General features: G+C 35.1%; 2 protein-coding genes and 1 non-coding gene across 4 annotated transcripts; 2 read left to right on the plus strand and 1 right to left on the minus strand.

Moving 5' to 3' along the window:
* Positions 1-13,561: 13,561 nt before the first annotated feature.
* LOC141720544 (BTB/POZ domain-containing protein FBL11) lies at positions 13,562-36,861 on the plus strand. 2 transcript variants are annotated; one of them, XM_074523009.1, is made up of 19 exons: positions 13,562-13,814; positions 13,980-14,030; positions 14,164-14,284; positions 15,594-15,729; positions 15,929-15,978; positions 16,432-16,520; positions 16,604-16,694; positions 18,276-18,312; positions 18,414-18,565; positions 20,618-21,167; positions 27,322-27,603; positions 28,445-28,590; positions 29,256-29,594; positions 32,147-32,390; positions 33,271-33,326; positions 34,994-35,074; positions 35,700-35,744; positions 35,829-35,897; positions 36,439-36,861. In XM_074523009.1, exons 1-19 carry the CDS (start codon positions 13,636-13,638, stop codon positions 36,610-36,612), a joined length of 2,892 nt encoding a protein of 963 aa, XP_074379110.1. In that variant the 5' UTR covers positions 13,562-13,635; the 3' UTR covers positions 36,613-36,861. The 2 variants fall into 2 exon arrangements, with proteins under 2 accessions (XP_074379110.1, XP_074379112.1); XM_074523011.1 differs by lacking the exons at positions 13,562-13,814; positions 13,980-14,030; positions 14,164-14,284; positions 15,929-15,978 and having other exon boundaries at positions 15,592-15,729.
* A 14,308-nt stretch (positions 36,862-51,169) lies between these two features.
* Positions 51,170-51,276, plus strand: LOC141722612 (small nucleolar RNA R71). Its single transcript, XR_012575622.1, has one exon. It is a non-coding gene; the product is annotated as a small nucleolar RNA R71 (small nucleolar RNA).
* Positions 51,277-64,637: 13,361 nt separating this feature from the next.
* On the minus strand, positions 64,638-65,597 carry LOC141719272 (protein FAR1-RELATED SEQUENCE 5-like). The gene has a single exon (XM_074521649.1). It carries the CDS (start codon positions 65,595-65,597, stop codon positions 64,638-64,640), a length of 960 nt encoding a protein of 319 aa, XP_074377750.1.
* Between the last annotated feature and the right edge of the window lie 6,492 nt (positions 65,598-72,089).

Genomic DNA, 72,089 nt, shown 5'->3' on the forward strand with positions numbered 1-72,089 from the left:
TTCATTACCTTTTAGAGGTAAAGTCTGATATTACCAGGAGATGGTCAAATTTCATATTGAAGACCATCAGAGATAAAGCAAGAATTTCTGGTTCAAGAGTTACAGAATTCATTCCTAGTATTGTTGAAGATGATGGAAGTGAAATTCCAATGAAGAAGAATTTTGTTAAGCTTGAAGTGATTCTGAAAGGAAAATGTCTATGCTATAATGAAGATTCTTCTCATCCTAGGGTAATAAGACTGAATGATGGTTTAGAAAGAAACCATATCTCTGCTTTAAGGACTGCAATCTAACATATTGGAAGTCAGAATGAAGAGATAAAGCAAGTCAAGACTACATTATCTCAAGTCCTGAGGATTAAAGAAGAAAAGCTAATATCAAGCTTTGTCAAGAATCATTATGGATTCAGATTGACTCAGTGAGATTGGTAAAAGCTACAAAGACTGTAAGTTGTAGTTAGTTATCTAGTTAAACTCTTATTTGCATTTGTACTTAAGTGTTTTTTACATCATCAAATCTATTAACTTGTATATTTTGCATAATTTACAATTCGGGAGAGATTGTTAGATATATTTGAGATGTCATGTATAATATGATTCATGTTTAGTTTTTAAATCTTAACAAACAAGACATATCAGAACTTACTGAAATCAGGACTTACTGGTAATATCAGAACTTAAGGTCATATCAGAATTTAGTGCGGGACGACTTTCATATAAGGAAGGAAGATAATTTACAGTAGAAGATCGAGACTAAATAAAAGAAGATATGTATGGAAAGAGTTAGAAGACTGGAAGACTTGTAGAAGATATCTGATTGATATATTTTAGGAGACAGAATTGTATTTCATATCAATTAGAAGTTATCTTGTAACTGTGTACTATATAAACACAAACTTAGGGTTTACACTATATGTGTTATCATTATCGAGAAGATTATATATTGTAACCTAGCAGCTCTTAGTGATATTTGTTCATCACTGAGAGAGAACAACAGTTCTTATTCTAACAGAGTTTATTCAATATACTTGATCTTTGTTACATACTTGTGTTAAATCGATTTGATTGTATAAACACTACATTCAACCCCCTTCTACAGTGTTGTGTGACCTAACAGGTTCCAATCTAAATTGATATCTAAATTTATTCATTGTTGTGATAATCATATGATAAATGATTTATCAAGTGTTTCTGGATGGGATAAATTTGAGATGTTGTTTTGATTTATATATATGATTGATGTTGATATTTAGGTTGTTGTTAAATATCAAAAATGGTATTAATATATATGATTGATGTTGATTTCAGTATGGGATGTTATGAGCATCAAAGTTAGTATTGATATCTAATTTGATATGACAACAAAATGAGTATCAATATTATGAGTTCGATTTTGAATAAAGTTTATGATTCGGTCCATAATCATTGTTTCATGTTCTTGTTATTTATGATATTTTCGTAAACACTATTTTACGAGTTTTATTCTCGTCAAGATTCAAAGTATTGCTGAATCATTTCGCTCAAAAATATCAAAAGGATTTTGAATACAAATGAGGAACCAATTCTGGGATTCCTTAACTAAAACTTTTATGATTCATTAATTTCTGATTTAAATGTTTTGCTCCATTGCTGATATCGATTTTTATATCAAAAGACTATTTATATGACATACTTAACTTGTTGAGCATTTCTTTCGCTCATACTTGCCTGTTTTTAAATTTAACCTTCCAGTGAGGATTAACTTGCGTTGTTTAGCTGCGTAATTCGAGGAAGCAAAGAAGAAACTTTTGGAAGGTGATTGGTCCAGGGTTTACGGACTAGTGTAAGTTTTATTGTGTAAAGTTGTTTATATTATATTATTTTATTGTTGTGTATTATATATTTGGGCCTGGTATACTTCTTTTCGAAGTTATACTAGCAGGTTAAGTTTTTAGTTTGGGAATTTATTGAAAAGAGTTTTAAAATAAAGGAAATTTTTATTTATGGAATTCGGATATCTCATTTCTAGAACTGTAACCTTAAAAGATCTTGGGTTAGTTTGGGGTCATAAATGCTAAATATCTTCAGCTGGCATTTGTTTATTGATTAAACAGGTTATTTTGGATTGAGGTTTCATAGTGACGACTAAATCCCCTGACCCGGAATTTAGGGTGTTACAGGTTGGTATCAGAGTTGAGCTTATAGTGAACTGGAAACGAGAGTGTGTAGGAATGTGTATAGTTATGTAAGGATGCTTGAGCTCATATCGAGTTTCAGTTGGACTATTGGATATAGTACCAACTAGTAAGCTAAGATAGGCGCATTCGTTTGAGATGATTGTGTTGAGCTGGATAAAACTCCTGGCAGTTGCAAACTTCTCTTGTGGAATCTTCCGAGGCTACTACAATTCAACGACGACAAAGATTATCGATATCCTTGGAACATGAAGAAGTGTCTAGAATCGGATGACGAGTCAACAGAAGAGTTCAAATAGAAGATAAGTATTAAGACCTTGGCAATACCTTCTCTTTCTATAACTTCTTTTGACATCTCTCAAAAAGAGGTATCAGTTAGAGAATTTATTCTCTAACACCCGTTTTCAATCACGTAATATGCCAGAGGCTGTCATGAAGCCTATTTTCAGGTTTTGATAGCTCTATCAAGTTGCAATATTAAAATTTCCACCTTTCTTATATGGTGGATAGTTATTGGTGATACGACACCACATAGCCATTTTATGCCAGAATCTTGTTTTCTGGATTTCATTTTTCTCCAGAAAAATCAGCTCTAAAACCTTTTCAGTTTTGATCCAAGGATTGTATTAACACGTCATTTATTAGAAACCCTTGATTATTCATTTGATTTTGAATTCTTTTGATAATCTTTTATTCTGAATGAGATGAACAACCCTAACTATAGGGGATACAAGGTATACCTGTCTGTGTGATAGGAGTTGGATGGGACACCATCACTTGTGTGTGTTGTGACTACGAGAAGGTTAACAACCTTTAGTAGTGTCTTAATTTGGGCACGCAATACCAAGTTCATTTGATCATATTGATCTCTCAGTTATTCTTTCATTTCAACAATACTTTCTCAAAAATTCAGATTTTTGGTAACCATAATGGTAGGACACCCATTATGATATGAAATTCTTTTTTTCTTTAAAATCTCATGATTTTATTATATATACGAAGGTATGCCAATCAAGTTGGGCCGAGTTATCTTGGTCAAGTCAAAGTAAGGTTATGTGATGGGATTACCAATAGTAACAATGGATTGCAATGTGATTAAAATATCAGTGGCGTATAATGAAGTCAGTCTATTTCTTTATTTCTCTCTATATTTATCTCTATCCCCCTTTCTTTTTCTTTCTCTTTATCTTTCTCTCTATTTTTCTTTCTCTCAATCAGTAAAAGTGATTTCATTGAGAAATTGGTCAAATGATATGTGGATGGAAAAATGGTGAGGAGTGAAGCTCCCGTGATAATAATATTATACAAGGAATCCAAGTTTTTATTTAATATTTTCAGAAAGGTTGCTTATGCAAAAATGGGAAGCTGGCCAGAAGATCCCTAGTGCTCTCTTCTGTTAATTCCGAGGACGGAATCCTTATAAGGGGGATAGATTGTGATATACCGTATTTTTCAGAATTATTATTATTATTTGAATATGTTTATGTGATTTTCTGATTTGAAAGGAGTAAAATGGTGGATATTTTATTCCTATTTGACGAGTTCGTCTTATTAAATGGTAATGTGCTAATTGTTAAGTGTTGTATTGATCCTTGTTAATTTATGAAAATATATGCTTAAATGTATTATTTTCAAAAGTTTATTTGAAAGTCGATCATTTTATTGATATCGGTAAATTGAGTTCGTTTTGATTGAGTAGATATTCTGTTAGCTATGTGTCGTATGTAATATTAATTGTGTGACTCAGTGGTGATTGAGGATTATTTGTATTATAAATTACTGAGTCGTATCGTTTTATTTTTTATCTTTAAAAGTGATTTTATTGAGGATTTATTTTCATAAATATTGGAATTATCTCTAAAATTATTTTTATGGCTTTACAATATCAATAATTATTTATGGGAATTTATAAAATATCGAAAATAATATTTCATCAATTATTTATCCCTAAATGATTTTCTAATTGTATTTTAGTATAAATTCAGTATAAAATTCAAGAATGTTTCAAACATCATGAAACTCATATTTTCTTAAGTTTTGAATATTTCGAGAATTTTAAAATTATTTCAGAAATTTTTCGGGTTATATTTACCCGCACGTTTGTTCGTTAAATTGTAAAATACGAGTATGAAGCACAATTCAAAAATATTATAAAAAATATAAAAATTTTGTTTTATTAGTTTTTAAATATTCCAAGAGTTTTAGAAGTATTTTGGTAATTTGTCGAGTTAGTTTCACTTGCAAGTTTATTCTTTAAATCACGAAATGCGGGTCTGAGGTTATATTCAAAAATGTATTAAAAATTACAAAGTATATATTTTATTAGTATCGAATATTTGGGAAATTTTAAATTTATTTCGGTAGTTTTTTGATTTATTTCTACTCGCAAATAGTATCGTTACTATATTAAAATGTGAGTCAAAAATCAGTCTTAAGATATTAATTGTTGGACACGTTTCTCTTAACAAAAAGAAAAAAAAACAAAACAAAGCAAATCCTGAAACTACCCACCTAACCCCCCCCCCCCCACCACCTTAGCCTGGTAATACCCCCACCCCCTTATTCTTTTCCTCCACCATCTCTCCCCTCTTCCCTTTGTCTTTCTTCTGTATCTCTCTATCGTATATATTTTTATACTTTTAATTTTCAAAAATTCATATCTTACAAACCGTTTATCCAAATTCTAATTGCTATATATGAAAATGATCAGCTTTTTGATATCTACGCTTAGGTAAATATATTGAAAGGTTTTGAGAAAAAACTTTCAGGACATAGTTTATGTTTTAATATATTTTCGGGCATAAAAAAAGAGTTTGACGATGTTGAGTACTCCACATGGTGTTTCAGCGTGTATATGTCTATGGCTATTAATTTCAGATTTTTCTAGAGATATTTTCCGGACATCAGATTATCTCTTGTGGCGATCAGAATTTATATTGGGTAAGGATTTCGAGATTCCGCTTTTGTACTTGAGTATATTAAAGCATGTTACTGTTTATATATTTATTTCATAATTTTTAGAAGTTGTTGGTGAAGTCACTTTTGGTCTGAATTCTGGTTCAGGTGGTCGTGTTTTTTCATTTCCGAGCGTGTTTATACGTGCAAATATAAATTTTTTTGTGTTTTAAATTTATAAATTTTATTAGAGTATAGTTTGATTGTGTTGTTTGAGATTGATTTTGAGGGGTTCTCACCCCGGGAAAAGTCCGTTTTACAAAGATGTTATTTCAAATTTTTTTGTAAAATATCCAGTTCAATTACAAATTATTATCTTTTATTATTTTTGAAAATCATTATTTGATTTAATTATTTATAATTTTTTTTGATTAAATATTTATTCATTAATTGATTGATTAATTCATTTAATCAATTAATTTTAATTAAAATAATTAAATGAAACATAATTATTTATAATTAAGCCAAATAATATTCTAAAATTATTTTGAGTTTTTAAAAATATATAGAGGTATTAAATATTCAATTAATATTATTATTAATTGAATTATTCTTATCTTATTCGTAGAAAATAGACCGTTTGTCCGTTTAATACGAAACGAACGCGTCTAGACTCAGAAAAATATTCCGCTTTCATTAAAAAAACTTTTGAAACATAAATATTTTGTTTCTAAAGGTCTCTTATTTTACAAGTTAGTTTTGAGTCGTGTAATTATAAAAAAATCGTATTTTGGCTCGATTTCAATTTTAAACATACCGAGTCGAGTGTTGTGTCAATTTGAATTACGTGTTATATGAATTATGTAAGATACGTGGATTATGTGTGTACATGATATGTGAATTACGTGCGTATGTGGGTCAAGATCCTTGTGTTTGACTGTTTTCTTTATATGTGGGCTAACTTATGGGTAGATGATAGGGTTTTGACGTGTAATTCGTCGAGTAATTATTATGTAGACGATTATCTTTTAAATATAGATGGGGATTGTTCAAGTTGATCGGGACCAGGCATTAGAAAGAATGAAATGGAATGGTATTGGATATTCGGCTTCTAGCAATCGCAGGAGTATCATATGAGTGAATTGTCAAAATAAACCATGAGTTGTCAGAATTTAGGATGTCGATTGATTAGGCTCCTTTTCAATAAAAAGGTTTTAAGATTGGATGGTTACTGGTTACAGCGTAGGTGATTGAGACATCGGTCCAGCTGTAATATCTTTCAAGACGAATATATGCCTTTTCTGGCACCCTATAGGTACGGTATGGTTGCGGGATATCGGTGCCTATATTTACTGTATGGCTGCGGGATACTGGTGTTGTTTCATGACTGATCATCAGGAACAACATAAAGTATAATTGGTTCCGATCTAAATTGATATCTAAATTTCTTTATTGTTCAGATAATCATATGATAAATGATTTATCAAGTACTTCTGGTTGGGATAAATTTGAGATGCAGCTTTGATTTATATATATGATTGATGTTGATATTTAGGTTATTGTTAAATATTAAAAGTGGTATTAATATATATGATTGATGTTGACTTCAGTATGGGATATTGTGAGCATCAAAGTTAGTATTGATATCTAATTTAATATGACAACAAAATGAGTATCAATATCAAGAGTTTGATTTTGAATAAAGTTTATGATTAAGTCCATAATCACTATTTCATGTTATTGTTGTTTACGATATTTTCGTAAACACTGTTTTACGAGTTTTATTCTCGTCAAGATTCAAAGTATTGCTGAATCATTTCGCTCAAAAATATCTAAAGGGTTTTGAATACAAATGAGGAACCAATTCCGGGATTCCTTAACTAAAATTTTTCTGATTCAAAAATTTCTGATTTAAATGTTTTACTCCATTGTTGATGTCGGGTTTTATATCAAAAGACCATTTATATGACATACTTAACTTGCTAAGCATTTTTTCGCTTATACTTGTCTATTTTTAAATTTAACCTTCCATTGAGGATTAACTTGCGCCGTTTAGCCTCGTAATTCGAGGAAACAAAGAAGAAACTTTTGGAAGGTGGTTGGTCCAGGGTTTACAGATTAGTGTAAGTTTTATTGTGTAAAGTTATTTATATTATATTATTTTATAGTTGTGTATTATATATTCGGGCCTGGTATACTTCTTTCCGAAGTTATACTAGCAGGTTAAGTTTTGAGTTTGGGAATTTATCGAAAAGAGTTTTAAAAGAAAGGAAAATTTTATTTATGGAATTTGGATATCTTGTTTCTAGAACTGTAACCTTAAAAGATCTTGGATTAGTTTGAGGTCATAAATGTTAAATATCTTCTGCTGGCATTTGTTTATTGATTAAACAGGTTATTTTGGATTGAGGTTTCATAGTGACGACAAAATCACCTGACCCTGGATTTGGGGCCTTTACAGTTAGTGCACTGGTTGAGATCTTGTACCCCCTTGCAGGAGGTTAGGAGTTCGACCCCTTGCATGTGCATGTGTTATCAATTAGTAAAAAAAATCATGTAAATTATTTTGAATCAATTTCTTTTAAACTCTTAATATAGTTATTAAATTATTTTTGAATAATAAAATTTCATTTTAATATTTTATAACTAAAAAATTAATAAAAACTACACAAAGCACATATAAGTTTAATTATTTATAATAAAAAATTATTCTTTCATAATAAATTATATTTTAATATATAATTTTACGTGAGAATTATGTTCATATTGTAATTATTATTTTAAATGTTTATGATTTTCAAGATTATTAAAAAGTTAGACATGCAATGAGAGTATTATTTCAAGTAATGATGATTCATGTAAATTATTTAAAATCAACTTTCATGAAAATCTATTAAAATTGTACTAAGAGAATAAATTAGTAACAAAATGAAGAAAGTGAAATTTATTCGCTCAAATAAAATGAAGCAAGACTCGGTGCAATACACGTTTTTATGAAATATCTTTTTAGTATGAAATCGATTTTATGAATAACTTAAGCCAAATAAACCAAATAATCAATAGATTTTATAACTCGTATTTAACACTTTAGACACATTCATAAATATTAATTTTTGTTATCCCATAAAAATTTTGTCCAATACAAAATTTAATATTATAATTTACGTAACATATAACATGTAATTTTTAATTTACGATATCAACTAACACATAATTAATCTCGATAAATAATATAATAAAATACACATTTTTTAGGAAGAATTTGGTGTCGCGCTATGAATGATGCTCGTAATTATGAGAAAAAAGGTCATGAATGTCACTGTTTCGAGACAAATGATAATCATTGTCACTCTTGAAAAGATGGCCCCAAATATCACTTTATAGCCTAACTTCGGTTAACATTTTTGTATATTAGGAAAACACAAAATCGTCTTCCGTTTCTGGCAATAATTACTTTTTTTATTTAATTTATTACATCACTTTAAGTCGTGTTTGGAGACCCTAAATAACAATTGATTTTACGTTTTTAACAATAAAACACAACTTTAAAATATGTTTTCATTTAATTTTAAATAATATTTAATATTTTCATATATTTTTATTAGGTTTTAAAGACATTAAAATATTAAATTAATATTTTATAATTCAAGTGTGAACCTAATTCGATTTTTTTAATATTTCAGGATTCAACGATTCCCTATTTGGGTTTAGAATCGTTTAGAATACCAATAATTAAAAAATACAACAATTTAGGGTTTAAAATTTAGGGTCTCTAAAGCCTAAACCCTAATTTAAGCTAACCCTAATCCTAGAAACCAAAATTTATTGTAATAACATTTTTAATATTTTAGGGTTCAATTCATCAATTCACATTTTGGGTTTTAAAAATATTAAAAAAAATTATATATACGAATAAGTACGAACAAAACACCCCTAAAAGTACCATTTTAAACTTAAAACACAAAATTATATGATATTTTAAGTAAACATTTTTTTATAAAAAAAGTTCAAGATGCTAGTTGAACTAGTGTTTGTGTCAAAAACAACAATTTAAATGTCGTTTTGCCATTTTTTTTATAATTTTGGCTAAAAACGAAAGATTAAGTGGGTGAAATCCTTAAATAACTATATCTAAATAACCATTTGCCCAAAATACCACCAGAATTTTAAACTGTCCAAAATACCCACTACATACTTAGTGGCTGTTTACTTCATCAGTTTTCCAGAAATCTTTACTTAGAAAATAGAAAATTTTGAATACGTGTTCAACTTGCATATTTTCTAAAATCAAAACTAGAAAAATAGGATACACGGTTTTCTGATTTATAACTAGGAATGAGAAAACTGTCAAAAATAGTTTTTTATTGTTTTTTAATCTAAGAAAACATAAAACACCACGTTCTAACCCTAATATTTTAATCACAAGCCCTTCAACACGTTCTACCCTAATATACACACATTCACTACCTTTTTATTCACTGCCTTTTTATATAACATATACATAATATATTAGTATATTGCTTTTTTATGAATTATACATGAATATTATTAATAGTAATACAATTAATATTAATAATTTTAATACATTTGTTTTAAAATAATGATAAAACAAACTCACAAAATTTAAAAAATTTATATTAATGAGGTAATCACAAATAAATTGTTAACATAATAATACATAAAAGTTGATATATAATACAAATATTGAAAACTATATAAATATAATTAAATAATTTTAAAACAAGTTTTCATAATATAATTTTTGTTGACAATAACATTATTTACAATTGTTCATTTATTACATAAAAGAATTATATATTTTAAATTGAGAAGTGTTCATATATATTTTCTATATTTTTGTTTAAGTTAATTTGGAACATGTTGTCTCATTTTTCAATAGTTTTCTTAGAAATAGAAAAGTGAGAAAATTTTAGAAAATTGGAAAAAAGAAAACTGAAAAAATATTATTTTATTTTTTAAATAGTTTTGAACCCCGGATGGGGAATTGTTAAACTATAAAATATTAAAAATTATAAAATATGGCACATATATAAATAATAAAATTATAAAATAAATATTTAAATTTTCCATATATATATATGCAAATGATCAAATAAAAATTAAAATTAAAATAGAAACTATAAATTAAAAACTAATCTAAGTCTAGTAAATCAAATCTAAGAATCTCCAAGAGTAACATCTAAAACTGTTAGCTAATACATGATTAGCTAAAATTTTATTGAACCTGTAAGTATTTTTGCTTCAATGACATTAGCTATAATCATTAGCTATATTCATAATATTATTCTTTTTATTAATTTTAAATATATAAATAAAAAAGTTTAATGATTTCTTTTTTTTTTAAAAGGAGTTTAATTAATTATGTTTTATATTAGTAGAAATAAAATAATATTTTTAATAAAAATATTTTTATTATAATATTATAACATTTTTATATTTATATCAATATTTTAAAGTAAATATTATAAAATAAAAATGAGTAATTATTATGAACATTATTTACATATAAAATAAAATATATGACTAAAACATATATTAATATATTAGAATTTGTATAAATTTAGTTAACAATAAAATAACTTTATCACACTTAATATTATCTAACATTTTTTTATAAATAAAAATACAAGCAGTACATATATACATATAATGATTATGAAGATATATACATCATTTTTATATTATAATATTATATATTTAAACCTTAAACATGTTATAAAAAAATATAAATAATAAAATTTGAAATAAATTTTAGGCTAGAATAGGGTTAATATAAGCATGAGATGAAGTGGAGTATTATAGATGATGGCCGAACAATCAACAAATGTGGTGTGTGTGTCTTTCATTATCTAAACTAGCATAAATCCCGTGCGATGCACGGGTTTCCATTAATATTTTAAATTTTTATTTATCAAGTTATATTATATTTTTAAAATATTTATATAAATATGTAATGATTATAAATTTATAATAAAAATAATAGAATAACATGTGGTCGTAATTTAGTAGAATAAATAGACTATTTCTAGTAGTTTAACAATTTAGTAGTTTATAAGTTGTATTCGTAGTTTAGTAGGATAAGTATACTATATTTAGTCTTAGTTTAATAATTTAGTAGTTTATTAGATATATAACACTATTTATCTATTTTTGTAATAATCAAAATTAGGGAATTATTGTTGAACCAAACCGTTAAACCAAATTATCTCTATTACAGCTATTATAATATAGTATAGATTTATAAAGCCTTGCGCCTTGCGTTGGAGTGTTCAATTTTTACATGTTATGGCAACTCCAAGAGTGGCCTGAGTTTTTGGCCTAAATCTTGGCATAAATTTGGATCAAGACAACTCTCTATTCCAACAGTTCGGTCTAAATTTTGGTCCAAATTCATATATCAATATTTTATTCTTTCAACTATTAATATATTGTTATTTTAATGTGTTGATATTAATTTACATACCTATTAATTCAATTTGACGCATAATGAATAAGATCATCTTAATTTCAAACTTAATAAATTTTATTAAATTAGAAAAACATTACACTTAAACAAGAAAAGTGAAGAAAAATTAATATTATATATAATTAACTAAAAGAAAAACAACATATATTAAACTACTCCGAATTACTATATTGTTCCCATAAATGCTCGATTAATGCATCTCGAAAAGCAATATGAGTTTTTTTTAATGTCTTAATAATTTGAATTAAAACAATTCATGGTGTTTAATATATTTTTTGTTAAATAACTATTATTTATATAAGTGAAAATTAAAAAATATAATTAAAAACTACTTAATATATATAGAATAACATTCAATTAACAAATTAACGAATATATAAAACACAAAAATATAATATTTTATTATTAAAAAGATTTAGGCCGGTGAATAGTGTCGGTCTAAATTTAGGCCAGTACTATTCACTGGCCTAAATTGGAACGGGGCAATAGACCACTATTGGATAGATTTGGACCGAAATCCGTCCAAATTTAGGCCGATAGGCCATTCTTGGAGATGACCTTATAATACAGTGACACGTACATAGAATGTTGGAGATGCTCTAGTGGTCCCCTAAAATCATCACACCCAACTAATCTGCACCATCACACACACAATCTCAGCTTTTCCCCTTCGTTTTTAATTTGATTTTTCCCGTTAAACGGTATTTTTAAAAAAAATAATCCAACTTCACTGTATTTTTCTCCATTTCTCAACGATCGATTTGCATACCATATGTGTTATATTTCGAAGTAATTTTAAAATAAAATTATTTGGTTTCTAGTTTCCATTTTAAAATTGATTTTTATTAGAGTAACACATATATATATATATATTTATAATGCTCCAATAACGGTGGAGTAACTAGATACTTTACTGACAAAAGAGTGTCGTCACTGTCAATAGCGTATCATTGATACTTCAATAATAGTATCCGCGTGAATATGTAGGACACTTTATTTCAAAATAGATATTTTGGACAAAAAAATTTCTAAAAATAGGTATTTTGATATTTTTTCGGATGAGGTTCTGTTTTTCGCCCGAAACACAGTTTGAAATAGGGGTGAGCACAAAACCGCACAAACTGCAAAAACCACCTGTACCGTACTGCACCAATCCGCACCGCAAAATACGATTTTTAATTTTCGGGGTTGCGGTTTAAATTTTTAATAAACCGTACGGTACGGTGTGGGTTGTGATTTTAAATTTCTGAAATGCGATTCAAATCGCACCGTAATATATATATATATATATATATATATATATATATATATATATATATATATATATATAACAAACTTATATTTCATGATTCCATTTATTAAGTCTGATTTCATTTAACATACCGATGGTGCTTACTTAGTGATCATCTTATTTGTGCAAGACGAATCAAACTTATATTTCATGATTCCATTTATTAAGTCTGATTCCATTTAACATACCCGTGGTGCTTACTTAGTGATCATCTTATTTGTGCAAGACGAATTGTTGCATAGTTATCATCCTATTTGTGTTTATTCACAAATAATGAGACACAGGGTACAAAGCCAACTATTTAACTATTTAATAGTGAACTCATTTAATTCCCGAGGCAAGCTTCTATGTTAAATTTTACGGTGTGTAATTTCTAATTTGTATTATTGAAAAATATTGGCGACTCTGTTATGATATTTAGAAAATTTAATTTAATTTAAGTTTTGTATTTATTTAAATTTTTCGAAATTGTAAAGTATAAACCGCAGGGAACCGTACCACATCGCATCGTATTTTTGTGGTGTGATTTATGCGGTTTTTGAGACTACACGGTGCGGATGCGGTTTGGAAATTTGATCAAAGCACAAGTGCGGTTGAAGGAAAAAACCGCACCACCCACCGAGCGCTCAACTTTGGTTTAAAATATTGTTTTTAAATTTTGTTTTTTTTTAAAATAGTGATACTCTCCTTTCCCGAACCGGTGAACACCTTAATTATGATCGATACTCATAATTAAAGGGTACAATTTTTGAGTGAGAAAGTCCAACAAACTGACTGGGGAGTCTGCTCATGGCATTGAGATCGAGTTCAGAGGATGAATGGGTACTTCTCAAATGCATCCATCCGGAAATTCATGCTGTTCATTCCGACGACGACGATATCATCCTATCAACGGCTGAGATTCACTCCTGGAACTTTCCCTCACTTCATTCTCGCCTATTCATCACAATCAAAGCTCATCGGAACAGGCAACTCTCCTACAATCCATTAGTTCTCAGCTATTAGTGCCTAAATATATAGTTGTACGCATTCCAGAAATTCTCTGATGAGCTAGAATCGAACCTAAAACTAAGACAGACTTCCTTCAATTAGCTTTAATTATAATTTTCTAATATTTTTTTGTATGCATTCAGGCTAATTGCATCATCTACTTATTTTCGCGGATCATTATGTGGAAGCTTTCGGTAAACAATTTTTTAAGACTTCGCTTTTCAATTTACATTTTATTTATTTATTTGTTTAGTAAATTCTAGAAGTTGGTAGAGTTTGTAGGCAGTGATTTTTTGTGATTCTATGTTTATGTGTTTTATTCTGCAGAGACTCGAGTTTTGATTGCTTATCGATCCAATGGAACCTGCAATTTCTATTAAATCTATTCCAGTTTATATATGGTTATACTGTGGAGATTACGTCTGATACTTTTCTAATGTTGTTTGAGGTAAGAACACCAATATGTCTTACTTAAAGCTAAGAGCATCTCCAACTTCTCTTTACATTTTCTCTAAAATAAAATAATATAACGAATCTTAACTATTTAAGACACTCACAAATGTTTGATCTCCAAGAGCATCCTTATCCTGGCATCGTAAATCAGTTTTTACTATTAAACGTACTTCGAAATATTTAGATAAAGAAATCTGATATTAGTTCAACATTGAGAAAAAGAGATCTATACTAATAAAAGTAAAGGAGTGGAGAGAGAGTCTTAAACTTGAGGAGGATGTAAGTGCACGGCTCTTTCTATCAGCTCTTTATGTAGAATTTATTAATAAACCAACTCCACTATCACAAAAAGTGGTGCAAGAATTGGTGGGCATGAATTTTTTATTAATAAAATATAAGTTAAGAGCTACTCCCCCGTCCCTCCCAATTGTTATCGTTTTCTAAGAGAGTGTCTGACACGCATTATAAGATGAATAGAAAATATAGTTCTATAACTTTTTAATTTTTTTTTTTCTGAATAAAAGTTTAAACATTCTATTTTTATTCAGAAAAAGAAAATTTTAGAAAAAAGTTATACAACTATACTTTATATTAATCTTAAAATGCGTGCCGGACACTCTCTCAGAAACGATGACTGAGGGAGTACTAGTTTTCGAGGAGATAGAAGAGGCTTTTAAAGTTTAAAAGACCTCTAAGTGTCTCTTGGAGTTTTAAAGGCTCTTAAGTTATCTTTTTTTAAATAAATTATTCATTTCCCTCTTGCACTTGCACTTATTTGAATTTAAATCTTTGTCATATTGGAGTTAAAATATGAATAAAATGTATATAAAAATACAGAGCAATCATAGAGAGCATTGTTGGAATTAGCACATTAATGAATGTAATAATTACAAGAAGCTTAATTGTTAAAATATTTTTAAGAGTAAACCAGAAGACTCTTGGAGATGCTCTAATATCAGTTTTTATTTGTGGATGTAAACATTAATTGTAATTCGTAAAGCTGGATCATACTATGATAAGGTCGTACAGGAAACTGAAAGAGTCAAGTGAAGAGTAATACTGCAACACCTTGTTGTTATTCGTAAAGTAAATTAGTTGTACTTGTTATTTTATGTATAGGTTTGAGCCCTGTAGATGTGTTTCATCGTTCTTCAATCCTGTTGAGAAGAATGACAATAAAACATATATAGTTGTAGTCCATTAACAGAATGAAAACAGAAAAATAGATTTTCTTATTAGATCACATTGTTCGTTTAAGGTAGTTAATTAACGAGTTGTGGAAATGTTTTGTGGTTTTCTATCAGGGTGCCTTGTATTTTGGAGTTGACGGGCTTCTCCTGAATTGTAAGACGTGGCTTACTGAAGTTACTTCAGTCAAGGAGTTCCCTTCTCTGCAACTAAACAGTTTGATTGATATATGGAAGTTTTGTTCTGAGCAAGGTGACAATATCATATATTTGTGGAGACTCTCTCGATATTAGGAACGGGAGATTGTTAATTTGTTTCTAATGTATGGTATTACCACATAACAGAACACACACCCACACCCACACCCACACCCGTGTGTGTGCACACACACATATGTCAAATGTGAAATTCGTTTTTTTATAGCTGACAGTGAGATCTTTAATTATTGCAGCAAATGATTCTTTTCCAAAACTGTGCACGAACTATCTTGCGAAGAACTTTGTATGTGCCTAGCCATTATGAATTAATTATTTGCACAGATAATCTGATAGTTGGGTCTAAATGGATGCCATAGATCGCTATAGATAACTTACATGGGTAGTAACGGTATAGTAAACATTTTTTAAAAGGTAGTTAGTTGTATTTTTTCATATTAGACTGCGAGTTTTATTCAATAAGCTGTCACAGTTGATCTTCTTTTAATAAGTGTAATGAGTTAACATTCTTCAATTTGTGCAAATATGAGGAGAGTGGAAGTGAAATTGGAGATAAAATCATGCAAGGCAATGAAATTTATGTCAGGCCAAAAGTAAACTGAACTATGCAATGATTATAACTGTTTTTAGCTGAAGGGTATATTGTTCATATTTTTATATATCTGTTTAACGTCACAGCATTTGTTTTCCTATTTTATTTCTTCTAATTGATGATGATAATGATGCTTTCTTCTATCAGATGTGGGCCGTCACGTATATCGGCTTCTGTGATATTCCGTACGATTTATTATTTTGTTGCTTAAAGCATCCCCAATTAACTGTGTGCAGGTTAGTTAATCTTGCAGTGGCGCTTTAAGTATCATTTTTGAAGACTGTTAAATGTTAATATCGGTGTTATCTTTTATTAACAGTGAGAAGCATCTTACTGATGCTCTTCTACTTTGGCTTGGTGGTAATGTAGAACGTGTCACAAGAGATGATTGCATTGAAATCTTACAACAGGTAAATTATAAATTAATATTTTATGGATTACAATATCTTTCAATTAGGTTATCTAGAAAAAGCTAATGATAACAAAGAGTCTCTTTATATATCTTTCAGTTGGTTAAAGCTGGTAATATTTATTCGTTATAAAAGATAGAAGTATACTACCCCAATATTTAAACCTTTTTATGCTTAAGAGCAACTCCAATAGGTTAGCTATTTGTACTTCTAAGTTATAATTTAAGGAATGAGGGTAAAATGTGCTCTAATAGTATCCTAGTGGTTCTTTATTTCACTAAGATCCTTCCTTCGTTACTTATAAAAGGTAATAGGGTAACCTTCCCTTCATCTAAGCATGTCCTAACTTTTAAATTCTAATAATATATTAATGCACTCTCTTTCTCTCTCTACTGGATACTGTATCTTTAATGATGGAAATTACTTTTAATAATATAATCTCAAATAAGGAATGAGTTTAAGTAATATTGTGGGAGTTCAAAATTCTTATCAATATTCGAAGTGATGAAGATTCAATAATTTATATAAAATATTAGGAAAGAAATAAGATTCTCTTGGAGTTGCTCTAAGATCTTAGAAATTGAGGATTCAGGGATAGTGGTGAAAGGCTAATCCTCAACCACCTTTTTCTCATGATAAGGTCATTGGTCCAAATCCGCATTTTTCCTTCCTTTATACTTAAATATTATAAAAACTACCAAGAAACCCCTTCAAACTTCTATTAATTTAATAATTTGAACCTGACCATAGCTTAATTAATACTCAACTGAAGGGGGCACATTAGCCGTTAGGGTTTGAATTGTTCAGTTAAACTATGCCAGATATTTGAAGTGCATATTGTCTAAAATTATTGTTTCATGTGTTAACTCAGGGTCCAAATCAATGCTAAATCGAACCATAGTTAACTAAATCTGCAAACTATTCTAAATATAGGAAAAAGTAGTTATTTATTTAATTACGCTTGTATTTTTTTCAAGTATATTATCAACCCTCTTATAAAGCTAGCATTAGTCAGAACCTCCAGGTCCTGGTTGCCAGAGTGAAAAAATCGAAAATTATGAGTTTGTAAAGTCTCATAATTAATTATTAGCTTACTTGTATTGGAAGAAAGGAGATCCACTCATATAATGGAATATGGAACCGTCATTTTTTGACAAGTCAATATTAACAATATGACTGCCATAAATTCTATCCAAATTAGTACTAATCGCCTCATCATTTTATAATATTGGTCACAGAAAATTAATGTAGTGGAAAAGTATACTGCATAGGACCGCATGGAATCCGAACTACAGTGGTGTGTGAAATTGTATCTGTCCATGGTTTTATGGTAACTGGAAGAATTTCTTAAACGGAATTTTATGATTATCCTTTATCCTGTAGTTACTACTGGCTATGTTAAAACTGGTGTACAAGTAGATATACCACTTTGCTTCTGGGTACTGTAAAACACCAATTAGTAACCACGGATAAGTTTGTTCTTTTTGTAGTTAGTAATATCTCTCTTTTTCTTGTATCACCCAGCTCAACGTATCTGAATGTTTTTTTATCCTACTGAATCACATTTATTTTGATTTACAGATCCGCTTTAGCCTTTTGCCTTTGTGGTTTGCAACTGGTATTCCACTCTTACATTCTGTTTTCTTTTTGGAGTTTTTCATGTTTGAGCCTATTGATTTTAGTTTTACATAACGTGTGATATATTGGTATGTATTTAAGGAAAAAGAAGCTGCTGTGAGTTTTCAAAGTTCTTTGATGAAAGCATCCAGGCTATTTTTTCTTTAATGGAACTTCCTTCAACAAGCCCTATTAATATCTATGGAAATGGTGATGTGTGCCATTCAAGAATTCGGATAAGTGAATATACCAAGGTTAGTTGCTTATTTAAGGCTCTCAATCAGACCTTCAAATGTGTGTGATCATCATGGCATCTTTTAATGTAAATTTATCTTTGAAATCATTTTAAAGTTACAAGTGAGTAAAATCATTTCTAAGAAGCCTAGGGGCAGAAACAAATGATTGGGACAAGTTGTTTGGCTCTTGGAACTCCATATTCTCTAAATTACTTTTTCCCCTTCTCATAATTGCCAATTGGGGTGATTATCAGGTGAAATACGCTGAGCAGCCATGCGAGCTCACACACGTACACCGCCCTTGGTTATTAAAATCATTTCCCTTGCTTTACCCTTTTAGTTCATCTATTGTCAAAATCATTCTAGGAGTTATTTGATTGTACTGGTTGTGTTTTCCTCTTTTTAAATGTAATCAGGCACTGGTTTTTCAGTTTTCGTCTTTTCCAGTTTAATTAGTTTGTAGAAACTTGATAGGCTCTGATATCAGACATATATCTTGAGCCTTGAGGAGATATCGGCTAATTCGCTTCTAAAAGAATGTGTATTATATATTCTGCCAAAGAATATGTACATGCCATATACAGTAAGAGACATCCCGTCAAACCATCGGACAACTGGTGCAGTGCAAAAAATTGGAATTTTGGAATCTTGTCTTGTGAAAACCATAGAACTTCTACTAGAAATTCTGATTTGTGATCCACACTACACCACAAACTAGAAGGAAAGAGCTTTCATCATATAACTTTATTGCGTGATTCAAGTCTCCAATCCTATGCAGGGGTACGAATGCGAGGGCCGTCTTTTACTAGGAAGTCTTTCACTTTTCTATCTATCTATTTAAATAACTTCTAAAACCTAAGAGATGAATGCACAACTATAACATGCTTGCAATTGGCGGTGTGATTTTAGAAACGTAACAATGACACCAGTGATTTTTCTAATTTCATGCTTCCCTGCTTGGTAGAAGGCTACGGTCTTTAGAATTGTCTGCTTGGATGGGAGGTTGAAACTATCACTTGAAGGCTTGATACATAAATTAAAGCGTGACTGTATACGCAGTTCTCTCTGTCAGAGATAATTCATTTAAGGATGAGTGTGTACTTGAACAATGTAGATACTTGTCATGACAAAACTTCCTTTGTTTGCGAGTATAACCTCTATAGAGCATTCATCAACTTCCATTGTGAAGATGCAATGATATAGTCTTGTCTACGTGTAGATGTGTGTCTCGATAAAATCTAAAAGTCTTTTTTACTTCGCTGGGAAGATATTTTCTCCATTTAACCCATTTTATCAGCTAGGAAGTTCAAAGTTAATTGAATCTTTTATATCCTACTTTGAGTCAGACCCTTATAATTTATTGATTGGTAGAATGAAGTCCCTCAAGTATTATTTGTAATTCTACTCCATCCACAATACAATGTCAACTTGGGTGTTCCTCGTGTATGAGAATGTTACTTCCATCAATTCATTTTGTACCCCCCCCCCATCTCTATTTATTTGTCTGTCAGGCTATTTGCATGTATCTTAAGGTGCATAAATATAATAGCTCACTAAAACTGAAATACGTACGACAATAATAAACTTTATTTCAAAAAAGAAATTTAAAAATATTTCGTAAGGCTGTGTTATTTAGGCACCATAAAATATGTGGAAAATGCTGAAGTGACAAATAAATTGGGACACAGAGGTATATCATTCTATCGTTGAATATGGTGCTGATTTTTAGAGCAATTTCCTTGAAAAATAGTGTCAGGCATTACTATTTGTTTCATTTTAACTTTATCACATATTGCATTATTTATATTTACTTTATAGAAAAGTAAGACTTATCATGACATATTATGAAAGTGGACTGTATAGTACCAGGGGCCTGGTCAATTCCATCATCCACATAGAAATTGAATTTTCTGTTGCAGTTTAAATATCCCGCAATGAAAATATGCTATAGAAGGCATGGAAAGTAGAAACTTAAATCAACTACTCATGTGTGTGCCTAAATGCTTTACATTTGTTAAAAAATTAGTTCTTACAAAATCTGGTACTAATAACATGTTTTTCCGTGTCCAGCAACTGGATCTTTCAGGTTGTCCACAGATTAAACTAGGAGTCCTGCTTCTGTCCTTGCTTCCTTCTTCATATGATAGGGATCAATTGTTGACAAAGACAATTAGATCCTCGATGAACTATGAAGCCCTTGGTAGAAATAAACTTCAAATTCAGAGGGCTCTCCCTGTACTCTTGATATTTGGAGCAGTGTATGAGGTAGATATCTCCAATTGTCCCATGCTACGCCTTGAGGATGCTATTGAGTGTTTCTCTAGGTCATTTCCATCATTAAGAATGTTGAAGGCAGCGTACCTTTTACACTTTGAAACAAAAAGTTTGTTTCACTTGGTCCAGAGATGCCCATTGCTTCATTACATTGATTTGACCGTGGATATAAGTCCAGTTGTGTCATCACAAGTTACCATTATATCATCATACCCAGCTGTATTGTCACATATGCCAAGAGTATCTTATGCTGCTATTCCTTCAGCGGCATCCCTATATCTAATGTCTACATACTTGCCGTCAAATATTGCTAAACTCACCCTGGAGGGACGAATAGATGTCACAGGTAAGCAGAGATATCTCAGCAGGGTCTCTGAAGATACATTTCACATAAGGAAAAGAAATTCAACTAAATTATTAAGGATTTTTCTAGCGCGTGCCCATGGGCACGTGCTAAGAGTTGGTACTTGATGAGTTGTCCACAAAATATTGGTGGATAACTCATTAATAATGACGGACCCCCTGCATGCACAAAAATCTCCACCAATAAATTTTTTACAACTCATCAATCAAACTTTCTTAGCATGTGCCCATGGAACACACTAGACAAACCGAATTAATAATTATGATACTTGGTAGCCATATCTTACATGCAAACATGCAAACATACTTGTGAATTATGCAAAGGTATATTTCTCCACAATCGATTATCATGTTTTACCGATATCTAATCAAGCTTCTGGATCTAAAGAGGTTACTGTATTCAGCAACACATGTTTTGACATACACAAATATTATTGGCATTATGGTCATTTCCCTGAAAAAATTGTATTCAATTTTAGGTAACGAGGAACATACTATTTGTTTTTTCTTTTTATTAATTTGTAGAACTTCATGTGGTTGCATTTTATTTAATTAATCTTTTGAAAAATCTCTGGGACTTGTACTGGGACTTGTACTCTGTTGCAGCCTTTCAGGTATACACTCCCGTAATCAAGGTACTCCAGCCTTATATTAATTAGAGCCTAGACATATATTGCTTCTGTTAATTTGTTGGTCCAATATTTGATCCTATGGTTGAGAGGTCAATTTTTTCTACCCTTGCCATTTAGGAAACTTGGTAACTAAGTTTTGTTCTTATTTTTTTATTAAGAATTTAATCCTAAATCCCCAGAAAGGCTAGACTCTAGGCTAGACTCTAGAGGAAGTTGAGAGAATTAATGAACTCTCTCCTAACTCCTAACTGTAGCTAGAACCACGAACTACAGGCCCAAGATCAGGCTTAATGAACTAGGCAGAAAATGCACAGAAAACACACACATACACTGCTGTTTAACACAGGAGAGAACAAGGGAATTATTTTAGAATATAATCTGATTTCTGAGTTCTAATTTGATAGAAATCTGCATAGTACATTTTATAGTAGTAATAAAATATTCTTGATAATTATTAGATGCATGTGCCTACTTAGATTTCATGTATAGACATTAAATGCAGAGAATACAAGAACTTTCTAATGCATGAACCTATGGATGCATAAGTAACTTCTCAACAATTCCAGAACCTTCATGAAGTTTGCACAAATTTCAACACTCCCTCTTTGTACAAACTTCAGAAACCAGGCCAAGTTGTGTTCAAAGAAATTCAAATTTTGCCTTAGGCAGTGCCTTCGTAAATATATCAGCAACTTGTTCATTTGTGTCAACTTTGATGAAATCAATTTCTTTTTGCGACACCTTCTCTCGTATGAAATGATGGTGAACTTCAATATGCTTGGTCCTTGCGTGAAATACCGGGTTTGAGGCTAGTCTAATAGAACTCATATTGTCACAATATAGCTCTACTGCTTCCATTTTAGAATGAGAAATGTCCTTAAGCAGTCTCGTTAACCATACACACTCTTCTGCAGCAAGTGTCGCAGCATTATATTCTGCCTCTGTACTTGATAATGCTACAGTAGCTTGCTTCTTGCTGCACCATGAGATTGCAGTTGAACCTAGGTCAAAAGTATAGCCGGAAGTAGATCTTCTTAATGACGGATCACCTGTGCATCAGTGAATCCATTAAGTAAAATCTCCGCGCCTTCTTTATACATCATCCATAATTCATTGTGTGCTTAAGATAGCGAAGTATCATATTAGCTGCATCCAAACGTGGCTTCCTTGGCTTTTGCATAAATTGACTAACAACTCCAACCGAGAAAAAAATATCGGGCCTTGTAATTATCAAAATATTAAGCTTCCAACCAAAGTGCGATATGTCTTTACATTTTTTAGCTCTTTCCCAATATTAGCTTTCAACTTCAGATTTTGCTCCATTGGGGTAGGTGCTGGTCTGCAATTAGTCATCTTGAATTTCTCAAGGATCTTTTTAGCTTATTGACCTTGAGAAACAAGAATACCTTCCTTGCACCTTGATATCTCCAATCCAAGAAAGTGCTTTAGTTCTCCCAAGTTTTTCTCTTAAACCAAATAGCGAGTTCATCTTTCAATTTATTTATTTCTTGCTCATTGTTACCGATTATTATCATGTCATCGACATATAATAACACAAGAACGTGCACCTTGGAATCTTTCTTTATGAATGAACTTGCATCGACACTTGAAGAAACATATCCACAAAATGAGAGGTATTGAGAAATTTTTCAAGTCCATAAAGAGCTTTCTTGAGTCGACAAACATAACCTGGAAAATTCTATGATTTAAATCCCGAAGGCTTCTTCATGTAAATCTCCCTATCAATGTCTCCATAAAGAAATGCGTTCTTCATATCTAGTTGCCAAAGTTTCCATCATTTTGAGGCAGCCATGGATAAAGTAGCTTGAACGGACGTCATTTTAGCTATTGGACTGAAAGTTTCCTCATAGTCCAACCCGTATTTTTGGGAGAAACCACAAGCTACAAGCCTCTCTTTATATCGATCTACACTATCGAATTTACGTTTGACTTTGTAAACCCATTTGCAAGAAATTGGTTTAACTCCATTCAGGTTTGGGAACTAGATCCCATGTCTCATTCTTATAATGTGCTGATATTTCTTCCTCCATGGCAGCTTCCCAATTCTGATTGCCTTTTGCATCTTCATATGTTAATGGTTCAGATTCATCAAAAGGGCCAGCAAAGAAACATTCGGTTATTTTATTATAATCAGCTCCAATAGTGTAGTCCTTGTACCTTTCGTTCCTCCTTCGTGTTCTTTGCGATCTTCGTGGCAGCTGATCACTTCCTTGATCTCCATTATCTTCTTCATAATGTTCCTCACTTTCACTTGCATAATCATCGTGAGGTATGGTTGGACTTGGAGCATTTGTTTTGTCTTGTACATATTCATTTTCATCGTTTGACGGATTCGCAAGTTTCGTTAATATAGGTTGTACATAGTAAGACGATGTTTCATCAAATATAACATCTTTTGATGTCACAACCTTGAGTTTTTCAGGATCCATACATCGCCATCCTTTTCTATTAGGATCATAGCCCGCAAAGAATACGCATTTCTTTGCCTTAGGATCCATTTTGGCATGCAGCTGATCAGAAACATGAACATAGCATGTAGAGCCAAAGATTGTGAAATATGAAACCGAGGGCTTCTCCCTGTAGAGAAGTTCGTAAGGAGTTTTCATGTTGATAACATTTGAGGGTAAACGATTTATCACATGACAAGCACACTGCATGACTTCTGCCCATAATTTTTGAGGAAGACTTTTTGCATGTATCCAACTTCTACCCACCTCTTGTAAATTTCTTAATTTCCGTTCAACAACTCCATTTTGCTGCGATGTTCGTGGACATGTAAATTGTCTTCTTATTCCATATCTGTAAAAGAAATCAGCAAACTCGTTTGATATAAATTCCTCTCCATTATCAGTCTGCAAGCACCTGATCCTTCTTCGAAGCTCCCCCTCAACCTTCCTCTTGAATTGATTGAAGATTGAGAAAGTTTCAGACTTCTCCTTCATGAATAAAACCCATGAAAATCTCGTATAGTTATCAACAATTACAAGCATACAGTGAAGTCCACACTATAACTTGCTGTATTGCTTGTTAATAAATCAGAATGAATCAGCGGCAAAGATTTTGTACTTCTTATTGAAGATTTTTTGAATGAAAGACGACGTGCTTTGCCATATTGGCATCCTTCACAAACAACTTCACGATGAAAACTTCCCAAATTAGGCAGCCCATTGACAATGTTACTGGCTGAAATATTTTTCAGCTTCTCATAGCTTACATGTGCCAAACGAGCATGCCACAAGGATGCTTTATCTTGTCGGCTTGTTTTCTCCAAAAAAGCTTCATTTGCCGACAAAAATATAGAGATTTGACTCTCTTCCCTTTTAGCACCGTGTCAGCATTAATGTTTTTGATATTTTCCAGAATTTTCAAATCATTTGGACCAAATAACACATATCAACCAGAATTTGTAAGTTGAGAAACAGAAATCAAATTATTAGTCATACCAGGAACATGATATACACTGGTCAGATGCACAGGTCCTTCCGTCGCCTTCACCTTCACAATCCTTCATTTCTGACATTTCCTTCAGTTCTGACAGGATGAATAGAGTTGTCAGCTGTCACGATTGCTTTATCTCCCATGTATTCCTTCTGTGATGAAAGTAAAGAACCATCTGCAGTTAAATGATTAAATGATGAGAGCATCCAGAATCAACAATCCAATATTTCGAATAGTCAATAGCCGCAAGTCCATTTTCTAAAACGCTTAGATCAAAAGAAGTTAGTACTGATTCCTGTACATAACTTTTCAAATCTGTTGTCTCCGTTGGAAGGCAAGTTCCTCAATCATCATAATTTTCCTCATTTTGAGAAATGCTTGCATTTCCTTCTACGAATCTTGATCTGCAAAACTTTTTTATATGTCCAGGTTTCCCACATTTGTTACATACAACTTTTTTCTGGCCTCATATTGCGAACTATTAAGATTAGTCTCTTTTTGCTTAAAATTCCTTCCTGGCCAGCTTCTGTGTTCATGTGGATCCTTGAGTCTCCATTGCTCTCCACTACTGAAACTTCTCATTATTATTGTTGTTCCAGCTTTTATAATTGTCATGCCTTCGTTTTTCAGCGAACAACGCATCATCATTTTCAGAAATCGAAACTTTTGCCATCTGCATAGCTAAAGCTTCTTGATTAGTAAGCAGATTCTCCAACTCAACAATACTAGGCTGATTTCCCCATCCTTGAACTGAAGTCAAGAACGGGGTGTACTCCTTTATCCCACAAATAAGATATTTTCGCATCCGTGCCTCCTTGATAGGCTCATCCGGATCTAGTTCTGAAATTTCAGCACACAAGCTCTTTACTTTCTGAAAGTACCGAGCAATTGTCATGTTCCCTTGATTTGTATTTGCCAATTCATTCTCCAAAAACTGATGTCTTACCGTGTTCTTCCTAGTGAAAAGCTTCTCCAATGTATCCCAAACGTCCTTCGGTGACTCCTTATCTCGGATGTGATCAATTAAATCTTTGTGAATCGAACCTCGCAATGCAAAAAAGGCTTTCCCGCACTTAATCTTCCATTTCCTTCGTACTTCTGAATTTTCAGGGCTATCCTGAGGCAATTCTGTATCGCCTCCATCGACAATATCCCAAATATCTTGTCCTTGGAGATACGCCTTCATGCACATCCTCCTCCAGTACTGATAATTGTTGTTAGTTAGCTTCTCCATGCCAAACTGATTCAGTGCTCCACCATCCATATCCATCTCCTGGAATACAAATACCAGCAACAACAGCAGCAGATTTTTTGCCAAAAAAAACAATATTCTGCCTTCCTTTTTGCTAGCAGCCTTTACTGAGCACAACAGCTGATACACAGCTCTGATACCAAGTTGAGAGAATTAATGAACACTCTCCTAACTGTAGCTAGAACCACTAACTACAGGCCCAAGATCAGACTTAATGAACTAGGCAGAAAATGCACAGAAAACACACATACACTGCTGTTTAACGCAAGAGAGAACAAGGGAATTATTTCTGAATATAATCTGATTTCTGAGTTCTAATTTGATACAAATCTGCATAGTACATTTTATAGTAGTAATAGAATATTCTAGATAATTATTAGATGCATGTGCCTACTTAGATTTTAATTTTCATGTATATACATTAAATGCAGAGACTACAAGAACTTTCTAATGCATGAACCTATGGATGCATAAGTAACTTTTCAACAATTCCAGAACCTTCAAGAAGTTTGCACAAATTTCAACAGAGGATAGATTTCTTACTTAATACTTAATTCAGTAATGTTATCTTATCCCGTTTGCGGATGCCAGAAAATTGTGGAGTTACTTTAAATCATCTTGTCGAGTGTCTTGGTTCCTCTGCAGGACATGGTGTCTTCATCAGTAATTTGAAATTTTCATTTATTGTCCTGCACTCCTGGATGAGTAGGAGATAGTTGTTATTTGATTTTAATTGAGCATGCGCACTGATATTTAATCTATTCTAGTAACATATTGTCCCTGTGGCTGCGCAGATCATGATCTCCAAACTCTCTCCAAAGTGTGTGTTTCGTTGAGCTTCATAAACCTTAAAGGCTGTACTTCAGTATCTGATGGTGGCATTGCAGTTGTTATACTTGAATGTGTTAACTTACACTCGATTGTTGTTTGTGAAACTTCTTTTGGTCAAAATTCAATCAGGGCTCTCTGTTCTTGTATTCCTGGTTGTGATAGATTGACTTCTGCACAAACTAAGGGAAAAAATTCCACGACACTGGCTTACAAACTCCAAAAACTGCATATGGGTGGCTGCATGGGTATGTTTTTTTTGTTTTTGGTTAAACATGTTTATCGTTAACTGTCTTTTACAACAAGATGAACCATTGTATATATTTTTATATATTCAGATTTTAGGCACCTAGTCATGATTTTTTTTAACATGTTTTAGTTCTCTTGCTTTTTGGTGCATGCTCGTACAGAGGCTTAATAGAAACTAATTAAAGGTTGGATTTCGGAAGCAGAAGTAAAGTTTTTCCAGAACCAATGGAACCAATACATTGCTGTGTATTGCTTCAATTTTTTTTTTATATTTAGCTCCAAGCCTCAAGGTGCTGAGCTTTCTAAGGTTAATATGGTTCTAAATTACTTTTCTCTTTTAGCTTTAGTGGTAGTAAGTGATTACTATGGATAATTAGACTTATAATTGGTATATTGTAGTGGTAAAGGTATCAGTTGATGAGCTCGCATTTTCCCTTGCTAATTTACTTATAGGTTGTTAGAACAACTATTAAATCACATTATTCAGCTGATTTTATTGTCTCCAGCTTGTAATGATGGTGAAAATGGAAAAGCCTTGCAGAGGCACAGCTAAATCATATGTGAGCTGTAACCATCTCTCTAAACTTGCTTGGACCTTAAGTTTAAGTGAAATTTATTCAGTGTCATGCCTTTTCTTATAATTTCTTTATTTAAGCATAATTGTTATAAGCTAGATCATTGATGAAGGTTCCTTATTCTCTTATAACAGAATCACTATTCTCCACCTGTCATGCGAAATTTTTTCCTATCTTCAGTCTAATCCGCTTATGCTTTTAAAGTTTCACCTTCAAGTGATACAGTATTACAATTATGCATATAACAGTTAGCATCTTTTAACAGGAGTAAGCGAGACATGTCTTACAGACCTTATGTCCCAGGCACACAAGCTGAGTAGTCTATGTCTGAGGGGGACAGACCTTGTTGATAATAGTCTTTATAGTTTCTCTGGTTCTTCCTTGGAGATGCTTGACATAACATGTACTAAGGTGTGTGAAAATCCTCAGGGACTGTAAACATTACTTGTGTAAGGGTTATTGCAGATGTTCATAATATACATATCAGTAACATGAGTTCCAGTGCGTTAGATGTCTCCTGAAAAGTTTTGCGAAAAGAGATGTTAAAAGATAATCCTTTTGCATTGTTGGGTTCAGTGGATGCCTCTAGTCATACAGGACTTAAGAGAGGAAAACTGATGCGGTCCAGTTAAATTTTTGAACTTCATCTTTTGAGCTATTTTTGGTACTTGGTTTTTTGTTTGGATGGTGAAGCATTACTGTGTTAGTATAATAGGTGTAGGTAGATTTCTAGTTTTACTAGTCGATGCAAGATGTAATGTCACTGATGTATCAAACCTATTAGATTATACTTTTCTTTATTCTAAGTGGCTTGGACCGGAAAATATTAATTTAATCGGGAACATACAAATTTAGACACCTCTGAGCTGTGTAATGTTGTTAAGTGGTTGAACCCACTTTCATAATTAAGGTGATTTATTATTTTAATTAATATTTAATGAAAATTTATGGGTAGTAAATAAACAAGTAGTAATATGTGCAGCTATCTCTTTTACTTTTATATCCATACTTCAATCACTTAACCTGGGCTATGCTAATGTATTTCATCTATTAATATTATTCTTTTGATATTTCAGGTTTCTGCAGCTGCTTTGGCTTACATTTTCCACAAAAATCCTGGGTTGACATGTTTGAGAGCAAGAGACTGTAAGAATATATCTAAACCAGAATACAGTGCTGATGGAGGCGTGTCGTATTCGCAAAGAGATCTGTATATCAAGATGGGAACGTCATGCCAATTTGAAGATATCGCAGTTGGGTGGGGATTTTCATACGTCTCCTTGGATGCTCTGAAATTTTCCCTAAGAAAGCTAAGGAGAATGACTGTGGGTTTGGGTGGATCATTAGGTGAACAGGGGCTTAAAGTGGTAGCTGCAACTTGTCCTTTGCTAGAGTCGGTCACCCTTTATTTTCAGGTTTGGTATACTTTTCAAATATGTTTACTTTCATAATTTTCAAGACTGTAATTTAATGAAGAAGGAGGCTCACTGAATAATAATATAAATGAAGTTGATCTGCCCTTTTACTTCTTCAGCAGGAAAGAGCAATAGCATAGCTGCATACTGCATAGACATGGTGATTAGAAAATTAGGAATAGGTATATGAGATGCGAAAGAAATAAGAAAGGCCTAGAATATTGATAAAGAAGTGATTGAAAGAATGGCTATGAGCTTTTACTGTAGAATCTATCTTTTGTATATGTAGTAGTTAAATAGCCCCTACCATAGGTTTGGTATATCTTCATTTGTTTTGGTATTCATGCATAATTCGTATCTAGTTTGTATTTGGTAATACTTCGCTAATTACACAGGTTTTGGTATCCATGAATTCTTTATTCATTTCTAGTTGTGACTGCTTATTAAAAATAAATTTCCTTTTTCTCAAATCATTCGACATCTCGCAAAAATTATATTTAAATTTTATTATATTCAGGATATAATTTCTTATTTCACTATGTTCTCATTTTAAAATTTTATTTATACATTTTAAATTTCATTACATTAATTTGAGTGCCCCTATATGAGGATCGTAAATGGGATAAGATTTTTCTGTCACTCTGTCTCACGCGTTTACCAAAATATTTTGTTGATGAAAGTTTATGAGGGTTACTTCAGGTTTGCTTGTTTGTTTGGTGATTGTGTTATGCCTTGGTCGAGTTTTGTTTGAGGGGAACTTTTTGTCTACCTAATGTGGGAATATCTTTTAAAACTCACAGCTCAAAACTAGTCAAACATGAAATCGTATATCACACCTTTTTATGAATTTTATTAACAACATTAATCTACAGTCCAATTAGTAAGGTCATAATGGCAAAATAATCAGTGAACTTGAGACCAACGTGTAGGTCGGTCATTGAATTGAAGAAGCTTACTAATGAATTACTAGATAAAATGTACATACAAAACATTGCACGGGTAATGATGATTGTGTCCACTTTACCGTTTAACTGAGCATTCAATACCCATCTAAGTTAGTAGCCCACTTTTAAGATAACCCAATTCTATTTGCCCATATTTCATCATCTTCATCAAATATGGAAGACATTAATTTTAATTTTATTTACTTTTGGAGAATTGATTTTATACACACTAACAAAGAACAAAAACATAACTCCACTGGTCTGTGCTTTAGTAGCACCAACTAAAGCAGTGAGATAAAAATGGTGATTAGTAGACTTCTATTTGTACCATTTTTAAAGCTTGAATCTGGTCTCAATTAGTCGGATCCCATCTTTCGAAAACCCTAATTATATCTATAGACATGAACAATAATTTTTTTGTTAAGCATAATATATTCAATTTCAAAAGAAATCAATTTGAAAATGTTAAGTATGATGTATTATCCCATTAAGCCTTTTCTAAATATTTTTAAGGTTTTAAGAGAGCTAGAAATTTAACATGGTAAAATGGTATCAAAGCAATCGTCTCGAGTTCAAGCCTTGGTAACCCCAATATTCTCAAATATTTGATTTAGAGCGAATATTTCGAGTTTGAACCTCACTAGCCCCAGCATTCTCAAATATCTGATTTGGACAACGACATTGATGTGCTCCTGGTGATCCATCTTCAACCCATAATCATGTTTTTAGTGGGAAGAGTGCAAAATATGATCTGATTAAGCCTCTTCCCAGTGCCTTGCGATTTGAGGAGAGTTAGTAACTTCACATGAAATTATAGATAATTTACTTAAACGGGTGTAATTTTTTGAAGTGTGATATCTCACTTGCAAGTCATTCCGTGGCTGAGTGATGTTTTTGCGAATTAACCTATCTAAATATCTCATTATTATGTTTCTATTAATATACAAACAAACTCCATATGATATATCTACCTAATTTCATAGAAATAAATAAGAAACTAAATTGACTTGGTTTATGGGCACCTGGCAAGTGCCTTAGTGATTAGGTTTGTGCCTGAGGATTTATACACTTGACGTATTGTCATGCCCCCTTGCTTGCTATAAACCGTTAATAATTGTGCTTGACAACTAATGTTATGTGTGGTTGGGATGAATGAAATGGTGGGAATGGAAGTAATACTATGTGTGGCTGTTCACCTTTTTTGTTCCTTCCACCATTCCATTCGTAAACCTAGACTAATGCTCAAACCCCCCATTATAAGAAGGAATGCTTCATTACTCATTATACTCATTTTCTTCACAATTCCTATCCTAACAAATTTGCATATGCTAATTTGTTTTTTGAATCTTCCCTCCAACCTCCATTTCACTTTAATTTCGTTGATTCCATTCCATTCTCCCCAGCCAAACACAACATTAGACTATAAATCTTCGTTTCCTGTTTGAACCTGGAGTTCTATTTTATTGTTTATATGATATTGCACAATTCTGCTGAGTGCCCGAGTTTCTAATTTACCATGTTTTATGTTAATATTTCTTTGGTATGAATTTGGAAATTCAGCAGAAGTGCTCATCAAAGACTCAAAGTTTTAATTATACTCCTATACAGGTGCTATGGGATTCTATCATGGTTGATGTAATAATATTGTTCAGACACTTGCAAGAATTATCTCTGTGCTGTTGTTTGGGTGAGATATCCTTTTCAAGCTTTCAGTTCAGTATGCCAAATTTAAGGAAATTAAGACTAGAAAGAGTTGTGCGATTGATGACCAACAATGATCTGGTCAGTCTCACTCAGAACTGCCCGAGCTTAACTGAGTTTTCATTGCGGGGTTGCGTACTTCTTAATTCAGGTCAGCAGACACTAAAGGTGTTCATATTCAGATGATGATAGATGGGATAACAAATGTGGACATTCTACTCTACATTGCATCTTAAAATATACAAGAAAGTGATACTAGTAGTCTAGTACTGTGCTTACAATTTAGAAGCTGCAAAAATACAGTACGATTTTATTGGAGGACATGTTACCCTTTTTCTGTTAGTATATAATGATGTTGAGATGTGTAGAAAACAAGTTTTAGAAATACTTGAACAGTTATGTTTTCATAATAAATATTAGTGTGCAGATAACTGGAGATTACATAAGTTATAAACATAGAGAAATGTGTAGTTCTTTTATATTATTTTGGCATTTGGGCCAAATAATCACTTAAAAATTGGATATTGTAATATGTTGTACAAAAACTGATGAAATTTTAATAGATAGTTTCAACTACTACATTATGGAGAAGTTTGTCATATTCTCGCTATCCCTGTGCAGCCTCTACTGCCTTTTCTGGTGTATGTCAACTAGTTCAACTTTTCATATTTACTGCAATAGATAAATTTTTGTGTTATAGCTTGTAATTTTAAAACTTGTGGTCTAGATATATGCTAAGAAATGTTATCACCGTTGTTCAACTCAGGGTACAGGAATACGGTTCAAAAACTCAAAAATAAGGTTTTTTTAGTCAAAACCACCATTTAACCTTTTTGACATAACTTTTCTTTCTATTCTAATTGGATATTCTTCTATTAATGTGGTGCATATATTACAGATCTTCCCTTATGAAAAGACTATATGCTATGTTTACTAATAATTCATTTTGTGTGTGCGCCCGCGCACATGATTTTTGTGTTGCTGACATTATAATGTAACTGATACCTGTCTTACTAATACCTTCATTGTAGAGTCCCAAATGATAATTTCAAGTGGTTGGCCAGGCTTGATTTCTATTCATCTAGAGGTTTCACTCTTGCACTCCCTCAAATTTGTTAGCAATGCTTGTATATCCTCCCTGCCTCGTAAGCATAGGAATCAAAATTATTTTGCAAGAATCGTGGTACTAAGTTTTTTTGTTTTGTTTTGTCTAGTACTATAATCGGCGATAATTGGCGGTCTTCTATGTTCCCACTATAATTGGAAGTCTTTTATGTTCCCAGGCCAAACTAGATAATTTTTCAGTGTTCCGCTGACCTATATTTTTTGTGGAGAGTCTTGTTAAACAAATTGGTCTCTAGCATCTTTAAGCTTCATGACCTGGTCTTTTAAAGGAACTGTTGTACTGCATAAATTCAAAATATCAGAAAGCTAAGACTTGACTCAATGATGTCACTATGAGATTGGAAATTATCATTAGAACGATAGAGGCTGACAAAATTTGGCAGGAGTCTGTAGAAGCTCAAAATATCAGAAAGCTGCGAAGATGACAGGGGACCTTAGGATTCACTCTGCCACCAGTAAGTAGAAACACACGTAGTAGTTGGACATGCATAAATGGCCTTAGAACATGTAATAGGCTACTACTTGTAAAAAAGAACCTGTAGGATGAAATGAAGAGCCATTTAGCAGTGCAAGGGATAACAAATCATTTCTGGAAAGCATTTTTCTCTTTCTTTATTTACACCTACCATGGCATTGAAGCATAAGAAAATAACTAATATGGTGGCCTTGATGTGGATTCAAGTCAAGAAATCAGTAACAAGAAACGTAATTATCTTTTTAAATTAAATTTTGTCTTCCTTTTATAAATTAGGTTAGCCAAGTAGAATCGAAATTTTACATGATTCCCAAGTATATCCCTTTAGTTAAATCTTGTCTCCCTTGTATATCCCTTTAGTTTACACAAATTATTCTGATCCATTTTCGTTACACAATGGATTAGTTGTTGGTAAATAATCATTAGTTTAATGCCATAGTGACCTTATTGGAGAATGAATTTTGTTAACTTGACAGGTGTTGGGTGAGGGATCTGAATGTACTTTCGTCCAGTTTCCTGGACACCGCGAATCACATATCATGCATTGTCTGCACTTAGTTCAATGGTTATGCTAATGAAAATATTTTCATCTTATTTGTGAAATCTGTTGTGTAGAAATTTTAGTTTAACCACAGTCTTTCAAGTTATATCTTCAATCAGAACCGTCTGTCAGCAATAGTTCATTATCATAAACAGCAATTCTATTGAGTAATATGCACTCATCTGAAACTTTGATCTTGTCTAAAAGAGCCCCATATACCACCTTTTTTTAATGTTAAAAAAAATGACACCAACAAACTATTAACTCCCATCTCTCATTGCCCGAGTCCGTGTAATGTAAATTGTTGGATCATGTATTGAATGATGATACTGTGTCAAAATAGTTGGAGGCTGTGATTACTCTACGTATATGAGCTAACTAGAAATTGAAATACTGCCCTTCAGGACCAAGCTGTCTTTTTTATTTGACCATTTAATTCCTCGCATTCAATGTTTTTAAATTGAATTTTGACAGTAAAATTATTTTTAAATTATTTTATTTCTAATGCTTTTCATGCACATGTAGAGATTCACTCGTCTCAAGCACCCAGTGTATCTTTTAAACTCATTGTCTTCTTTGCTCTCTTCTGCATGTACTCGTCTTTGACATATAGGACTGTGGCAAAGTAACAGCAAATGGTGTTGCGGATCTTTTTAATTGTTATGCTCTTGAAGATCTCTTACTGCGCCATAATGTGAGCTTCCCTACATATTTAGTATCTTGGTGGTTTTTAAAGGGAAGTATTGTGTTATTGAAATGAACTATCAAAGTTCAATCTATATATTAAACAGTATTTTGGTGTTCTATTCAGTACATTCTGTAAATTAATGTAGACATTTAGCTTGGAGCATAGCATGCCTTCATTTTTATCATATTATATTTTATTTAGAAATTGCCTAAATTGCTTTTTCAGATTCTAAAGCTTGGAATGTTTTTTTAAAATTATATGCTCAACTCTTAAAAAGGTTCTTAAGAGTATTGAGAGGCTGTATGGTTTTGGCAGTTCAATGTCACTTCGAGTCTCTAGAAGCCAGTCCCATAATAGTATACTAATGAAATTTTACAGTTCTACTTTTAAAAGAAGCATCCATTGACGTCTAAGAGGGATGGAAAATGGAACCCTTGTGATCTCCTTCTATTTTATATAATTTATTTCCCTGTTCACATTCAAAAAAAGGGTAACGAATGGACTTTGCAAGTAGCTACCTATTCCTATCATGAAAACCTATTATCTGCAGTTCAAAATTTGCCAGCATATTTAGCAACAAAATTTGCAAGCATAACGATGTCCTTCAGTATATAACTTAAAATGTCTACAGGGACAGGGTATTCAGAAGAATTTTATTCTTCATGCTGCTTCAAAGGTAATTTGTATCTCATTAGTCATTACCTTCTGTTTATAAAGGATAATCAAGTACATAACTGTGTGAAATCAATGATGAGTGCAGCTGCCAATGCTTCGAAAAGTATCCCTTGATTTGTGTGATGCAAAGGATGGAGACTGTGACATTCCAGAAGTAATACGCCCTTTTTGTTCAATTTTTTACTGTTAGTTTTGATAAAAATATATTACTGTTCTGTTGCTTGACTTACTCATTAGTTCCACCTTTTGCACATAAAATTAAGTAAAAGTTGTTATAACTTAAATGATTGTACTTTAATGTTAGTCAATAATTTACCTTAACTAGATTACTATATTTATGGAGTATGCATTTGATTTGATGGGTAAATTCTAAGATAGGGTAAAACTTCTATGTAAAAAAGATTGAATAAGCTGATTGAATAAGCTGAGGCTCATGGGTCAATTTGAAAAATGAAAATAATCAATTTAGAGTGCTGCTGTGGATATTATGTCTCTGACAAATGCTAAAGCTCAGCTACAATGCACATTCTAGCAAAGACCGAAAGTGAAGATGGTACTGGCAATAGAACCGTAGTGGTGGATCCCAATATGCTAATACATAGTTTCAAAGGACCTTAGCTATTTATGACTTGCATGGTACTGTTTTCTTGTAAATGGCTCCGGATGTATGGTAATATCTTCGGTTTCTGCTTCAGGTTGTTGACAGAAATTCACTGAGCACTGTGAAAATTGCTAGATGTAAGCCTCAAAGATGCCCTTTGGACCTCCCAAAGTTGAAAGCTCAAAAAACTCTGTTGCACAAGGAGACATTAGTGATTGTATGGGACAGCAAAAGTACAATTAGGACATTAGTGAAAGAGAGAATATAGCATCTAAAGTTGATTGGTCTTTCTTGACACCACAACTAGTTAGCTTGGTAAATTTTGTTGTAGTTGTCTTTTCTTTTGCTACCAAATATGAATGTGTGTAATAAGCGCAGGTCAGAGCGGGAATGAGGCTGTGCAACATTTTTTACCACACTGATCTCAGAAGTGCCTGGTTAATTATTAATCGGCTTCGAGAACTTCACGAAATGTACCCAGTAAAATGTTGGTCACTAGTTCTTATTTTTTTATAAATTTACATGTAGTCCCTGAAATCAAATTACCATGGTAGGAACCGCAGTGTCACTGTTGGAATTACAGGAAGAGCAATTGAGTTAGAGGCATTTAATGAATTATGAATAACGTTGGAACTAAACTAATATTGTAGTTTTTCAGTACTTCCAGAGCTCCAAATTTAAATTATTGTAATTCGCCTGCTACTGTATGGAACTTCAATATTTTTTAGAAAGATAAAATGAATACAACTTTTGAAGCCTTTTTAGCAATTTAATTCCAATATGGGAAAAACAAGTTTTATACTAAAATATGACTATAAAGTAAGTCTTTTTTTGTTGATCTGAATTAAGATAACTGTTCTATTAGTCTGAGAACAATCTTAAAAATAAAATGGTTATAGTGTATAATTCGAACTTGCGTTCTGAATTCTGATACTAATTATGTTTTGTAATCAAGTATTTCTAAATTTATTTTTTTAAATAAGATTCTTTCAGCTTTAATTTAAAAAGGGTGATGGCCAAAAATACCTTTTTTTTAGAAAATGTAACATGAATACCCGTTTTTGAAAGATATGGCCAAAAATATATTTCTAATACGCATTTTAAAATGGGTAAGGCTATTACGCATTTGACAAATGAGTATTATTTAAAAAAAAACAAAAAAAAAACAAAAAAAAAACAAAAAAAAGAAGTAAAATTATGATACGCATTCCTGACATGCGTATCATGCTTTGTAAAGGCATGATACGCATCTCACGAATGCGTATCCATAATAATTATTTTTTTTTAATTTTTTTTTTTTATACAAGTTACCCATTTCTAAAATGCGTATTAGTAATACCCAATTTTAAAATGCGTATTAGGTAGGTATTTTTGGCCAAACATTCCAAAAAATGGTATTCTTGTCACAAAGTTAAAAAAAAGAGGTATTTTTGTCATTTTTTCATTTAAAAAACATTAACTTGTATTTTATTTATAATTAATTGAATATATGCTATTAAGATACATGTATGATATATATGAGCCGGTGACTGGCTTGGTTAGGGGACCCGGAATTATAGTCTTCATAGGATAATTGTCACTGCTTATGAATCCGAACCTGGGTGATCTATCCATGATTAGGATGAAGCTTGGGTGAAACCAAGTGAAGGTCCGAACTGACTGATGTTGAAGAATCAGCAGATGAGTTGTGATTAGGGCTAAAATGCCACTCGAACCCAGAGCTAGCTGATTCCTCCCAAAATGCGTTGAGGCGATATATATTCTTAATTGCAAACTTTAAATCAACAATAGAATTACATATGTGTGTTTCTATGGTGGATTTTGCATTTAATTTTAAATTATAGCAGTACAACTAAATATACAATTGCATTGGAAACCTTGGTTCCTTGAACTGGAAATCTAGGAAGCGCAAATTAGGAAAAAGTGCATCACATATTAGAGGTGAGGAAATGAAAATGTTGCGTTGATATGTAGCCGTAACATGTTACATAGAGTATTGATTGTTTTTTTACGAGAGAGTTGGAAAAAAGGCCTCAAATATCAAATTTTTGAGAATAATAGCCGTAGTGCCATTTTGTGAAAATATGGTCCCAAATTTTATTTTAAGGATAAAATACCGTTTTTGTTATTATTCAAAAACGTAGATGTGCTTTCCGTATTCGTTATATATATATATATATATATATATATATATATATATATATATATATATATATATATATATATATATATATATATATATATATATATGCCCTTTCACAGCCACAGGTGGTTCCAATAACCACCTGCCGCATTGTTATATTGCGGGAGTATTAGAGCTTTGCTTCAATGCGGGCATCGTAATGTTACATTGCGGGAGTACTACCGCTTTGACTCAATACGACTTAAGCAATGCTTCATTACTGCAAATAATTTAGTTTTATTTTTAAATAATTGTAAAATAATTGATAATAAAGATATAAATAATTTTAATTGATCTATAAATTCCTAATATATTTATTATTTGGTTGTTATATTTTTATTTTGTATTTATATATTTCTATTAATAAATTCTTTATTTTAACAAACTATTACTTAAAATTCGCAAAATTACAAAATAGCCCCTGCTGCCGCAATGAGCCATTGCGGCAGACGAGACCTGAGTTTAACCCGTTTCTTCCTGAAATCCCTAATTTCATAATATCAAAAACCTAATTCTCCCACTCTAGGCGATTTCAGGCGATTTCAAAGTATTTCTTAGGCGATTCAGCTACTCGGGTATAATACACGCTTATACACACACATATACACACACACAGTCACATACTACCGCAATGGGTCATTGATGCTTCCGCATTTACAGACACGTCCCTTGTATCGATATTGTTTATAGTGTTGCGTGATATTGTGGTCTTACTTGTTCATAAGCCGTTTTCTGATTTTCTAAGGTGTTCCCTTTTGGGGCTTGCTGCTTTTTTTTATAATTATGCTTGCTGCCTTGATTATGTTAACTTTGAAGTCTAGATACCAGTTTGATCGACTATTCTCTATGTTTCTATTACCTAGTTGCTTTTAATTTTCTGCTTTATATGCTTATGATTTCTGCCCCGCTATTGATTTGCACAAAGCAACTGAGCTATAATGATTAAAACTGATTTATGTATTGAGATGCGAAATGGAAGTTGCTGGTCGCTTTGTGTAGTTGTGTATGTAGCGATATTGATCGTAGTTGTTGTAGTGGAGTTTGACATGTTCTGATTTTGTGTATCTATTTCAGAGATTGTGTTCTTGATTGTGTATCTATTTTAAGGATCAGTTATTTTGTTCAAGAATCAAGAATGGTGATTTGTTGTTTCTAAGTTTTTGTGATTGTAAGTGTTGACTTTTGTTGACTTTGATCATTTGTTCTTGATTAGATGTTTTTTTGTGGTTTATAAGGATCATTTGTGCTATATTTGTTCTATCATTTGTGCTATATTGATTGATTGGTTGTGGCTAGCTTATAAACGAATGAGTCATGCCGAATTTTCGATAGGACTTAAAATAGAAAATAACGGTTCTATAAATATTTCGTGTTTAAGTTGGGTATAAGTAACTTCCCGATTATATATTATTTTTTATTGTGCACTTTGCAGTTACTATGGAGAATGAGTGCGGGCCTATTGTTAGATCACTCCTGACGATGCAAGATGATCATATTAGTACTGGCATATGGGCGGGAGGTGTGCGGGATAAGCTGGATGTACGGCAGTACACAGCTAATCATCAGCAGTGGATACTTTCGGATCCCCAGCGTGAGTTGCTGAGCCAATGGGGTTTCTCGGCTTTTACGAACAATCGTTCAGTTCCTCAGAACGATATTCGTTTGATAACGGCCTTAGTGGAAAGGTACTAATTTGTAATCAATTTTCTCATTTATTTGAATCATCATTGGAAATGTATGTGATGTTTGTGTATGAATGCAATTGCAGGTGGAGGCCAGAGACTAACACCTTTCACTTTCCATTTGGTGAGTTGACCATCACCCTCGAGGATGTATACATGATTATGGGCCTCCCTGTTAAGGGTCGTCCAGTTACTCATAGGGAGCTTGACGATCCGAAGGCGTATTGGATGAGGGAATGGCAAGATGCAAGATTGGATGAGGTGGGGCGTAAAGATATGTATAGGGATGGGGTCAAGCTTTACAAATTAAGGGAACGATATACGGAGCTACCAGAGGGGGGGATAGAACAGGATCTTGTGGTTTACATACGAGCTTATCTTTTATACATCATTGGGGGCATATTGTTTCCTTCATCGAGTCGATATACCGTGCATCCGAGGTATTTACTTGTATTCGTTGCATTTCAGTTTTTAAATTGTAGTTTATAGCATCTTAGTCCTTCACTTGTCCTTTTTTTCTTGATTTTGCATATGAAGCCCTGTATTCTCATTTATTTTCAATTTGACACTATAATTCTTGTAATCGGTGCATTTTAGTTCTTAAATTGTAGTTTATAGCATCTTAGTTCTAGTTTGACATTAATGTCGCATTGTTTTTGCATATCATGCCCATATTTTGCCCTGTATTCTTACTTACTCTGTATTTCCTTTGTCGCAGGTACTTACAGCTCATCCAGGATTCACCTCGAATTAAATCATATGCATGGGGAGCTGCTGTATTGAGCTATTTGTTTAGAGGTTTGACCAAGGCTGCTCATAAGAGTGCAACAGCACTTAATGGATGCACGATGCTACTGATGTTGTGGGCACACAAGAGGTTGTTACCTGGTGCTCCTAAGATTGCACCTGGGGTGGAGCTTGTTTGGCCGAGGGCTTTGGCATGGGCTGAGCCGAACCCTGATCGGAGGGAGAACCCTCACCACCATACAAATACTATTCTTTTTTCCATATTTACTATTTGAACTCTCCTTCGACCAAACATTTGCATGCTTTTGAACTATCCAGTTTCATATGTTCCCTTATTGTTTTGCTTATAGGTCAGTACCGAAGGGATTTTGACCGATTTGAGATGAGTTGGCTGATATGGGAGCCTTATTGGTTATTCTTTGATGCGGTGGACTATTCTGAGGAGCAATATGATGTCGAGCGGATGGATGCTTCGTATATGAGTCTTGGCCGTATTCCACTTATTTGCTTCGAGATTGTCGAGTATGTCATGCCCGACAGAGTCTTGAGACGGTTCGGTATGCTACAACATATTCCAGATGATCCTATTGATATGTCTGCTCTGCGGAGGGACATGTTATCTCGTTGGCAGAGGGACCAGCATATGTCTACTCTGAGACAGTATCGGGATGAGTGGTATGCTTATCTTGATGGCCAGATAGAGCCCGTTGGAGAGGGGCAGTACATGAGCATTGACCAGTATATGTACTGGTATAGGACCCATAGTAAACTGAGGATTGCTCATTTTGTGGGTGTTGATCCACACAAGATAGTGCCGCGTGACTGGTACTCTCAGCAGGACATGGTTGATGCAATATGTTTTAGAGTTTAGTTTAATATTTGAATCTTGTATTCATTTATTTCATCGTTGCATTTTTATAGGGTGTTTAGGTAGATGATTAATAGTTAATGATTTATGTAGCTTGACTGTGGGATGAGGACATTGCATGCTATTCACAACCATGATCCCCCAGACTGGTTCTATGAGTGCATTCCTGAGTTTCTGATTCGTTATGATCGAGTCAACACTGAGTGGAGGGGTCCTGCATTCAGTAGACCCATTTTTGATAGACCCTCACGTGCACTGGATATGCATATTGATCCAAGTGCTCCTTCTTCACCTGAGAAACGTACACGTGAGGTGCGTTTCATTTATGTCATTCCAACATCCAGTCTACTATATTGAATGTGAATGTGTGTATGATCGTTACCTTATCGTGTTATTGCAGGAGTTTGCTTCTGATTCTGTTAGGGCGAAAACACGCACTAATATTCACGCAAGTATACGCGTTCGCAAGTAATATAGAATACTTTCTAGTTCGTTCCCACAGAGACTCAGACTAAATTATTGTCTAATTGAACTCACTCACCAATGTATGATTACTTCTCAATGTTAAGACACTAACACTTAAAATTGTTGATTAAATATTAACTACAATTAACTACTTAATTAATCACTTAACTAACACTTCAATTTATCAACAATAAAACACTCATGAGATCACAACTTCATTATTACTTCCTTCAATAGCCATTGTTGTTACCTTTAGCATGTGACAGTGATGATATTAATCGAATAACACGAAACTGATAAAAGCCAACTTTCATTGTACTAATACCATTCCACCAAGCATCCACAATTAAGATAGAAGTTGAATAGTCATCAATTATGTTGAGTTCCTATATGTCTACAGAAATTGACAACACAATGATTTAAGCACAAGTTATTCCTTTTGATTACATAGGGCAAATAAAACTGTTAGAGTTACCCACTAATCATATACAACGTACATGAACCTATGCTAGTATGGCAAGTTCTAAATCTCAAGATCAACCGTCGCTTCACAAGAGACTAACACCCTATCTTATATGTTCGCGACGCATATAAGACGACTACGCACAACCAATACTAGATATCATACAATCATCACACACTAAAGTATTAAACAATTAACTAAAGAATTCCATAATAAATCCGTTGCAACCCCATGATCATGATTAGCCCATAATAGCACTTATCGTCATCATGGGTTCATATGAAATCATGATAAACAAACACAAGAAAATAATAACTAAACTAATTATATTAAAACATAGTATGTCACAAGAGTAAATAAGTTCAAAGTAAGAAAACTAGCATCCAACGTTACAACGAAACAAGAATCACAAGAAGATATGCTTCCTCTTCGTTGCAGTGTGCTAAATCGGTCTTCTTCCTTATCTCCTTCGCTCCTTGTGTAAAAACACGATCTTCTTCAATCCCCCCTTGTGAAAAACGTCTCAAATCTACTTATATAATAGTCCCATAAAACTCAGATTACATAGAAGTGGAAACCAAACAGAAGTAGAAGTCCTGAAATAATATATCTTTTTTCCCGACCCTGCGCGGCCGCTCAGCATAGCTGAGCGGGCGCTCAGCTTGCTGCGCGGGCGCTCAGCAATGCTGAGCGGGCGCTCAGACCTCTACTGGAAAAAAAATCTGATTTTGCTCCGTTTCTTCGCCGTAATCTGCCCGTTTCTTTCCTTTCACAACGGTGAACACATGCCAAGGCTTATTCTTGATGATTCCTCCCCCGAAATGCAACTAATACCCTGAAATGCATAAACACTAGAAAAACGCATCAAATACACAAAATACTTGATTTCAAGACACCAATTTAAGCCATTTTAAGACGTTCTAAGTGGTATAAAATGCCACTTATCACACCCCCAAACTTAAATCGATGTTTGTCCTCAAGCGTCACAGACTCAAAAACAAATAAAAAAAACATGCATGAATGCAATCTATATGAAAATGCAGCGATCCCCCTTACTACGATTAACCAACCAAATTGCAACATCTCAACGAATGCAGTTAGACAACTAAAGATCAATAAACTCATACAAACGGACATACAGCCAGAAACGTGGTGTGTGCAAATGCTTAACAGATATGCTTCGGAACTAGACCAATTATTATGACTAGACTATCCTCAAGGCAATCCAATGATTATACAAAGAATAAAAAATTCTAGGCACAAAGTGATATACAACACTACAAGAACTCTGGAGCTTATTATGGAATCGTGCTTTTTATTCACAACTCAAATGCTTATTTGACCGTGCAATGAGTGAGGTCCACAAAAGACTTATACAATGGTATCCATGTAACGAGCATTAGGTTAGCAGATCCCATACTCTAAAAGCCTTAGGTCACTAGGCACAAAGTCCCCTAAGAACTTAATAACTCGAATACCAAAGAGCCCACTCTATATCAATTATGCATAAACTAAATTTTTTTTTTCTCTTTTTTTTATATATAACTTCTGAGCAAGTGCGTTTCGCTCCATCTTGCTCAACCCTAGACTACTCGCACCATATGCGAGCCGGCTACTAGCCATTTGACGCCTAGCCACAACTAGCAACAAATTCCTTTTTTTTTTCTCCAATTTTTTTTTCTTTTTCATGCCTTTATCACTAAGAACCTATTATCGAATTCTAAGCATAATAAGTAGATTGACCTCGAAAACAACCAAATCATAACAACAATCTAGCCCTTACGCATTCTCTAAGACTTAGTGGAATTACAAGTGTTTCTAGCATGCATATCAACCTACACGACTTAATATCACTTTAATGCTATCACTTCACTCGGATCAATATCACAATTCAGTCGATAAATCATTGCAAAAGGGATCATGGTAAATGCAACTATATGAACTAAACTATCATGAATATGCAGCTATATGACACACACACAATATTCCTTCACTACCACCCCCAAACTTAAAATCTTCACTGTCCTCAGTGAAGGTAGTAGAAAGGAACACAGGGTATACCTACTCGGAGTCATCATCATCATCACCCTCAGTGGGTGGAGTATCAGGCGGCGGGTATGCAGAGTCCTCACCAAAAACTGGCCACTGGATATCAGCTCCAAGGCCCCGAAAAGCAATCCCTAACGCAAGGGTGAGCTCCTGAACAAACCTGCTCTGCATCTCATACATGGCATCCATCCGCCGTGAAAGCCTCCTATACTGAGCATCAGCCAACCCAGCACCCTCCTGAGCTCTCGAAGAACCAGCCTCGTCACGCCCTGACCTAGCCATAGTAGCACCTCGTGCTGGACGCCCTCCGGGAAGACGATAACCCAGCCCATGCTCCTCAGGCTCACCACCGGTCCACTCCTGCATCCCATTCAGAGTGCCAGAATCAATCGGAGCTGCCGGCAACGGCAACTGCTCATGAGTCGGCCAGTTCACTCCCACTGCTTGGCATAGCTTCGTAACCGTGGATGCATAAGGGATGTTCATATGCTTCGCCCCCCCTCAAAAACTTCAGAATTCCTTGGTAGATGAACTCACCAAGGTCCACATAGTACTCCTCATTCAGAATTCCCCACAACAACTGTGCTCTCTCAACTGTGACCTCGTGTGCATGCGAAGAAGGCAAAATATTAGCACAAATAAATACATTCCATGCACGGGCATACCTGTTCATGGCGATCGCCGGAAAGTGACGATACTCATTAGTGCCGGTCCTGAAGGTCCAAACCGTGCCCGGTTGACAGAGAGTCGCACAAATCAAATCCAAGTCAAAGTCCTCAGCAGTCTTTTCATTCCAGTTCTCCTCCTCGGGCTTCCTCTCTCGCTGTCCAATCACACGGCGAATCGCCGCAGGGTGATAATCAACTGTCAGCCCTCGGACCACAGAAAACCCATTCTTTTCGGCCTTCGCGTTCGCATAGAACTCGCGAACCACACTCATCGGCACTGCTTCGGGCGACTCGCAGAAAGCTATCCACCCCTTCTCTGCAATCATGGGCAGCAACTCACCATCCCTCCCCGATGGTAAAAATCCTCTCTCCTTCAGAATCGGCTTCCCCAAAAGCCTAGTGTACTCCTCCTCCGCAGCTCTGTCAGTTAACCGAGGCCTTGCAGCAGTACCCCTCGATGAATCAGCAGTAGGAACTGTGTTGCTGCTGTCAATAGTGCGTGCTCTCTTGGGTGCCATTGATTCGTGAAAAAAAATGTATAAGAACTGAGTTTTGGTGTTTGGGAGAGAGTTTAAGTGTAGGAATTTTGTGGGAGATATGTAGGATAGGTGTATGTATATATAGGGTGTGGATTAGATTAGGGTTTGGGAATTAAGGGTTAAAATGATGGGGTAGTGAGAACAAATCGTGGGTTTATGGGCTATAACTATTTTTTTTTCTGAACTGTAAAAAAAAAATTCTGGTACTCGAATGCTGAGCGGTCGCTCAGCAATGCTGAGCGGTCGCTCAGCAATGCTGAGCGGGCGCTCAGGGGGTCACTGGAATATTTTTTTCAGCCCCTGTTTTCTGATTTTTTTTGTGTTTTTGGATAGGTTATTAACTTCTAAGGGTTCCTGTATCAACAAATCATGGGTTGCCTCCCATGCAGCGCTTCTTTTTCGTCATTAGCTTGACGTTTCGTACCCTTCTCAAGTAGTCAACAAAATGGCACTAACCACTTCTCGGTTTGCCATGTCCCCATGGTAGTGCTTCAACCGCTGACCGTTAACCTTGAATGCTTGGTCCGGATCGTTCTCAAAAATTTTCACCGCTCCATGTGGAAACACAGTTTTGACAATAAAAGGTCCAGACCACCTTGATTTCAACTTCCCAGGAAAAAGTCGGAGCCGAGAGTTGAATAAGAGAACTTGTTGCCCTGGCACAAATAACTTAGGATGTAGCTTCCTATCGTGCCACCTCTTCACCTTTTCCTTATACATTTTGTTATTCTCGTACGCTTGAAGTCGAAATTCATCAAGTTCATTAAGCTGCAACATTCTTTTCTTACCAGCTGCATCTAAATCCAGGTTCAACTTCTTCAATGCCCTATAGGCCTTATGCTCAAGCTCCACAGGTAGATGACATCCCTTACTGTACACCAACTGAAACGGTGACATACCAAGTGGAGTTTTGTATGCTGTTCTGTAAGCCCAAACAGCTTCATCGAGCTTTAAAGACCAATCCTTTCTTGACGGACAAACAACCTTCTCTAGAATGCGCTTTATCTCTCTGTTAGATACTTCCGCTTGACCATTTGTTTGCGGATGATAGGCAGTAGCTACTCGATGATTCACATTATAACGCTGCACCATAGAAGTGAACTTACGGTTGCAGAAATGCGATCCTTCATCACTTATGATTACCCGAGGTGTTCCAAACCTTGTGAAAATTTGCTTATGGAGAAAATTTAGCACTGCCTTTGCATCATTTGTCGGTAAAGCTTTAACTTCTACCCATTTTGAGACATAATCGACTGCCAACAGATGTATTGATTATTGCAAGACGAGATAAAAGGCCCCATGAAATCGATTCCCCAAACATCAAAGACCTCAACTTCAAGCATCACATTTAATGGCATCTCATCTTTCTTTGTCAAATTTCCCACTCTTTGGCAACGATCGCACCTTAAAACAAACTGATGAGCATCCTTGAACAAAGTAGGCCAAAAAAAACCTGCTTGCAGAATACGAGCTGTCATCTTCTCACCACCATAGTGTCCACCATAAACCGTGGAATGGCAGTCTCGTAATATCCCCTCCGTCTCACAGAACGGGATACATCTCCTGATGATCTGGTCAGCTCCCTGTCTAAACAAATATGGTTCATCCCACATATACCACTTCACCTCATGCAAAAACTTCTTCTTTTGAGCGGATGTCAAATTAGGAGGCATTACATTGCTGACGAGATAGTTTACAATATCTGCAAACCATGGTTCTTCCTCCTGAACTGCGAACAACTGCTCATCCGGAAAAGATTCATTGATTAACGTCCTATCTTGTGAAGTAGAATCGTGATTCTCCAACCTAGAGAGATGGTCAGCTACTTGATTCTCAGTACATTTCCTATCCTTGATCTCTAACTCAAATTCCTGAAGTAAAAGCACCCAACGAATGAGTCTCGACTTCGAATCCTTCTTGGAAACTAGATAGCGAATAGCCGCATGATCAGTGAATACTGTTACTTTCGTACCAAGTAGATAAGATCAAAATTTCTCGAAACCAAAGACTATAGCTAAAAGCTCCTTCTCAGTAGTGGTGTAGTTCAATTGGGCCCCATTTAAAGTCTTACTTGCATAGTAGACCACATGGAAGAGATTTTTCTTGCACTGTCCCAGAACTGTACCTACCGCATAATCACTTGCATCACACATCATCTCAAACGGTTCTGTCCAATCTGGTGCTGTAATAACTGGTGCAGTGATCAAACTCTTCTTGAGAGTCTCGAATGCTGCCAAACATTCATCATCAAATTTGAAAAGCACATCTTTCTCAAGCAAATTGCACAATGGCTTATATATCTTTGAAAAGTCCTTGATGAATCGCCGATAAAAACCCGCATGACCAAGAAAACTACGGATTCCTTTCACAGAATTAGGTGGGGGAAGATTTTCAATGACTCCCACCTTGGCCTTGTCCACCTCCAGACCCTTGTTAGAGACCTTATGCCCAAGAATAATGCCTTCACGCACCATAAAATGACATTTCTCCCAATTGAGCACCAAATTAGTTTCCACGCATCTTTTGAGTACGGCGCGCAGATTATTCAAACATTCATCATATGAATGTCCAAAGACGGAGATGTCGTCCATGAACACTTCGACATTATTTCCAATCATGTCAGAGAATATAGTCATCATACATCTCTGAAAAGTGGCCGGGGCGCTACATAACCCAAACGAAACTCTGCGAAAAACAAACGTGCCAAATGGACAAGTGAAGGTAGTCTTTTCCTGATCCTCTGGTGCAATACAAATCTGATTATACCCTGAATAACCATCCAGAAGACAAAAATACTCATGACCCGCCAACCTGTCAAGCATCTGATCAATAAATGGAAGAGGGAAGTGATCCTTCCTTGTGGCTTTGTTCAATTTTCTATAATCCATGCATACTCTCCATCCTGTAACTGTTCGAGTGGGGATGAGCTCATTCTTTTCATTTGCGACCACAGTGATACCTCCTTTCTTAGGTACACATTGTACGGGGCTCACCCACGAGCTGTCAGAAATAGGGTAAATGATGCCTGCATCTAGCCATTTCAGAATTTCTTTCTTCACCACCTCCTTCATGATAGGATTCAGTCTTCGATGCTGTTCCACAGTTGGCTTACTACCTTCCTCTAGCAGAATTTTATGCATACAATATGAAGGACTTATCCCCTTGATGTCTGCTATGGTCCATCCAATAGCCGATTTGAATTCTCTCAAAATCCTTAAGAGCTTGTCTTCCTCACTACCTGAAAGGTCAGATGAAATAATAACAGGTAACGTAGATGAATCACCTAAAAAAGCATACCTCAAGTGTTCAGGTAATGGCTTGAGCTCCAAGGTAGGTGCTTCCTCTATTGACGGTTTGAGCTTTCCTTCAGCATTCTTAAGGTCAGAAGTACCAAGAGATTCAAACGGTATGTCCAACTTTCGCTTCCAGGGAGAAGCGTTCAGATATTGTAATTGCTCGTTGCCATCTTCATCATCGCTGTCAAAATCCCCCACTAAGGCCTTTTCCAATGCATCAGACATTAGCATGCGATCGAGTTCCGAAGTAACCGCAGAATCAATCACATCCACTTTTAAGCACTCCTCATCTTCTGTAGGGAATTTCATTGCCTTGAATACGTTGAAGGTCACATCCTGATCTTGTACCCGCATAGTAAGTTCACCTTTTTGCACATCTATCAAGGTACGGCCAGTAGCCAAGAAAGGCCTTCCCAAGATTATGGGAATCTTCTTATCTTCCTTAAAATCCAGAATAACAAAATCTGCAGGAAAGAAGAGCTTATCCACCTTGACGAGCACATCCTCCACTATGCCCCTTGGGTAAGTAATGGAACGATCAGCCAATTGTAGCGACATGTATGTGGGTTTTGGATCAGGCAGATCCAGCTTTTTAAAGATCGACAACGGCATCAGATTAATGCTTGCTCCCAAATCACAAAGGCACTTGTCAAAAGTCAGATTGCCAATGGTGCAAGGTATGGTGAAGCTTCCTGGATCTTTCAGTTTTGGTGGTAACTTTTGCTGCAGAACAACGCTGCATTCTTCCGTGAGAGCAACGGTTTCAAGGTCATCCAGTTTCACCTTCCTTGAAAGAATAGTCTTCATAAACTTCGCATAACTAGGCATTTGCTCCAGAGCCTCAACGAAAGGTATATTGATGTGAAGTTTCTTGAACACCTCCAGAAACTTCCCGAACTGTCTATCCAGCTTTTGTTGCTGCAATCTCTTAGGAAAAGTGGTGGAGGATAGAGCTGTTTCTCCCCTATATTAGGCTCAGGCAGAGTGTGTTCAACAGTAGTCTTCCTTGGCTCCGCCGCTTTCTCCTTTTGCTTAGATTCTTCATCTCTAATTTCAGCTTCTCCTTCTTTTGCCTTTTCAGCATCAGCAACTTTTCCAGACCTTAAGGTAATAGCCTTGACTTGCTCTTTAGCTTCCTTCCTGCCTGGTACTTCCGTGTCACTGGGAAGGGTGCCACGTTGACGATTGAGCACTGCATTGGCTAATTGACCGATTTGATTTTCCAAGGTCTTGATAGAAACCGCCTGACTCTTGCATAACAGCTTAAGTTCCTCAAAATCAGCACTAGTAGGTAGTACAATACTTCCCTGTTGAGGATATGATTGCCTTGTAGCATACTGCTGTGGTTGCTGGAATCCAGGTGGGTTAAACTGTTTACTCACTCCTTGCTGATATGGTGGCTGAATAGCATTCTGATTATTTCCCCAGCTGAAATTTGGATGATTTCTGTTGTTAGGATGATAGGTTACTGGCACAGGCTGCTGTTGTCACTGATAGTTATTCACATACTGAATAGATTCGTTGACAAGAGAACACTGATCCGTAGCATGAGAACCTGCACAAAGCTCACAAACCATAGCTATTTGATTAACTCCATATGTAGCCAGAGAATCAACCTTCATTGATAGCGCTTGGAGCTGGGCTGCAATAGCGGTGGCTGCATCAACTTCCAGAATACCTGCTACCTTGCCTGACGTCATCCTCTGAGTTGGGTTTTGATGCTCATTTGCAGTCATCGTCTCTATAAGATTATACGCCTCAGTATAGCTTTTAGCCCATAAGGCGCCTCCAGCTGCTGCATCAAGAATGGGCCGAGATTGGGCCCCCAAACCATTATAGAAACCAGTGATCACCATCCAATCCGGCATTCCATGATGTGGACATTTTCTCAACATTTCCTTGTAGTGTTCCCAAGCCTCGCACATAGATTCTGTAGATTGCTGCGCAAACTGAGTAAGAGCACTCCTCATAGCAGCAGTCTTTGCCATCGGATAAAACTTCACCATAAACTTTTGCGCAAGATCTTGCCACATAGTGATGGACCCAGCTGGTTCAGAATGTAACCAGTCTTTAGCCTTGTCCCTCAGTGAGAATGGGAAAAGCCTCAACTTGATAGCCTCATCAGTCACGCCATTGTACTTAAAAGTGCTGCAGATCTCGACAAAATTCCTTATGTGCATGTTGGGGTCTTCAGTTGCCGCTCCTCCAAAAGAAACAGAATTCTGTACCATCTGAATAGTGCCCGGCTTGATTTCAAAGGTGTTAGCTTGAATAGCCGGATGAAGGATGCTTGACTGAATGTCATCAATTTTAGGTCGAGAAAAATCCATAAGAGCTGGATCAGCTTGAACAATACGATCTCCCATGTTTACTGGTTCTTTCTGCTCAGTTCCTGAATCCGAATCCTCAAAATCTAACTTCTCCGGAATATCAAGAACTTCGTCTGTCTCCTCAGCTGTATCTAAAGTCCTCTTGCGAGCACGAGAACGAGTTTGCATAAACGCTTGCTAAAGTACCTGAAACACAACCGGAAATCTTAATTAACTACTACGTCCTAATCACTGAGTCCTAATGACCAATGATGGTAAGTACATAAACTAAACAAATACGCCAAGTCCCCGGCAGCGGCGCCAAAAACTTGTTAGGGCGAAAACACGCACTAATATTCACGCAAGTATACGCGTTCGCAAGTAATATAGAATACTTTCTAGTTCGTTCCCACAGAGACTCAGACTAAATTATTGTCGAATTGAACTCACTCACCAATGTATGATTACTTCTCAATGTTAAGACACTAACACTTAAAATTGTTGATTAAATATTAACTACAATTAACTACTTAATTAATCACTTAACTAACACTTCAATTTATCAACAATAAAACACTCATGAGATCACAACTTCATTATTACTTCCTTCAATAGCCATTGTTGTTACCTTTAGCATGTGACAGTGATGATATTAATCGAATAACACGAAACTGATAAAAGCCAACTTTCATTGTACTAATACCATTCCACCAAGCATCCACAATTAAGATAGAAGTTGAATAGTCATCAATTATGTTGAGTTCCTATATGTCTACAAAAATTGACAACACAACGATTTAAGCACAAGTTATTCCTTTTGATTACATAGGGCAAATAAAACTGTTAGAGTTACCCACTAATCATATACAACGTACATGAACCTATGCTAGTATGGTAAGTTCTACATCTCAAGATCCGATGTCGCTTCACAAGAGATTAACACCCTATCTTATATGTTCGTGACGCACATAAGATGACTACGCACAACCAATACTAGATATCATACAATTATCACACACTAAAGTATTAAACAATTAACTAAAGAATTCCATAATAAATCCGTTGCAACCCCATGATCACGATTAGCCCATAATAGCACTTATCGTCATCATGGGTTCATATGAAATCATGATAAACAAACACAAGAAAATAATAACTAAACTAATTATATTAAAACAGAGTACGTCACAAGAGTAAATAAGTTCAAAGCAAGAAAACTAGCATCCAACATTACAACGAAACAAGAATCACAAGAAGATATGCTTCCTCTTCGTTGCAGTGTGCTAAATCGGTCTTCTTCCTTATCTCCTTCGCTCCTTGCGTAAAAACACGATCTTCTTCAATCCCCCTTGTGAAAAACGTCTCAAATCTACTTATATAATAGTCCCATAAAACTCAGATTACATAGAAGTGGAAACCAAACAGAAGTAGAAGTCCTGAAATAATATATCTTTTTTCCCGACCCTGCGCGGCCGCTCAGCAAAGCTGAGCGGGCGCTCAGCTTGCTGCGCGGCAGCTCAGCAATGCTGAGCGGGCGCTCAGACCTCTACTGGAAAAAAATCTGATTTTGCTCCGTTTCTTCACCGTAATCTGCCCGTTTCTTTCCTTTCGCAACGGTGAACACATGTCAAGGCTTATTCTTGATGATTCCTCCCCCGAAATGCAACTAATACTCTGAAATGCATAAACACTAGAAAAACGCATCAAATACACAAAATACTTGATTTCAAGACACCAATTTAAGCCATTTTAAGACGTTCTAAGTGGTATAAAATGCCACTTATCAGATTCTCATGATTCACCTACACAGGCAACCAATAAATGTCCTTGTCAGGTACTTACTCGAGTAAGTTATTCGAGTAGTCTACTACATCGAATTATATGTAGTTTGATCGAGTTATTGACATCTAATGTAGGATGAGACTGTAGTCCCTAACGCTGCGGCTATCCCTGTACATGCCTCTCATCCTGTTCAGATTGAGGTACTTATTCATATTCGAGCATGTTATTCGCGTAGTCTAACTCTTTAGTTTTAAGATGTATATAATGTTTGATACTCAATACATTTGTAGGTTGCTGCTACTGCTCCCCCTGTTCCACAGTCGACCCCCCTATCCGCCCCCCTGTTGTTCAGTCTGATGTTGTTCAGTTTGAGGTACTACTCTTTAGTTTTAGAACTTTACTTTTTTTTTTACTATTGTGTGTCTTATATATATTCGAGTATGTTATTTGAGTAGTCTAACTCTTTAGTTTTAGAGGTGTATATAATGTTTGATACTCAATGTATTTGTAGGTTGCTGCTACTGCTCCCCCTGTTCCACAGTCGACCCCCCTATCCGCCTCCCTGTTGTTCAGTCTGAGGTACTACTCTTTAGTTTTAGAACTTTACTTTTTTTTTACTATTGTGTGTCTTATACATATTCGAGTATGTTATTCGAGTAGTCTAACTCTTTAGTTTTAGAGGTGTATATAATGTTTGATACTCAATGCATTTGTAGGTTGCTGCTACTGCTCCCCCTGTTCCACAGTCGACCCCCCTATCCGCCCCCCCCTGTTGTTCAGTCTGATATTGTTCAGTCTGAGGTACTACTCTTTAGATTTATAACTTTACTTGTTTTACTATTGTGTGTCTTATACATATTCGAGTATGTTATTCGAGTAGTCTAACTCTTTAGTTTTAGAGGTGTATATAATGTTTGATACTCAATGCATTTGTAGGTTGCTGCTACTGCTCCCCCTGTTCCACAGTCGACCCCCCTATCTGCCCCCTGTTGTTCAGTCTGAGGTACTACTCTTTAGTTTTAGAACTTTACTTTTTTTTACTATTGTGTGTCTTATACATATTTGAGTATGTTATTCGAGTAGTCTAACTCTTTAGTTTTAGAGGTGTATATAATATTTGATACTCAATGCATTTATAGGTTGCTGCTACTACTACCCCTGTTACTCCTACTACCGAACGCACTTTTGGGAGTTCTCATGTTACTCCTGCTACTGAGTTAACTCCACTTGCAGGTGGCATGGTGAAATTCAGTAGTCGTAGTGGTGTTATTCCTAATAGTTTGAGGATGATTCTTAATGTACGTATGTTGAATCATTCCATTTTTTATGTTTGATTCTTGCAGTACGTATTTTGATGCATTTCTATATGCTTAATGTTTTTTGTCATGAATATGTGTTTGATTTGATGCTCTTGAAATGTATTTGCAGATGGACACTGATGAAGACAAGTTGAAGGATAAACTAAGGCGGGGTGGTCCTAGGCGGCGTGCTGATATGATGAGGCCATTGAAAAACAGGAAGGTTTTTTGGCTATACAAGCACTGGTGGGGTAACAAGAATGATTTTATTTGGAGAGATCATAAAGGCACTGCTGAGCTTACTTGGGATTTTGTCCAGACCTTAAAGCCGGAATGTGATTTAGACAGTGTTGGGTCCCAATGTGTTTGTAGAAGGGGGGTTGAATACAAACGTTACCAAATAATCGAATAAAATGCGGAATAAAAAATGTGAAACAAAATTCAAGTTAAATAAAAATATTATTAAACTTGAAATGTGTTACAACAACTGTATCGATTACAAGGTATTAATCTCAAATCAATTATCACAAATCTAGAATAAATTCGACATGAACTTTTTCTATTTTTGCAATAATTAGAATCAAATGCTAAACGCGATTTGAGATTAAGTTCTAGGGATTTTAATCCGCTAGATTGATACACAAGAACAAGATAAATAATTCTAGTGGTTTGGATTTAACATTAACAAACTAGAATTTGATCTTGAATTTCTGCAGAGAAGAATGATATTTTTCAAGGCGGCTGCTCTCTTTTGTTCTTGTATTTTGATTGAGATGAATAATGATATGCTGCTTCTCTGCTTCTATTTAATCAATCAGCTGAATCAATTGAATTGGAATGACAATCCTTTAAGCTTGCAAGACTTTCGGTAGGACAATTGAATGAACTAGCAAGACAATCTGAATGAACTAGCAAGACAATCAGAATGAACTAGCAAGACAATCAGAATGAACTAGCAAGACAATCACCCTCCTGATGTAACTTTCGGTATGACAATGTAAAATGGCCTAGCATGACAATCGGTATGACAATCCAGATTGTCATGCTAGTTCATTTTCATTTGTTTTGCTGATTTAAGCCTTGAATTTAATCCAATTAAACTTCTGAAAATTCCTAAAATTCCTAGAATTAATTCAGAATTAATTAATCAATTAATTCAATTAATAAATAAATTATTCTTCGCAGATATAATTTATTTTCTTAATTAAATTAGATGACTCAATTAATTAATAGAGAATTAATTCTAGTCTTGAGCAGCAACCATTCTTCTGCAAATCTTCTGAAAATCACTGAAAATTATGAATCAATTCCACCACTTCAACGTTGACACTCGATGTACTGTCTGGTTCATGAGTGACTAACTTCCGTGACGTTTCTTCATGTCTTGACTCTGACACTTTGATTTTCTTCAGATTAAATCCTTGTAATTTAATGATACCCTGACGAGATCTCTGTCACTTGATTAAATCCACAATCTTGACTTATATCACTGAGGCATGATCAATTTCTTGAACTTCTTCCAGTGAATTAGTTCCTCAAGTCTGTAGATGAACCTTGTCTCTGAATCCTTTGACAGATATTACTTTGCGAGATCTCTTTGACGGTCGATCCACTATTTACTTATTACATTCTTATTTGAGTTGAGTTGAATCCTCGAATATACAAATAGGTCTATGACATATGACTTACAATCTCCCCCTATTTGTTTGTTAGACAATAACACACAAATACCTAGAGGATAACTCAACTAACAAATAAGAAAAAGATATAAACATACATGCAAAGTAAATAGCAGAAAAGTTCTGGATGAGATTTAACATTTTCCAGATTCCAAGTAGATGTTCCTCTAGACTGAACATATCTTCAAGTAGTTTCATCTTCATTTGTACAACCACATTTCCTGTTGAGAAGCCCATATCTCTTGCTTCTCCCCCTATGAGAATCAACTGATTAAAGAAGATCACCTTCGTTTTACCACATCTCCCGTACAATAGGATCCGCAGATAAAAACCAATGGTACTCCCCTAACAGCTTCTTCCCTTACTAGGAAATCACCTTGTGTTTACCACCTCTCCCGTACAATAGGATCCGTAGTTAGAAACAACAATGGTGTGGTGTAGTGTACAAGTAGGATCTTTTTCTTACTCCCTGCTATTTCTCCCCCTTAGTTGAGGAATCCTCCAAACTATTACTTAAGCTTCTATCTCCCCCTTAAAGAAGGAATGTATGCCGTCGTCTGAAGGAGTTCTCATATTTCACTTGGTTGGAAAAGAAATAACAAGTAGTTTCTCTTTCTTCCTCACTGTGAGTGTGTGATTGTGTTTTAGTGTACCTCACATGTGTTTCACTCTTCTCTCCACTCGTGTTTACACTCATTCTCACAAGTGTATCACTCTTCTCTCATAGCTCCATAATCCAGCTGTACCTGCAAGGAAAATCACCTTAGCCATCCTTAAAGGAGGTCACAGGTGGTGCAATGGGAGTTCACAAATCCCCATCCTTGTTAAACTCGTCAGATGAATCTGAGTCATAATTTACAAGTTGCTAGTTTCCCTTTTAGGGTTCCAGATTTGAATTCTGGGAAGGTAAACAATGATCCAAAGAATTTAGCATAAAGATCAAAGTTCCCTTCTAATGTCTGTGAAGACATTTCCTTGTGACTTATCAGGTAATATCTGAATCATTGTCAACAAGTTGCCGATCTGCACCTATGTCAGATCCACTATCCGCAGATGCATCCAGGGGATTTAAGCCTGGGGAGGTAGACACTAACCACTGACATATGGCTTTTGGATCAGTATCCTCTCCTAACACCTGTAAAGGCAATTGGTCCACTAACGAACCTTGAACAATCGAATCTGACCTTAAAATGGTCGAAACTCTTGTTTCCGTCAACTCATCCTTTGTGTGTGTAACCTCTCCTTGTGCATCAAGAATTGATTATGTTTGAAGTGGTGACACTACATCGGATACCTTGGCCGACAGGCAAAATTCAATAGACTCACCCTGTTGAGAGAATGAATCTAGTAACTGTTTTTGAGCCTTTTCAGCCATTACATCTTTTTAAGAAGATGTATGGGGGCTAGCAGTTGTCTCGGTTTAAATACTACTCATCTATGTAGGAGACAGAGCTACTGGGTTGACTACAGAACCTTCCTTATGTGGTGCACTAGGCACTATCTCCCTCACGCTCATTCATACTACATTTAGTGGTAAGAGAGTGTTGGTTGGTTCTGTTTTTGTGTTTGTCTTTACAGTCTGGGATAGACGTTGTGGGTTTTCAACCTCATGACTGTCAATGAAAGAAAGTCAATGGAGACTGAACCTGTATCATAGAACATATGGTAATAGAGAGAAAATGATTTACAATAGTGATTTCAAAAGATTTTACATGAAATAAGAAATCACTAATGTAGAAAGAAGTTTGATTTTGTTTTTCAATATGAATGAGTTTTTGATAAAACATTGATCACTTAGGGTAAAGTCTAAGTAATTCTCATTCATGTCAAAAGCTTACAAATATCTGCAACATAATGTTAACAACATATCATTGACCGATACTTGTCAAGTACTTTAGATACTAATTGTTATGTTGCATAACCAATATACCACTGCACTTATAAAACAATATGATTGTGCTTAGTGATAAGATAGTTATTAATATGACGACTCTACTTATTCATATAAAATTATAACTTCTGTTAGAGTGCCATACCATGTCCTTGACGATTGCTTGAGCAGTATACTAGTTCATACCAACCTGAAGTGAGATTGTGAAGAAGAGATTGCATAGTCCAATAGATCTGCAGCTGCAAAGTCCATGAACTGTGGTGCACTGACTTCCTCTTTTGACTCACCAACCAGGAGTACACTTGTACACATCTTACTAGAGTTCAATTCCAAGTGTAATGTGCAGCAGGTGCCTGATATGTCGTAATATTCTCAAGTCTCGTCACTGGTGCTATATGTTGGATACTGCTTCCTGATAATAACCTAGCACAATATACAAAATTAAAATGATAACATTCCCAGCTTGCAAACAGCCATATCCCTCGGATAAACCTTTGCTGTTATCTCCAAAGGTAACCATGGGGCCAGCTTTCTCAACCACATTTGATAGCAGGGCTCTATCTCCGGTCATATGTCTTGATGATCCACTGTCAAGAATCCACACTACCGGTTATACTTGTTTAATGCCCTGCACTACAAATGGATTAGACCTTCTTCGGAACCCAAACTTGGTTGGGCCCGGCATACTTGTAGAACTGTCCTTTGTCAGACAAAACAACATTTTTAATTTTAACGATCTCAACATTCTCAATGACTGAACATTTGACCTTGTAAACAGCCTTAACAAATTTCTGTTTAAGCTTAGGCACAAATGTCTCCTTTCTAGCCTTAGAAGGACTAACAGTCTTAGACCTATCATGCTTCTTGTTATTCACATGCTGACGAGGAGTAGTCTTATCATTAGACACATACTTACCATTAAAATAAGCATACATCATATTAAAAGCACAAGACATACAATTAGCAACACCACATGCTTTATGAGAGTGATTAACATCAGGCAATTTATGCATGGTAGATATGGCATTATTGTTATCCAACTCATGTGTGTCTGAGTTAGTCTCAGTTGCTTTCACAACTTTGACTGGAACTTTCGACTCACTTGACTTGGAAACAATCTTCTCATAAGCATGATCCTCAGCACGTATTTCTTCTTGAATAACAGAAGAGGTCGCATCAAATGGTTCAGCAATTGATGCTTTATAGAGGGGTTCATCAACACCCTTAAGCACATGTGGTACTTCCCTCCCTTTAGCACATACATGAGGAGGGGAGTTTATGCCTAATTCTCCAATAGCAACATTGTAATCATAACCTATTCCAGATGTTTGATTAACAGCTTGCTTACTGTAGAACTCTTTAGCCTTCGTACAAGAATTGAAGTAGGCTCTAACCTTAGTCTCAAGACCGGTGATCTTGTCTTTGAGAATAGTTTCGAGTTTTCTATAACAGTCAACTCTATTCTCTAGAAAAGATACCTGTTCTTTTAATTTGTCTTGATTAATGTGCACAAGTCTTAATTCATTGACCTCTTTCTCAAGGTCTGTGATCTGTAAACTTAACAGTTCATTATCACGACGTGCACAATCTAAGTTACCTCTTAGATGATAAACCATTTCAGCATCAGAAAGTTTTACCTCTATTCTTGACGATGAAGCTTTTCCATCAATAGCCATAAGAGCAAGATTTCCTTCATCTTCATCTTCACTGTCAGTATCATCCCAGCTTCTTCCCTTTGCCAGATAAGCCCTTTCAGAGTTCTTTCTTACTTGCTTTGGCTTCCTACATTCTGTGGCAAAGTGTCCCAACTCATTGCAGTTATAGCATCTAATGGTGCTTCGATCAACCATCCCTGTTTTGTACCCACCATTGCTGGTGTTAGAGGATGAAGATCCACCTTTCTGGAATTTGTTGTAGTTGGACTTGTACTTAAGCTTGGGATTCCTCCTGAATCTGACATGGGAGAATCTCTTGACAATTTGGGCCATTGATTCATCTTCCAATTGCTCCAGCTCTTCCAAGGAATAAAAATCATCACTTGATTGATTTGTAGTAGGAGGATCATATTCTGCTACTAACTCATTTTCCTCACCCTTGGAAAACTGTACCATTCTTTCTAACTGTTGAGATTGTTGTTGTTGTTGACCTTCAGCTACAAGTGCAGTAGATGTGCTGACCATTCTATCCTTCCCGTAGACTTCCTTCTGTTGAATCTGCTCCAACTCATAAGTTTTTAACACTCCATAGAGCCTGTCCAAAGAAATCTCACTCAGATCTCTAGCTTCTCTAATGGCAGTGATTCTATGTTCAAGATGAGCTGGCAGTGTTAAAAGGAACTTTTTGTTGACCTCCCTGATTGAATAATACTTTCCATTGATGTTCAGGTTGTTGATCAACGCATTGTACCTCTCAAACACTTCAGTAATTCCTTCTCCTGGATTTGATTTGAAATGTTCATATTCAGAGGTTAGGATTTCCAACTTGTTCTCCCTAACTTCCTCTGTGCCTTCATTAATCACCTCAATAGTTTCCCACATGTGTTTGGAATTTTTACAGTTCATCACATGTCTGTTCATCAAGGGATCAAGGGAATCAATTAATATTAATTGAAGGCTGGCATCCAAGGAGGCTTCTTCCTTCTCAGCAGGAGTAAAATCTTCAGGCTCTTTTGGATAGGTTCTAGCTTCAGTAGTCACCACACCATCTATTATTACCTCCGGTTCAATAACCATCGGAGTTTTTATACCCTTCTTTAACAAGTTTGAATATTTGGGATTTGCAACTTGTAAAAATAATAGCATCTTCTTCTTCCACATGATATAATTCTCTTTATCAAATTGTGGAATCTTAACGGTTCCAACTTTATGTGAAGTCATTATGAATTTTTGAATAAATAAAAATTCAAGGAGTTGAAAAATCACAAAAGTCTAGGATCTTGATTTGTTCGTTAATCAGAAGGCTCTGATACCAATTGTTGGGTCCCAATGTGTTTGTAGAAGGGGGGTTGAATACAAACGTTACCAAATAATCGAATAAAATGCGGAATAAAAAATGTGAAACAAAATTCAAGTTAAATAAAAATATTATTAAACTTGAAATGTGTTACAACAACTGTATCGATTACAAGGTATTAATCTCAAATCAATTATCACAAATCTAGAATAAATTCGACATGAACTTTTTCTATTTTTGCAATAATTAGAATCAAATGCTAAACGCGATTTGAGATTAAGTTCTAGGGATTTTAATCCGCTAGATTGATACACAAGAACAAGATAAATAATTCTAGTGGTTTGGATTTAACATTAACAAACTAGAATTTGATCTTGAATTTCTGCAGAGAAGAATGATATTTTTCAAGGCGGCTGCTCTCTTTTGTTCTTGTATTTTGATTGAGATGAATAATGATATGCTGCTTCTCTGCTTCTATTTAATCAATCAGCTGAATCAATTGAATTGGAATGACAATCCTTTAAGCTTGCAAGACTTTCGGTAGGACAATTGAATGAACTAGCAAGACAATCTGAATGAACTAGCAAGACAATCAGAATGAACTAGCAAGACAATCAGAATGAACTAGCAAGACAATCACCCTCCTGATGTAACTTTCGGTATGACAATGTAAAATGGCCTAGCATGACAATCGGTATGACAATCCAGATTGTCATGCTAGTTCATTTTCATTTGTTTTGCTGATTTAAGCCTTGAATTTAATCCAATTAAACTTCTGAAAATTCCTAAAATTCCTAGAATTAATTCAGAATTAATTAATCAATTAATTCAATTAATAAATAAATTATTCTTCGCAGATATAATTTATTTTCTTAATTAAATTAGATGACTCAATTAATTAATAGAGAATTAATTCTAGTCTTGAGCAGCAACCATTCTTCTGCAAATCTTCTGAAAATCACTGAAAATTATGAATCAATTCCACCACTTCAACGTTGACACTCGATGTACTGTCTGGTTCATGAGTGACTAACTTCCGTGACGTTTCTTCATGTCTTGACTCTGACACTTTGATTTTCTTCAGATTAAATCCTTGTAATTTAATGATACCCTGACGAGATCTCTGTCACTTGATTAAATCCACAATCTTGACTTATATCACTGAGGCATGATCAATTTCTTGAACTTCTTCCAGTGAATTAGTTCCTCAAGTCTGTAGATGAACCTTGTCTCTGAATCCTTTGACAGATATTACTTTGCGAGATCTCTTTGACGGTCGATCCACTATTTACTTATTACATTCTTATTTGAGTTGAGTTGAATCCTCGAATATACAAATAGGTCTATGACATATGACTTACAGACAGCAATGTCGTGGATGCCTATATAGAGTTGTTGAAGGTTAGGGAGTCCATCTCGGGTCTGGAGCCCACGGCTAAGAAGTTCTTCTTTAACTTTAGCTTTTTTGTGCAACTGCTGTTAAAAGATTATTGCAAGAACTTGAAGGTAAAATAAAAAGTACTTTTTAGTTCATGCGTTACTAAGTTAATTATAATTGATAACTCTTTGATTTTGTAGTTCATTTGATCTTTCATAATTGTTTCAATGTTGCAGCCCATCCCGAAGCTGAACTCTCAGATGTGCAGTTGGCCGGTCTGCATAGTTTATATGATTCATATGCAGTCCAGCGCATTGGGCCACCATTATTGGATTGTGACTTTGCTTTCTACCTTTGCTGCAATGATGCTCACTGGTTTTTGTTCATTCTGGACATTAAACAACAGAAGCTCCTTTTAATTGATCCTCTAGCTGAATGGGGGGATAGTCTTAAGAGTATTTACTCTCGATATATATATACCATGGTATTCTATGTTCTTCGTAACTACTTAACTAGTCAATTTACATACATTTGTCATTGTTGGTTACTAATTATATGAAACCAAACCTTTCTAGGAGTGCATAGTGCCAACTATGTTGCATTACTTGGATCCTTCCAGATTTGATGGACATAAGATGAAGGTTCATTTCGTACAGGAACGACCGATGCAGTCCAATACCCATGATTGTGGCGTGTACGTGTGCAAGTACATGGATGCTATACTTAATGGCATATCGTTGAGAGATGCTGTTTGGGAGCCTGTATTGGGTATTTGGACATTCCGGTATCGTATAGCTTGGGAGCTTTCAAAAGGGCTCGCTAGACGAATAAGTGACTATGTGATCCAGCAGAGGAACAGGGGACTATAGTTTATATTTTGGATTTGTTTTGGTGTTTTCTTTGTTATTGATTATGATTGTTTTTATTGGATTGATGTTGTGTTTAGATTTGATGTTGATTGGTTGAGTTTAATTTAGATCATGATTGTGGTTGCTTTGATTGGTTGTTGGTTGGTTGATTTGGATTTAGTTGAAACAGGTTGGTAAGTTATAAAAATAAACGGAACCATGCCGTTTTTTTTTCTTAAACTATGTAAATCAGCCACAATGTTGATGTTAGCAGTATAAAGGTCTGTGACCGGTATTCTGCAGAAAACTGGCAAGCACTAGTTTGCTTGTCAGTTTTCTGCAGAAAACTGGTCACATACCTCAGCATTGAATCATTGCGGGAGATATCACATTTTACACATTTTACAGTTTAGTCACCCCGCAATGAATCATTGCTGCAGTGACCATACCCAGCAATGAGGCATTGCACTAGGTCCTGTTGACTATTTTAAGGTCTAGTTGACTTTGTTTATTAAATCGATTTTTTTCAAATTTTACCACTAATACTGCATTTTTTAATTATTTTAAGAGTTTTGGTGTTGAAAAATATTTAAAAAATATTAATATTACTAAAAACCAAGTTTTGTTAACAAAAAGAGACAGTGAGTTTTGGGTGAAACAGAGCTCCCAGCAATGACTCATTGCTGCAGTAAGTACCTCCAGCAATGTCTCATTGCTAGGTACTCTGTCACTAGTTCGCATTAACTATTTTAATATCTAGTTGACTTTGTTTATTAAATCACTTTTTTCAAATTTTTACATTAATACTGCATATTTTAATTATTTTAAGAGTTTTGGTGTTGAAAAATATTTTAAAAATATTAATATTACTAAACTCACTTTTGTTAACAAAAGAGGTAGTGAGTTTTGGGTGGAGCAGAGTACCCCGCAATGAGTCATTGTTGCAGTGTGATCTCTAGCAATGTCTCATTGCTGGGTGCTCTGTCACTATTCTCTTACAATATTTTAAGTTGGATAATAAGAGTTTTGGTGTTTAAATTTTTTTAAATAATATTAATATTACTAAACTTGGTTTTGTTAAAAAAACATTAATATGCAACATTATGTGTAAATTTAAATTACGTTAATATTATGTAACTTAAATAGAAAAGTTAAAAGAACTAATGTACTACTTGTCAACAATTTTTAGGTTAAAACCTAAAAATTTCTTCGATCATGCTCCTCCCTTAGGGGACAGTTTCTTGCATCATGTTCTCCTCCGATCTCCCCACAATAATTGCACTTGCGAGGCTTGATCTTGATCTTTGAAGTTTCCGTCTCAATTCCACTTTTAAATCTTTTTATTTTTTTCCTTCCTTTAGTTTTCGACGTTGGAGGATCGAATATTGGATCATGTTGGTAGTCCTCTTGAGTTTTCGCCTCATGGGTTCTTTCTCTACGCTCTTCATCCGCAAAAGCATCTTTCAAGTATCTCTTCTCTCTATCAATCACACCCATTAAGTATTTATACCGTGAAACAGAACAACTACCGGAAGTAGCTAAATCTTGAAAAGATTTGCCCAATGCACCATACCTTAATGGTTGTGACGCACCATCATTACCAATACCGAGAGGAGCATATGGAAGAGGCCCCGCAATTTTATTGCCGTTCATTGTCCACCTACCCATGATGAGACTTTCCGGTATCTTGATTTTTTGTTTTTTGTCAAGATAACGGATTATGTGTTTACAAATCATCCCGGAATGTTCAAACTTCTTACACGAGCATTCAATTTTTTCGTACATGAAAACCGTCACTCGATATTTTCTTCTGCAATTCTCCGGCAGGGTAGCCTTCTCAACCAAATACAGTTTCGACATATAAGTTCCATTATTTTTGACACTGTTCACGATGTAACATGTACTTTTCATAAGCTCCTTTTGAAAATGTTTGAACATTTCTTTCGTGTAGATTTCGGATGCATGCATTTCCAAGGATGAGTGCAAAACTAATTTCTTTTCCAATTGTTCGCTGTCATAATCGGCTTTAACCTCCTTCAGATATTGTGTCTCCAAAGCCTTTTGGGAGTTCTCAATGAATTCCTTCAAACCGGTAGATGATTGCACATATTCATCAAAAGAAGAATTTGTAGACTCGCTTCTTGAAGTTGTAGTCATGCCGGCGGAAAAATGTTGCTTCGTGTAAGCTCCAATCTATTGAGTTCTAATAGCATACATGTCATTTAACCAAACATGATCCTCAAGATCGTACTTCTCGACTAATTGCTCCTATCTACCTTTAAATTATGTAGGTGTCAACGACTTGTACACACATGCATTAAACTCTGTCTTGAACTCCGGATAATTTGTGTATAAATAAGACAACTTCTCGGGAAACTTACTACTTATATGCCATGTACAATATGTATGCTTTGTTTGTGGCATAGGCATGACCTCAACAATGGCATTTCCCAATGCAATGTCTTGATCAGTAATAATTGTTCGAGGCGGTTTATTATCGACGGCTTCCAACCATGTCCTCAAAACCCACTTATACGATGCCTCAGTCTCATCCCTTATAAGTGCAAATCCAAATAGTATATTTTGATGATGGTAGTTTACGCCCGTAATAGGTATGAAAGGCATACAATACCTATTCATCCGGTAAGTTGAATCGAACGTAACCACATCACCAAAATTCTTGTACGCGTTCATGGACCGAGGATCAACCCACACCAAACCCCGTACACGATTCTCATCATCTACATCCACCCGATAAAAGAAATTACCAAAACTATTTTCTTGTAGTTCTCGTAGCAAAAGTAATCCACACTCCGCATCACCCGAATCAAACACTCGGCGCCGAATATCACGTATGACATTACATACGTCTTGATAAGAAAAATCAATATTTTAAACACCCCCCTTTATCTCGCTAAGATTCTTCATTACTTTGCTCGTCTCAATTCCCGATTTGTTAAACAACTCAATCAATGATCGCGTCATATGATCTATGTTGAGTGATCTTTGAAAAAATTAAACTTTTTCCGGCGACACCAATTTATGATTGTGTTCTAAATCCACCGAACTAATTTGCCATTTGTCCATCTTCACTTTGTGAACGACACACATTTGAGCACCACAATTCGTTCGTGGAATTACCTCTCTAACTCGTTTTCCTTTATCAAAATCCAACGGCGTCGCTCCTACCCTTCCACCTTTTCGACAAATAAACAAACGGTATGATGGTTCATTTTTATTTGTTCGCTTATGAGTATTCCTAATTATTATCTCGAATCCCTCTTTTCGACCATGATTCCTATAAAATGTGTTAGTCCCTTAACAATATAGCAGGAATTACAGAAGGGGGGTTGAATGGAATTCTTGAACCTTTTTCTCGAAATAAAAATGTTCAACTCGATTACAAATATATTTGTTTTGATTAGCACAATGCGGAATGTGAACTTAATTGAATCAAAACATAAGTAATTAAAAACAAGAGTCTTTAAAAACTTTGTGGTGGATTTAAACAATTCCACCAGAGATATATATAATATATTGAGAGGACTCTGTGTGTAGAAATGCTCACAGCTGCTTACAAATGGAACTACTGAGAATACAGGAAATGCTAAAGATTCTGCTTACAAAGATTTCTCTGTTTTTGTGTTTCTCAGCTATCTCAGTTATTTTTCTATTTGCTACTCTCTTGGTTTATATAATACCAAGATTACAAAGTCAAAAAGACTGAACAAATATAAAATCTAACAGTCTTAAGCTTTGCTGCTTTTTGTCCTCTATTACCCAGTTAATGGGCTTCCACAGTGTGTTTGTATACATCTCGACGGCTGTGTGTCAGCTTTCACTGTTCAACTGCTGTTTGAATTCTTCATATGATCATCCGTCAACTTTCAGAACATCCGTTGATGATTTAATTGATCATCCGTCGACTGCTATTTTAAACATCCGTTGATAGTCATTTGATCATCCGTCGATGGCTTTGTTAATCATCCGTCGGTAGCTATTTTGGCACTTGACTCTATTTCACTTATGCAGAATTACAAGACATCGTTTATGTACAATTAATCAACCTATTCTGCATATCTAGTTATAGTCAACATGACTTATATGCTACTACAGATTCTATACAAAGGTGCATACATAATTGTGCTACAAACTTATTATTACATAAGCTACTCACTCGATGGATAATAAGTTAATTATCCGTCGGGACTATAATGAGTTATCCTTCGGGACTATAATTCTTATCCGTCGAGTGCTACATTATTTCACTAAGTAAAATCTACTTAGATGTTTTGTTTATGAAATCATCAAGTACACAACATATGCACAACAATCTCCCCCAATTTATGTCTACTGGAATTGTAGCCATAAATTAAGAGATACTTGATGATAACAAAACATCCCGAACATATATTTTTAAAGATAAGTAGATAAAACTGAAAGTGCTTCAATTAATTAAAATGTGCAAGGTTTGGCTCACAGTCAATTCAAGATGCTCCTCTAGCCTGAGCAGATTTTTCTAGTTCCTTGAAGGTCTGGATCTTCTCCCAAGCTTTCTGTTATTTTCTTCAATTTGATTCTGGAGCTGCCTGTGGAATTCTAGTTCATCAGATTCTGAGAGATCTAGCTTTTCTTGCATTTCCAAGAGAGTCTCATTGCTAGAGATACTCAATTGGTCTTCTAATCTGAAGAATCTTCTTACACCCTTGTCATCCATGAATTCCATCATCCAGTAGGGCCTTAGATGCACTCTTCTCCCTGTGTATGGGATGATTAGAGTCTTTGGGAGTGCATCTTTAGCTCTAACACTCCTCAGCTCTTCAATCTTCTTCAATACTAGTCTTCTTGCAGTTACATTGAACCCAAAGTTTTTCTTGAAGGATGAATAGACTTTAATTAGCACAGCTTGGCTTTCTTGAAGAATCCTGTGAAGTGGCCACTGAATCTCCCTTCCTCCTTTGTACTTGAACACCAACCTTTCAGGTAGGTTTCTGTATGCATCAATTGCCCTTACTTCATCCAGTTCATCCAGATAAAGATTTAGATCTGAAAATTCTTTGATGTCACACAAGTACAAGTAGTCTCCCCTGTTGACCTTGGGTTGAGCTTTAACTACTGACTTAGATTTGAGAGGTGACAACTTCACTTTCTTGACTACCCTTGATTTTGTCCTTTTTGGCTTGCTAAGGATTGGTAAGTTGAAGTCAGGAATTGGTATTTTATCCCACTCTATTGGCTCATCCTTTGGCACAATAGGTTCACCATGTATGTTCCTGTAGGGATCCACCACCCTTATGTCTTCAAATACCACAGAGGGCTTTGATGCTTGAGTTGTAGCTTGAGTGGATTCCTTAGGAAATTGATCTTCCAATTCCTTGTCAACAACATCCAGTTTCCTTTTTGTTCTTCTAGCCAATTCTTTCTTTCGTGGGGATTTCTTCTGTTCTTCAATCTTCTTCTTTGATTCAGCAGCTTCAGATGGTTGAGAGGGAATTTATTGAGAAGAATTCACAGCCTGAAGCTTGGTCAAGATAGCAATCTGTTCTTTCTTTTATTTAGACTTCTTTGCATCTAGAGCAGCTTGCCTCTTTTCCTGCTTTAATCTAGCTTTTTCTTCTTTCTTTGCTTGAGCAAATTGTGGATGTCCAGCTACCACACAAATTTCCTTTCCATTTCTGAATATCTTAGCAATTCTCCTTTTTGAAGCTGAATCAGCTGGATCTTTATAGAAGACAATAGATGTTGACAGAAGTTTCTTTTCATCAGGCTTGGGTGTCTCATACACAGTGTCCATAGGGTTCTTCCAAGATGACTTTGGATAATTTTCCCTTGGTTTAAGAATTGTTTCAGCCTTTGTAGACTTGATGCAAGAAGATTGTCCTTTTTCTAGATAGTTCATGCTCATCTCATTCACACTGATTGGCTTGACATGAAAGTGATGGATGGCTGACTGAACTGGCTCCTTGACTAGTTCAAACTTTTTCTGTATCTCCTCATCAATCTTATTCCAGTTGATCAAACTCAACTTTCCTTTTTCAGCAACTTTCAAATTTGCTGCTGCTGCTTTAATTAGATCTATACCATCTGCAACTGTTGGATTGGAGACTGTAATTGAAGGTACAATTACTTTGCTGATTTGTACTTGAAGTTTCTCCCCCTCAGTTGGTCCTTTCTCCCCCTTACTTGATTCTCTCTCCCCCTTTTTGTTATCATCAAGTTGAGGAGTTAGGCCTTGTGCTTTAGCCAGTTGCATGAGAAGATGTGTCTGAGTCTGTTGAATTTGAAGAAGGATAGCCACTGAATTCTCAATAACTTGAACTCTTTTTTCCAGCTTGGCTAGCTTCTTTTCAGAATCTGATTCTCTCCTCAATCTTAGTAGTAGATCTTGCATGGTACCATATGGCATTACTGAATCCAGCTTCTCAAAATTGTATGTCTTCAAGTCAGCTATATCTCTTTTTAGTTCATCCACACTCATATTCTGTCTTAAGTGCTGGATCTTCATGAGATGTAAAGAGTCTAGGTGAGCTTGAAGAATAGCCTTGGTACCAGCATCTGAAGTTTCCTGAAGGGCCTTTTGAATAGCCATCACTTGCTTGACCAAAGACACATCAAATTATCCTGGTGTAAATTCCTTTGTCCATGCCCATCCAGGTAAATTTAAAACAGAACTTGGGCCTTCATCTCCCCCTAAGTTCATGCTTCCATCCAAAGAAACCGAGTCATCATCATTAGAATTTACTCCAAATTCTTCAGATGGCTCACCAGCTTGAGAAGGCATCCTATTGACAGCAGCTTTATCTCTTTGAAGAGATTCTGAGGTGTGTACTAAATTTAAAGTCTGTTCTGCCTCCACATTGCCCTGAGCAGCCAACAATTGATAGGCTGACACAGGATGAGTAAAAGTGTCAGCATCCAAGGAAATGTTATCAATTTCAGCTTTGTAATGTTGCTGAAATTGTCTTCCCTTTTCAGCATCATCCACAATCATTGACTCACTAGCAATGGCTGGATCCATCCTTATTTCTCCTGTACCCGCCTTTCTCTCATAATCTCTCTTTTGTTGCACCAGGGTCTCACCCTGGCTCCCCACCCTCACACCCTCACCTTCACCTACTAAGGTGGGACTCCTCTCACTCACTTTTGCCAATCCTGAATAAATGGATTGTTGAGATTCACTATTTTCCTCTCCTTTTGCCTGGGAGCAACCCAGCCTCTCACTCAATGCACTCTCCTCTCTCAGTCCTAAGAGTGACTGTATTACCACTAAGTCTTCTGCACTAGAAATAGTTGAAGTTTGAAGTTGTGCAGAGACATTCGACGGATATGTGATATCCATCGGGTGAGAGGTAAAGCTATCTGACGGATAACTGCTGTTTAGCTTATCCGTCGGGATACAATCACTACTCGACGGATGAGCAATATCCATCGAGAGAGTAGAAATGAATGAGGTGGGAAGAGAAACTATTGTTGACTCTGTGTTGATTGAAGTTATTTGAGGCACAGATGTCACAATAGTATCTGAAAGAATTGGCAAGTGAGCCAACAAATCATCTAAAAGATGATGCTCACTTGCACTAGATTTTGGCTTCCCCAACAGAGTTAATGAAGGGGAATCAGGAATTGAAGTGTTTATCATATCCACTTCCAGAGAGTTTGTTGGTGAGTATGGAGTTTCAGAGGCTTCTATTATAAGAGATTTTGGCTGTGACTCCACATTTATTGGAGCCACATCAATCTGAATTTGAGAAAGTGCAGGGACTGTGTCTTTAGCACCAGTTTGCACTGTGTGTGTGCCCTGTGCATCCCCAGTTATTTTGGATTTCTTCTTTCTTGTGTAAGTTTGGGGTGAGCTTGTGTCCCTAACCCTTTTGGCCTGAGCTCTTGGATGAGAGCTTTGTTCAATAGCCACATCCTTTTGGGAGGATGCAGCTAGAAGTGAGCTTTTGTCCTTTTTAAGCACTGCAGTTTGTTGGGAAACTGCAGTGTGGCTAGGCTGGGATTCACTCAACTCTCCAACCTTATCCTTGGGGTTTCTTTGATGTTCACCCATTCCCTTACCTAACTGACCCTCCTTCACACTCCCCTCTTTGGCTTTGGTAGATTTTTCAACTGGTACCTTTTGAGAGATACCAGAGGGGGTTTTCTTTGACTTGGATTTAGAAATTATAGTTGATTTGGCAGCTTTGGTAGGCAACTGTTTGGTCATTGTCACAGTTGCCATAGCTACTCCTGAACTCAAAGAAATTGAGGAGATTGGAATAGTTGAGGGTATGGATGAACTTACCTCACTTACCTGAGATGTCTGCATTACAGGAAAGTAGAACATTGGCACATCCCTATGATGGTTGGCTCTGTTCAAATCTGCAATGATTCTTCTCTTGAACTCAACAAGCTAATTTGTTGTTTGGGTTCACAAGTACAATCTCTTGACAAAGATGGTTAGCCAATATCATGAAAAATCTAGCATAATATACATTATTTCCCCTTTTGGCTAACTCACCTAATTTAAAACCTAACTCATACAAGACAAGGTCACTGAAATTGTAAAATTTATCTATAACTAGCATGTATAGCATGTTAAGCATGGAAATGTTCACAGAATCAAAATTACTGACTTTTCCAAAGAAAACTTTAGTCACAACATCA

This window comes from Apium graveolens, chromosome 4 (assembly GCF_009905375.1).
Source record: "Apium graveolens cultivar Ventura chromosome 4, ASM990537v1, whole genome shotgun sequence".
Classification (NCBI taxonomy): Eukaryota; Viridiplantae; Streptophyta; class Magnoliopsida; order Apiales; family Apiaceae; genus Apium; species Apium graveolens.

Coding starts and splice junctions, on each gene's coding strand:
- LOC141719272 (XM_074521649.1), bottom strand. CDS start 65,597: ATGACTACAACTTCAAGAAGCGAGTCTACAAATTCTTCTTTTGATGAA.
- LOC141720544 (XM_074523009.1), top strand. CDS start 13,636: ATGGCATTGAGATCGAGTTCAGAGGATGAATGGGTACTTCTCAAATGC. Junction 18,313..18,413: donor GCCTTTGTGGTTTGCAACTG/GTATTCCACTCT, acceptor TATGTATTTAAG/GAAAAAGAAGCTGCTGTGAG. Junction 35,898..36,438: donor GAGACTGTGACATTCCAGAA/GTAATACGCCCT, acceptor TTTCTGCTTCAG/GTTGTTGACAGAAATTCACT.